This window comes from Camelus ferus, chromosome 23 (genome assembly GCF_009834535.1).
Source record: "Camelus ferus isolate YT-003-E chromosome 23, BCGSAC_Cfer_1.0, whole genome shotgun sequence".
NCBI classification, from domain to species: Eukaryota; Metazoa; Chordata; class Mammalia; order Artiodactyla; family Camelidae; genus Camelus; species Camelus ferus.
Window position 1 is genome coordinate 27,398,030 of NC_045718.1, and position 65,427 is coordinate 27,463,456.

General features: G+C 41.7%; 1 protein-coding gene across 8 annotated transcripts; it reads left to right on the forward strand.

Moving 5' to 3' along the window:
• Window positions 1–276: 276 nt before the first annotated feature.
• On the forward strand, window positions 277–36,369 carry DESI2 (desumoylating isopeptidase 2). 8 transcript variants are annotated; one of them, XM_032466548.1, is made up of 6 exons: window positions 277–661; window positions 9,740–9,959; window positions 19,927–19,999; window positions 22,499–22,592; window positions 24,093–24,234; window positions 32,892–36,369. In XM_032466548.1, the coding sequence occupies exons 2-6, from the start codon at window positions 9,807–9,809 to the stop codon at window positions 33,123–33,125; spliced, it is 696 nt and encodes a 231-aa protein (XP_032322439.1). In that variant the 5' UTR covers window positions 277–661; window positions 9,740–9,806; the 3' UTR covers window positions 33,126–36,369. The 8 variants fall into 8 exon arrangements, with proteins under 8 accessions (XP_032322439.1, XP_032322445.1, XP_032322443.1 ...); XM_032466550.1 differs by lacking the exon at window positions 277–661 and adding an exon at window positions 8,326–9,632 and having other exon boundaries at window positions 32,967–36,369; XM_032466547.1 differs by lacking the exon at window positions 277–661 and adding an exon at window positions 9,119–9,632.
• Window positions 36,370–65,427: the final 29,058 nt, after the last annotated feature.

Consider the following 65,427-nt stretch of genomic DNA (forward strand, 5'->3'; position numbering starts at 1 on the left):
GCCCTCAAGGACGGACAGCAAGGGCTCGAGTGCCGACCGCAAGCACTGCATGCTGGGAGCTGTAGTCTCCCGGGAACGCCTGGCCCGCCGCGCCGGGCCCCCGCAGCATGCTGGGAGCTGTCGTCGACGGCCCCGAGGAAGGACCGCATTACTGACACTCCGCCTCTGCGCTTCCTCACTGCATGCTGGGAACTATAGTCTTTCTGGGACCCTGGTCCTCCCGGGCGGAGAAGGCTGAGACTACGCCATCTTAGGTCCGAGCGCAGCAGAGGAGGCCAGAGCGCAGGCGGGCCCAGCCCCGGCGCCGGCCGGCCCCGCCCCCGGGCGCCTGGCGCCCGCCCCTCGCTCGGGCCACGCCTTCCCCCACGTGTCTGCCGCCGTGGGAGGTGCCTGAGCCGGAGCGGGCTGCCTGCGGTACGACCCCGTAGGCGCGGAGGGTCTAGTCGGCGGCGCCCGGGAGCGACCCGCTTCCCGATGCTCCCGCCCCGGCTGCCGCGGGCCGGGCAGTGCGCTTAGTGCCCGGCTCCGGCCCCCCGAAGCGCCCGCGGGGGTGGGAGCGGCCTCGGGCCCCGCAGAGACCGAGCGGCTGGAGGGCGAGGCGGCGGCCGCCGGGAGGAGGATGGGGGCTAACCAGTTAGTGGTGCTAAACGTGTACGACATGGTGAGTACGGCCCCGGCGGCCCGAGCCCGGCCCAGGCCGGCATCCCTCCGCGGGTCGGCTCGGACCGGCCCCGCGGGTTCCCTGCCTCGCGTCGCCGCCTCCCGCTTAGTTCTTCGGGATGGGGGGAGGGGAGTTTTTTGTTTTTTTTTTTTTAATCCCCGTAAACGTCCTCGCGCGTGTTAGCGTCGCCCGGGCTGCCCCAGGACTTTGCAAGACTCGGTTCTCCTTGAACCTCTCGCTTGCCCCAACTTGGCCCGGACCCTGGGCTGGGCCCGACCGTCCGGCCGACGAGCAGTGTCCTTTCCGCCAAGCTTTCATCGTGGATCGGACTTCCCACTCCAACTGGACTGCGGGGCTGCCCCGTTTCTCCCGCTCCGATTGCCTGCTCTCCCGTCTGTCTCTTCTTCTGCCGAACCATACATCTCTTTTCATGGTGCCCAAGTCTTCAGAAACTCCCAAGCCCCTCTAAGTCCAGAAAGTCACCGCTTGTCGAAGCCAAAGATGAACAGGAGCCAACACCCCCTTGCCCCCAAGGCAACCTCATTAAAATGAATGAGGCTAAAATTTATCCAGAAAATAGCCCAGCTGAATTATTTAGGGATCATAGTGGTGCTCCGCTCCTTTCCTAGATTCTGGAGACCACCTTCCAGGTGATGCAACAGGTATCTGACGTGACCACTGGAGAGGACGGAACGAACTTGTTTATTATGTCATATAACTTTGGAGTACTGCAGGCACATAGAATCGAGTCCAAAGATTGGTTTGCCTTGTAATTGCGGTTGAGATAACCCAGTACAGAATTAACTGTTGCAGTCAGATGCATGCTTAGGTTTGTTTGCTTTTGGTTGATTAGTTTTTGTTTTATAAGGGGTTACCTCTACCTGCAGTGTTTAAAATTTCTTGTAAAATGGATTGACAAGTGAAAAAGTCTCCATCATTGTTTTTGTTGGTTTAAAGATTCAGATGAGCAGAAGTACTAGAGGTCAGGAACCTTGGTTCTCATTCACTTATCTTACCTGTTTATTCCCTTGCATTGTTTTTAAGTTTTTTAATTTACAGTGTAACATCTTGAGTAGGAAGGAATTCCCATGCCAATCTGGGAATTAGGTCCGAAGAGCATAGAGACTGCTGGGGACGTGAGTCTCAGCTGAGTTCACGTATAAACTTGGGAGGTGAAGGGAAGGTAGGTTACTATCCTGAGAAATGTGGAACACGATAGAAAAAGTTACGGAGAAGAATAATCAGAACTAGAGATTCTAGAAGAGTGTGGTACTTTGTGAGGTCTTTGGGCTGTGTTACTGGTTAAAAACTAATTGTCTAGATTTAAACTTTTTGTGGATAGCTGTGGATGCCTTTATGTTTCAAGAATTTTTATTGCCCTTTTAATGTTTCTGTGCCCCCATCCCCCTCAGTGATCTGAGTTTGGTTTCTTGTTTGTTCATGAAGACTGTTACAAACCATCCGTCTGCTATATTCTGCTCTTGAGAGCACAGTGTGCTTTTTCTTCTAGATTATAAACCCCTTTATCAGTTAGGATTATGCAATGACCAGAGGGCCACAGTTTCACAGCCTAAAAGAAATCTGTGAAAGTAGAGGAAGAGAGCATATTGCCTTTTTAAATAAAACTGAAAATATATTTTTTGGCATATAATGGGCTTCTTTACACTTCAGGTATCCTATAAATCACAAAAATGATTGCTATGTGGTGTAGGAAAAGCTAGAGATGCTATTCAAACCAGTACGTTAAAGGGAGGAGTGTTCTGAAAGATGTTAAAAATATTAACTAGTTAACAAAGATCTTCACGTCACTTTTGTGAAGTAGGTAGTTACAGAGGAAGCAAGTAGAGAAAAGGGTAGGTTAAACCTGTCCAGATAACTACGAATAGGATCTAGAATTTCTAGACCACGGTCTATTTCATTATCTTCTCTAATGAATAATTCCTATATTTATTTCTTACATATTGCTTTTTCCTATCAGCAGGACGAGAAGGAACATAGGAATCAGAATGGTAAATAGCTGAATTATTAGTCTTCTTACGAACTTGCACTTGTGGGTTCTCATGAGGGCTTTTGGTCTGTGTTTTATGTCACTAATTCAGCAACCTACAATTATTTAGTTATGACCCTGTAAAAATCACAAAAATGAATGACTTATCGTTTCTTAAGGAATTTAGAATATCTTAGGGGAGGTGCAACAGTAATAACAATTCAAAACAGAATGGCATGATTTTGATACAAGCAGGACAAGATGTGGAGGAGGAGACTGCTGAAAGATACAGGGGGCAGAACTTGGGGGATTGGTGGGGTTTCTGCAGGCAGAGAACAGTCAGCGTGAACGGGGTGCAGGAGTAGGAACGCACAGGTTAGATTTGGGAGATAACCAGCTGGTCCAGTATGACTCGTGTAGGACGCATGTAGGGAGACAAAACTTTCAGTTCAGTGAGAACTTTTATTAGTTTGGGGCTGCAGTGAAGGCTGAGGGGGCATCTGTGAGGCGGGGTAGGGAGTGGGGAACCATTTGAAGTTTTCTTGGTAGGGAGCAGGGTGATCAGAGTTAGGTTTTAGAGTTAAGGCCAATGGGTTGAGCTACAATTTTGTATTTATTATACTCATTTTCTCAAGTCAGTTTTGGTTTTTGAAGCATTTTTGCTTCATGTCAAGGGCAAATTCCTTTTATCTTTGGTAGTACTTGCTGTTCATCATAAATGCCTTTGATGAGAATTGCTGTCATCTGCCTTTGCAGTACATCAGCTAGTCTATCTGGTCCAAACTTTGTAAGCATGAAAATCAACCTTTGGTTTGTGCTTATAATCACTGTGTATAGGGACCTCTTGCTGTGTGCCCTTGGGCCTCTTTCTGTGTGAGACTGTTGCCTACTCTAGCTGTTTTTCTCCTGTTCACTAGATTGGGAGCCGCTGATCATTTCTTTCCATCCAAAACTCTGCCACATATATGAAAATAATCGTATCAGGGTCATCTGACTTCTCATGGAGGAGTAGTATCCCCTCAGAAGGTTACTTAATCTCACATAGTGCTGCTCAATTATTGCTTGCTGCCTTCTCAGTGATTATGTTCCTCTCTGTACTGTGGGGTAATCTACCGCCAATAAAACATGTCCTGGAGTTATTTTCAGTCTTGGGAATGAGGTTATTCACACATTGCTAATGTACTGGTACAGATAGTAAAGCATGTGATTCATGATTCAAATCAGTTTCAGTTGCTGGGACAGTCTCTGGTATAGTCACTTTAGTACAAAGTCTTCATTTGTCATAGATCCAGAATTTGTGTTTTTCAGATTATCTTGATGAATTATACTAATGAATTTTTATAAAATAAAAAATGTAATAACATGATAATGTTTGTAGATTCGTTCCATAAACAGTTTTCTCTTATTTTTAAATAGGATCTGTACATCCTGAGAGTTGTGATAGAAAAGAAGCACTTCCTAGGACTCTTCAAAAGAGAAAGTTTTTGTCTGGACTCCATTCTTTTGATCCTCCTGCCTCCGTTAGCCTTCTCCAAGAGAGCGTGAGCTCATGCAGGCCTGACAGGGTCTGACTTCCTGTACATCTGTGGATCTAGTTAAAGAGTTCCAGGCTCATCTAAACATAGTTTTCACCTACATGATTCCATAATAACTTTAAATCAGAATGTCCAGGAACAGATTTTTTTCCCTTTCCTCCTTTCCCCACCTCAGACCCTTCCCCATTACTCTGGCCACTCCCAACCCGAGTACCTCTTGTGTTGTCATTTTGTCTTGGTAACTAGCACCTTCCTCTACTCAGTTTCCCAAGCCAGAACCCTGGGAGTAAAATGAAATTCCTCTTGATTGCAAACCCTTCAATTTACCAGGCCTTGTCTCTTAGTTTGGTCAGTTTTATCTGAAAGTAACAGAGAGCTTGACAGTCAGTGGCTTAAACTGAAAGGATACTTAATCCAGAGATAACAGTCCCTAGGTTAGTTCAGCAGCTCAGCCGGGTCGTCATGGACCGAGACTTTTCCATATTTCCACTCTGCTATCCTCAGCATGTTGGCTTCTGTTCTTGCCTTGTCCCTTCATAGTTGTAAAGGGACTGTCTTAGCACCAGGCACAGTATCCTCATTCAGCAGGATCGGAAGACAGGTGTATGGGCCCTTGTTCCTCATGTACCTCTGTCATTTAAATAGAAGGGGAAGGCTTTGCCAGAGCCACCCTCCTTTCCTAAGAGATTGTCCAGAATTGACTCACATGTGACTGCGATGAAGCTGAGAAGGGGGGTGTCTGGCTTTTCAGGCCTTCATGGTAAGTTGTGGGGAAGGCAGGCAGGGAGTCAGAATGGCAGTTAGCTGGGAACCTCTGATGTCTCTCACATGTTTTACTTTCTGAATATTCTTTCAGTTGGTTCCCTTATCCCCATTTCCACTGTTGCTTCTCATGTTCAGGCCCTCATTATCTCTGTTTCTATAATATAATAGCCTTCTTACTAGTTGCAGTCTTTAGTATTACTTTTTAGTCCATCTTCCCTTCTGTGACCAAAGTAATCTTTCTGAAACGTAAATGGTTGTGCCATTTCTCTGCTTAAAATTCACCTCCAGGGTAAAATCTAATGCCCTTTATGATTTGGCCCCTGACTGTTAAAGCCCGTTTCCTATCAGTCCCCAACAAGCCCCCTCCCGCCCCCTATCCCCACACATACTCTTAGGCTCACGCAGTGAAATTTTTAAGTTATCTGAACAGGCTTGCTCTACTGGTCCACACCTCAGTATCTTTTGTGCATGCTGATCCTTCCATCTGGAATGTCCTGTTCCAGCGCTGACCGTCTCTAACCCCTGGCTCCTTTGGGCCGTGGCTTAGCCTTTATCCGTCAGACTTGGCTGAACTCTGTGCCCTCGTACTTTCTGCATGTCTCGGTCACTGCATGTATTATAATTCTGTGCATCCCGCTAGACTGTAAGTTCCTTGATAGCATCATACTATCACCAGTGTTTAGAACAGGCCCGACACTAGACGGTGTTTTGTAAGTAAATATTTACCAAATGAATAGGATTTTAACCACGCAGTTTTATTAGGAATGGTGCCAATACTTCAATGGCATGAAAATGTCATCTGATCCTCCTTCTCCTGTGTCAAATACCTACTTCTGGGTTTTTTCCTTATACTTTTACTTAGTACATTGCTGAATTTTAGCTTTGATTGTTGGAATAGGGTGACCAAATGAAGCGGGGGTGGATCATGGGAACGGGGTAGGAAAAATATCAAATATTCTTCTTTGACACGGGGTTGTTTTTTTTTTAAACACCATGGAACTAAAGAAATGTTCTTAGCCTGTTTATTTTTGAACTTATATCTTAATCACTCCTTGGAAGATGATCCATCCAAAAACATTGTCAGTTCCTGAATTTTAGCAAGATTAACTAGTTAATAGGAACTAATCTTAATTTTTTTGTATCAAGTATATTTCTTGGGCCAGTGACTCTCCTACCACTCATGACCCATGAGTCTGGCTAAAAAAAAAAAAAAAAAAAATCTGCCCTTCTATGTTATCCCTGATAGTATGTGCTCTTTTTTCTTTTCTGTTCTTTTCTTTTCTTCCCTTTTTTCTGGTTTAGTATATAAGAGAAAAGAACCCAATCTCTGTATATATTTGTTTTCTATTCCCACAGTAATAAAAACTTAGTGGTTTAAAATAGTGCAGATTCATTCCCTCACGCTTCCCTAGGTCAGCGGCTCTGGCGGACTAAGCTGTTCCTCCGCTGTAGGCCTCACAGGGTTGAAAGCAAGGTGTCAGGCGGCCTAGGCTTTCAGGGCACATCTGCCCCCAAGCCCATTAGGTCATTACCAGAATTCAGTTGCTTGCAGTTGTAGGGCTGAGGTCCCATGCCTTGCTGTTTGTCAGCCAGGCCTCTGTCAGATGCTTAAAGCCTCTTGCATTCCTCATCTGCATCCTTCATCTTCAAACTGGCAATAGTGCATTGAGTCCTTCTCACACTTCGGCTATCTCTGGCCTCTCCTTCTGCCACATCTATTCTCCCTCAGTCCAGAGCAAGTTTTCTGCTTTTAAGGGCTCTTATAATTAGATGAGACCCTCAAGGATATTCCAGGGTAATGTCTTAAGGCCTGTAACTTTAACTACCTCTGCAAAGTCCCTTTGCCGTGTACTGTAGCATATTCACAGCTTCTGGAGGCCAGATCTGGACATCTTAAGGAGTCCTTCTGCTGACCACACTGTGAAAGGTATTTTTTAAACCCCAAAATGTAAAGTGTTCCCTTTTATCAGTCTTTTGACTTGGCATGGACTATATTTTAACCTAGTAACTTAAAATGGGAAGTTTGTACAGTTGTCCCTCAGTATCCCATGGGGGATTGGTTCCAGGACCTGCCCCGATACCAAAATCTGGAGATGCCCAGGCCCCATAGTCAGCCCTCCACATGCACGGGTGTGGAACGTGTGGATATGGAGAGCTGACTGTATATTTACGGAAAAAAATCTGCATATTAAGTGATCTCATGTTGTTCAAGGGTCAGCTGTATTCAAAAAGTAAAGTATGGAAACCTTTTATGATTGGCAGATACTCAGATATTAAAGGTCCAAACAGGTTGGTGACTACAGAGCCTTCAAACTGCAGAGGTGTTGTGTATTATCAGTCCCAAGATCACGTTTATGAGGATGGATAAAGTGAACAAAACAGAATTTAATGAAACTTGTAAATTAAATACTCTTAAATACCAAGGAGAGCTTACCATTTTAGATGAATTCTTTTGTTAAAAAGATTTTTCTTAAGACAGGTTATACTTATATTTTCCATTTGTTGACTGTCAGATTTCTGTAAGATTATTTAAATTTCAGAGCATCACTATTGTATAGGTGTTACCCAGTTGGTTAATAGAATATGAAGAGAAGACTGCCAAAATAATCTTAAATTATGTGAAAGGCAGAATAATAATAAAGGGAAGTGAGATACATGAAAATAATTTTGTTTCAATTTATCCAGAATATATTTTAGTGCACAACTCTGATAGTCCCCAGCCACAGAACGGAACTTAATAATTAACTAATTGACCCCATATTATTTGAAATGAAAGTCTCTCCTCACTGAATTGTGATGTCATCCTTATATCACTGAATTCTTGCCTGTACAGAATTGATTCTAGTCTCATTACTACACTGTTTTAATTATTATAATTTCACAGTATATTTGGTACATGGCTGGGCCAGTTTCCCTTTATTATCATTCCAAAGTGTTTGTGGCTATTACTCATTTTTTTTTTAGGAGTGCTTTGTAAGGCTCTGAAAAAATGTCTTACTTTTTCTGTCTTTTTAAAGTTTTAAATTGTATTGGAATACACACCACTTCTAGCTGTGTAGCTCAGTGTGTATTCACTCTGTTGTGCAGCCAACCTCCAGAACTTTTTCATGTTGCCCAACTGAAACTATACCTATTAAACAACAACTTCCTGCTTCCCCTTCCCCGCAGTCCCTGCTTACCACAGGTTTACTTTCTTCCTCCATGAATTTGACTAGATACCTCATGTAAGTGGAAGCACACAGCCTTTGTCTTTTTGTAACTGACCTTTGCCTTTGCATAGTGTCCTCAAGGGTCATCTCTGCTGTAGCATGTGTCAGAATTTCCTTCCTTCTTAAGGCTAAATAACATTCTATTGTATGTTTGTGTGTATGTACATGTATGTACATACACACACACTACATTTTGTTTATCCATTTATCTGTTGATGGACATTGTTTGCATCTAGCTTTTGGCTATTGTGAATAATGCTGCTGTGAACATGGATGTACAAGTAGTCTGTTCAAGTCTCTGCCTTCAGTCCTTTTAGCTATATACCCAGTAGTCCGCAAGTTTTATGGTTCTTTTTTTTTTTTTAAGTTTTATGACATGAGGTTTCATGTTATCCCTAGAAAGGCTTCCCCTAGCCTAAAATTATAGAAACAATTTACATGTTTGTTCCCAAGTGGAAAGCCGACACTATTTATTGAAATAAAATTTAAAGTCAATTTGTCAAAAAAAATTTGGAAATTTAAGTGTAATGACATTAAATTTGTGAACAATTTTGAGAGAGAATTGATAGATGTACAATATTGAGTCTTTTCCCATAATAATAAAAGCTAATATTTTTTAGTGTTTTCTGCATGCCACCCATTGCAGTAAGCCGTTCCCTCATCTTATTATCCATTTTTAAAATGATGAAACTGAGGGTTAGTTGAAGAACCTGCCCAGAATCACCCTGTAAGTGATAAAGCCCAGTCTTGAACCATGTGCTCTGACACTAGAATCTGTGCCCTTAACCACCGAAAAGCATTTCTCATCCCTGGAAAGTGCTGTTTCTCTTTTTATTTGTCCTAATCTAACACTTCTCCCTAAACTAACTTCCACTGTGTTCTTTGGAACTCATGGTTGGGCAGTGATTTTTTTAAAAATTCTCTACTACCTAAATCTTTTCTGTGAACATTTCTATGATAGTTAATTTCATGTGTCAACTTGGCTAGGTCCTGGCACCCAGTTTTCAGTTAAACAACAGTCTAAATATTACTATGAAGATATTTAAAGCATCATCCAATCAGTTGAAGGCCTTAAGAGAAAAGACTGAGGTAGTCCCCTAAAGAAGAAGGAATCTTGCCTCCAGGAAAGTTGCGACATCACCTCTTCCCTGCATCTCCAGCCTGCCAGCCTGCCCTGCAGACTTGCCACTTGCCATCCCCCACAATCGAGTGAGCCAATCCCTTAAAATGATCGCTCCCTTACTCCCCTCTCCCCTATCTAGTTAGATTTGGTAGTCTATCTTTATAATCATTCCCTCTGTCTTACTTGTCTGCCAACTGTAGGTAACTGAACTCTCCATCTACTCTACACCTCAGCAGCCGGATGCAGCTAGAGAAAAATATACAGCCATACGGACTAACCTCACTTTAAAATCATGACCACAAACCCCAAGAGGACCCTAAATGCCTTCTGGCAGTGCTTCCTTATTTCTCTGGTCAGATGACTCTCCCACTCTTTAAGACAGCTACAGTATTTTATGCTCTCCCCATTCCTTACTCTCAGCTGATGACTTCACTGCTTATTTCACTTCTTTTTTTTAAGCAATTGAAGAGAAGTTTTTCATCCTTCCACCACCACCGTTTGCCTCCCTCCCATTACATGGAATGGGATGAATTGCCTGTGCTTCTGTCTGAAGTCAAACCTCCCACTGTGTGCTGGAGCCCAGACTCTCCTATACAAGGACTTCCCTCTCAGAGTTGTTGCCACTCTCTTCTGTTCTGTCTCATCAATTTTCCCCCTCTGCTGTCATTCCAATCAGCATGTGAGTATGCTGTAATATTTTCCAGTCCTTATCCGCTTAAACTGAGGAGCCTTAGTGGGATACTTCAATATTACCTCCATTTACCATCCACCATACTGTACCATGATGCTCTCAGCCTGGAAGTGTATGTCTTTTTAAATCAACTTCTTAAGAAATTTATTCTTAATAGGCTAACAAATAAGGAAGCAAGCAAGAATTGTAATATTTCAATCCCCATTCATTCTGACCTGTTGCTATTTTATCTGTGGTATCAAAACAATAATGCAGCAGCATAGATTTCTAAATCCTTCCCTCCGCAGTGAGCTTGAGGGCAGAGAGTGCCTTACTCTTCTTTTATTCCCAGAGCTCAGTACATAGTAATTACTTGAAAAAGGTTTGTTGGACTCACCTGAAGTTCCCCTAGACGTGTCATCCTGAAACAGTTTCTTTCTCCACTGTGTCCTCTTGTTCACTGCTGCTGCTTGCAGGAAGGAGAAGCATGCCGCTGGACACCTGCGATGGCTTTGTGTTTCCACCATATGCCTGGCTGCTCACCTCCAGGGCCTGCTCCTCTCTGCTATCTTGACACATCTCCCTAGCCAGGCAAGTGGCAAGTGAGAGCCCCAGACCATCCACACTGGTTCAGAACAAGAGTACAGACATGAGAAAGAGTCAGGGCTGAGACAGGGACAGCGAGTTATCCACCTTCTCCTTGCAGGAGGAGAATCTGTAGTAGGAGGGAGTGTAACGCAGTTCTTTGTCTTTGTGGTTTAGCCTGGCATCGGGCTGCATGGATTTGTATCCTACTTTCTCCTTTTTAGCTTTGTGACCTTCGAAAAATTATTTAACTTCTCTGTGCTTCTGTTTCCTTCTAAAGGGGAAATAGTACTATACCTAGTTCATAGGGTTTTTGTAGGGATCATATGAGTCAGTGTAAGTAAAATGCATACAATGGTACCTGGCACATGATAAGCACTAGACAGTGTTAGCTATTGTTATTGCTAATGTTGTTATTTGCAGGATTATAGAAGCTAAATGAGCTTCCATTTGTCTGCTTTCAGCAGTTGCAACACTTAGTGATTCAATTTTTGAAATTTCTTCACTTTATCTAAAGGAATATTATACTACACAGAACAAAGTGCTACCTCAATTGAAGAATTAAAAGCAGACTGTTGTACATTTGACACCATTTCCAATATCGCCATCATAGTATATGTATAAAATTGGGGTTAATTTTATAGCCTTTTTCCCCACCTTGGGTTCCAACTTAATGGAACTAATTTATAAGTCTTTAAATATTTGTGGACACTAAAAGTAAACAACTTAGCCTGAGATTGGTTTGTATACAATAATGTAATTATAATTTCTGGCTCACTGTCCAACAATAAGTTAAAAGAACCACCAGATAAAGAATTTAACATGTTAATTGTCTCCAGCAGTTCTCAGTGTAATCTGTTGTGTATGTGTTCTAGTCTACTGAATAGTGTGGAAAGAGTTGTCTTGTTGAAGTCAGTCAGACTGGCTTCTAAAAGGACAATGTTTGCCAGATTTTCCCTCTCCTTCAGATTCGAGGGTTAGTTATCATCCTAGAAAAGGAGGTCTCTACATTGCTAAACTAGTAATGAGGTGGGCACATTATATGGCATTTAGGCAAAGAGTAAGTGATGGCTGTTCCTTTTTATTTGTGATGGTACATGATGGATTACCGTAATTTCACACTTCAGGAAAAGTCATGAATTAATAATAGTAATGATCTCCATCTTATTCTGAAGTTGCTCAGGATACTTCAAGATCATGTAAAGAAAATCGAGTCCACATGAGAATATCTATTAGGAAGTGGTCATGTGATTAAAAAAAAAAAACCTGTAGGTGAAGGCTAAGAAACCTGGGCTCTATTTACAGCTTAGCCACTCACTATGTGACCTTGGGTACAAATAACTTGTCTAAGTATCCCAAAAGTGATGTACATACTTTATGTGGACTATTATCACTATGAAAGTTAGAGAAAGTGAAATATGTGTTAGAGCAGCATCCAGAAACTAAATCATGAGTTATTAATTTATTATATATACAAATATTTCTATTTTAACATTTGTCAAATTGTGATTGTTTGCATTCCTAATGAGTTCCTTATGGACAAGGACTGTGAGTTAATCATCCTCATGTTCCCAGTGTCTAACAGAGTCCCTGACACATACATTTTATCGAATCAAAGTTGTCTAACTTGCTTTATTTATAGCTTTGCTGGTAAGTAAAAATTTTAAATGAGATTTAAACTGAGCTGCATCTTAAGGGACTCTTCTAGAACTGTTTCTCAGTTTTATCCTGGACCAACTAAAAACTACGTTTTATGTAATACTGAGTATATACACATGTAGCTGAAACCAGATGTTCAGGAAACACCTTGTTATTTGTGGGGTCCTCTGATAAGTTCTATTCCATTATGTTTTGTCCATTTAAAATAATGCAATCCCTACATGATTTCACGGTTCTCTAATGGGTTGCAACCTGGAGTTTAAAAGACAACTGCCAAGAATGCAAGCTCCATGAGAACAGGGACTTCATCATGCTAACTTCTGTGGTGCTAGTTCTTGGCACATAGTAGGTGTCCAATAAATATTTATTGAATGAGTGAGAATGGAGGTGCTCTTTTCCATAGGTCACATCAAGTACAGGGCAGAGGGAAAAGCATTACATATTCCTTGCTGCATTTCAGCACATCAAGTATTTGAGTGATCTACTAAGTATAATAAAATACACCAAGCAACATAGAGGATACAGAATTCAGTAAGACTTTGTCTCGCATGTCATGCAGTTTAGAACCCAATCCAGGGATAGTCAATAGTCAAGTACAAATAGGCCTCCTAAAAGGAGTTTCAAGGTTTTACCACAATATTTCACACTACTAAAGTAAGTGCCTGATATGAGTGATTTGCCAAGAACTTGGTTTAATGGTATAGATGTGGTATCAGGACCAAGAATTGGCAGTACCCTGTCCCATCTACTTACCATCGCTAGTAGAGTCAAACTGTGGGTATATAAAAGAACTGTAGTCTTAAAAATATTCAAGGAGCATTTGATTCACAGTTGATTCAATTTTTTTAAATCTCTTCTCCATTAAATAACTTTGAATTAACATAGTCATCCTGTGTCTAGCTTATGGGTCTTAGAAATTAGATACTTCAGTAAACACAATGGTTTTTTTGTTTGCTTTTTGGTTTTGTTTTGTTTTTTTTTTCATTGAAGTATAGTTGATTTTACAGTGTTGTGTTAGTTTCTGGTGTATAACATAGTGGTTCAGTCATACATATATATACATATTCTTTTTCATGTTTTTCATTATAGGTTTTTACAAGATACTGAATATAGTTCCCTGTGCTATGCCATAGGATCTTGTTGTTTAATAATTTGTTTTTGAAAATTAGTATACCTGGTCGATTAAGAGAAGGAAACTTTAGCTCTGTGCAAAATACATAGCACCACGTTTTCCTTGGTTTTAGGTTATCATGTAAGTGTGTAGTTACACATATTCACACTTACGAGTTCAGAACAGTGCTTAGGAGCTTAAGACCCAGAGTACAGTCCTTAAGGAGGCCAGCCTTAGGCTAACCTTCAATTTTACCATCAAAACTGAATCTTCAGAATAAAATAGGGTGCAGGCTAAATAGTATATTGAAGCAAGTGTAAACTGGGAGGGACTGCCCCAGCAAATGAGGAAGTTTGGCTACCCTAGCTTTAGTACAAATGTTTAGTTGACTACATTGTCTCAAAAAGAAAAAAAATTTCCAGAACATTTACAAGACTTGAAACACTATTAACTAAAAAATTACTGGTAAATCTTTTGTATCAGGAGAGAATGTACTTTGAAAGATTGAGGCTTAATACCTACTGTTAACAATTTATAAATACTATTGTAATGAAAATGTTTTTGTTACACAGAGATTTTTTTTCCCCTAAGACCTAGAAAGTGAATGATGTGCTTATTTTATTTATTTACTTTTTGGTGTTTTTTTTTTTAATTGAAGTATAGTCAGTTACAGTTTGTCAATTTCTGGTATACAGTATAACGTCCCAGTCATACATATATATACATACATTTGTTTTCATATTCTTTTTCATTAAGGGTTATTACCAAATATTGAATATAGTCCTCTGCTATACAGAAGAAATTTTTTAATCTATTTTTATATATAGTAGTTAATATTTGCAAATCTTGAACTCCCAATTTTATCCTTTCCTACCCTCTTTCCCCCGGTAACTATAAGATTGTTTACTATGCACAGTGTGCTTATTTTAGATAATATTTTCTGGTAGTGAAAAGATTGGACATTTTCTTAGAAATAATAGTAATAGAGTATAATCTATGTATTTCTTACAGTATAAAGTAAATTACCAGACATAGCCCTGGATATTCATGATTTCATCTAAAAAAGATCTCAGTTCATTCAGTGAGTTTTTATTGTCTCTCTGCTTTATGACTAGCCCAGTACTAAGGCATCATAGATAGCACTTAAAATATGATTTACTTTTTAAACAGCATTTGCTGTAAAATTATCTTGGAATCAGTCCAGTGGTACCAAAAAGACCTCAAAGGTAGTTTAAGAGTATGAACATCAAGGGCAGTTTTATATGATATGGCATTGTAGTAATTATCCCACAGTCTCCACTATTCACAGTTTATTCTGGATTTTAACTCTATAATTGAAATGCCCTTTCTACTCACTGAACACCTTTTTTGGGAAATTAAGTAATACACTTGCTTTTAATCCACATGAACACTGGTTCTAGTTTTTTAGGGAAAACAGTCATGCTTAGATCATTTAATACTGCCTTTTAAGGAAGTCAGGCCCAGACTCTTAAGTGATTATACTAAGTGTTTTAAATTCCAGACTAGAGAGATAGCATTTATCATTGTTGTTGCTTTCAAATAGGAAGCATAACATTTTATTAAATTATTACGGCAAATCACTGACTAAAATAAAGTTTAATGAAAGTTCTCTATTAGAAGAATTTAACATTTTAATATATGACTGTAATATAGCACAATCAATTCACTTCTGTAAGTAAGGCTTTAAAATTATAAATGGCAGTATTCAGACCAATTTTTTGCATTGAAGCAAGATTGAGTGCAAAAGTAACTGTAGTTTTTTTATATATGTTTATTGCCTTTCCACATATATCAAGATGATAATTTTTCTATGAATTGTTTCTTTTTTAAGGCTTTTTTAAAACTTTTTATGTTTTATTTATTATTATATTATTTAATTCTTTTATTTTGGTGGGGGGAGGTAACTAGGTTTATTTATTTTAGAGGAGGTACTGGGGATTGAACCTGGGTTCAATCCCCAGTACCTCATGCATGCTAAGCAAGCACTCTTACCACTTGAGCTATACCCTCCCCCTGAATTGTTTCTTCTTACCTTTTCTTATATTAATACTTTAGAGTGCTCTAAAGAGCCAGCCTTCAGTGACGCTGGCTGGTATCAGACTAGGTAAAGCATGTGTCCAGGGCCCTTCCTTGGCCCTCTTCTTACTTGCCACCTCCCTGGACTTAGGAGGTACAAGGCTATAAGGTCCTAGCTCCAAAGTGAAATTGGTTTTCCAGCCCTCTGCTCATGTCCCTAATGAATAGATAAGCATCCTACAAAACCACTGCCTTACTTACAGAGGCCTTTTACTCAGATCTATACTTCTCAAGAATATAAATTATTGCTTATAGGAGTCTTACAGTAGAGTCAAATTAACTCTACCATTGTTTGCTATTCAGGTTAATGAGCCACTGCTCTTGGAATTTGACGTCAACTCCCAAAGATTCTTGGAAATTCTGAGAATTAACAGATAGTCAGAAGTGACCTGCTTATTTACACATGTATACAACCCTTTACCAGTATGTAGAACAAAGTATTAGGGAAGGGTCATATTATCAATGTATGTGTTTGCTACTTGTAACACTTAGTGTTCACTATAGGTGAAGCCCCCTTTTAGGTACTTTATACATATTAATTTATTTAATCCTCATAATAGTTCTCTGTGGTAGGTACTATTTATTATCCCTGTTTTGTAAGAACAGAGAGGATAAATACCTTTCTCTAAGTCACACAATTAGTAAATAGTGAAGCCAGAATTTGAACCAAGGCATTCTGGCTCCAGAATTGGAATTGGAATCAAACACTTTTTGAGACAGATTGGGTATCTTTGACAGTTTCCAGATATGTATGAAGAAACCAAAGCAAAGAGCCCCCATCTCCTGATACTCAGCCCATCATCTTTGTACTGTAGTGCAAGTGATTCAGCGTTGTTCATTGAAATGATTGGATCAACCTTTTTCTATCCAAGCAGTAATCTCTGCAGTAAATTCAAATATAATAGAAGCAATGCCTCTGTGATCCAAACTGGAACACAGGAACATTGTGGGCTTCCCCACCTGACCCTAAGGAAAAGATAGCCTTAGATTAAGCTGACCGAATGGTTTAGGTAGCTGGTTGACCGTAGACGTGTTGTGGTAACTCTACCGTTGTTCACGGTCTGAGAGATACTATTTTGTGGTGGCATATGGCTGGTTTACTGTTTTCTCTTGGTATGTTGGGGAAGGTTTGAAAAGAGTCAAACTGTAATCTAACTGTCAAATGAAAACCAATTTTTTTCATATAACCCCTGAGGGATAGTACAGTTGTCAGCACTGGGTAAACTTGAATATATAGCTTTCCTTAGTGGATCTGCCCCCAACGCCCCAGGCTACTCCCCCTCACACAGCGCGGCCCTGGTGTGGCACTTTCTCTGCAGGGCCGGCCCCTGTGTCATTACAGAAACCTCCTCATCCCGGCTTCTGTAGCTGCCTCAGAGCCACAGTCCCTCCAACTGGTCTCCTGAATACTAGTGGTGCTGTTACACTTGGACCAAACTCTAGCAATAAAACTAGTCTCTTCCTAATTCAAATAAAAAGCTAAGCTTTTAGATAAAATTGTCCTAAATCATCCGTTTTTCCCAAGTATGTTATTTGAAACTTTTGGCATCTGCTATTTAGACAACAAAATCAATGAAGACATACCCAACAGAAATTAACAGAAATATTGCTAACATCTAGTCATATCTAGTTCAGCAGCTTGTTTTGTTTGTTTGTTTTTCAAGGATACATGTTCTTGGCTGTGATTTCATGTTGCATATTTATGATCTATCTTCTGTTAGAAAATGCCAGTGTTTCATGGTTCTGCAAAAGCATGAATTTCCACATAGCAAGTTTGAGAAGCTGTGTTGAGCTTTGTAGGAAGACTTTTATTCCAGAAATGTTTTGTAAAATGGTTTGATAAATAATTTTTTTAAGTAATGACAAAAGATGGAGACCCCAAGTTAGAGGAACATTGAGAAACACCACTATTAATTTCAAAAATCTTAACTATAAGAGATATTCAGCATGAATAACTACCAACAGCAAATCACTGTAGGGGGGAGCTTCACAGCAGAAATCATTCAGTACAAGACTCAGTCCTCACATACTGTCGGCTCTCCCATCTCTGGGATGCAAAGGGCTGGCTGTACCACTCCATTTCATTAAAGGGACTTGAGGCTTTGTGGATTTGGGTGTCTTCGAGGGTATTAGAACCATTCCCCCATGGATACTGAGGGATTGCTGTAATTTTTTGTTTTGTTGTTTACACTTATATCATTAAGTCTCCACTTAAAATAGGCATCATCTATATTGTCTGCATAGCCTTGGCAGGACTGGGAGGCAGAAGGACTCTCGATGAGGCTTGCTGACCTTGAATTAAACGCCTGTCTTCCACAGGCAGCCTGCCCAGTTTTGAAAGAGTGAGCCTTCCAGGCATGTTCTCTAATAATAGAGCTAGGAAGCCCTAACAGGAACAGAAACATTTGGAGAGCATCTCTCGCTCTGACCAACTCTCCATGGAAGGTTTACCCTCTTCTTTTCAGCATCCATTCAGAGAAAAAGTCGCACCAAAGAAAAATATCTAATTTCCTTCATAACAAATTCTAAAACTTTCTTCAGTAATATGCTGCTATTCATATATGAAGAGGTAGCCAGCCAGAATACATATAGTTAGAGGGGGTTTTTTTTTCTGTTCTTGATGTTTGTTTGTTTATAGCCTGTTTTCCACATTTTTTCTTTATATTTTCCACATATTTTTGAAGTTAGCTATCTGGAATTAGGAATGCAGTCTGCAATTTGAAAAGTAACCTCTTTACAGCTTTTTGATTGGGATAAGAGTTCAAGAACTAATTGGACCATCTTTTGTATTATTAGAAAATGTTTTAGGGTAGCTAGTATTTTTTTCACTTGAGGGGTGGTGTCTGTATATTTTATTTCACTCTTACTGAAGTTTATATTGGACCATTTCTTAGAAGAATAGGGAAGTGGGAACTTTTTTCTTTATGAATTTCTTGGTTTTCACTTTGCTAACAGAGAAAACTTTGTTATAATGCCAAATTCCTTTTTTTTTTTTTTTAAGGAACAAAGTATCTGTTGTATCTGAAGGAAAATTTATCCTTGGGCATTTCGTGTCCAGTTTTTGTTTAGGTTTGCCAACTGTGAAATTATATACTCTTTTGCCATTTGGTATACAAGTTGGTAGATCTTTTTTTCTATCTGTATAAATTTACTTATTCTAGGCATTTCATATAAACAAAATCATACCATATATGGTGTTTTGTGATTGACTTATTTCACCTAGTGTAACGTTTTCAGAGTTCATTCCTGTTGCTGCATGCATCAGTTCCTTTTTGTTGATACATGAAGTATACTTTTATGCATAATCAGCTTTATCAGCCCATTTATAATAAGTTACCCTTTATCATTAATTTTAAATACCACTTTTATTGTACACCAGATTCTTAATATACAAGGGTCTGCTCCTGCAATAGTACCATACTGTTACAATGAGTATTTTGATATCTAGATGAGAAAATCCCATGTTCTTTCTAAAATATTTCTTGTTTATTATTTAATTTTTCTTCCAGAAACATTTTAAGGGGGAAAAAACCTACTTTATTCATTTAAGCTTCTTCCAGCAATGTATGAAAAAGTGCATTTTCCCAGTTCTGGGAGAAACCAGGGGTCTGGAGCCAAAGTTAAGGCTTGAATAAACCTAGAAAAATTAAAGACAGATAATCTAGTCTCTAATCTGGGAGAACTCTAGTAGGTTTGTAACACTGATCAGTGTTACCTAAGTGTTTAATCAGCTGTTAACTCTTTTACCTTCTTCTAGGTATAACCTTCTTCACTCCACCGTAACCCCTTTCACAGTCATCTCACATAATTTCACATCATACCACCTTTTCCTCTTCCTGGCATTTCCTTTGCATTCCACCCCCAACCCCCACCTCATTTAATTCCCTCAAATTTTCTGTCTGGAGAAATCTCATTTGTTCCTAAAAATGAAGTTCAGATCTTTATTACCTTTTCTGAGAAGTTTTTCTTCATGCCAACGGTAAGAAGATTATTCTAACCTTTGTGCCTCATATTATTTATTCCTATATTATCATTATCAGACTTTGAGCTGAACAGGACATTATGTCAAATGTTTCTGAAAAAGAATAAAATACCCCTGTCTTCAGAGAATGAAAGGGAACACTTAAGACAGAAGAAAAACAGATACAAAAGCAGACATTACAGGTGATTTTTTTTTAAGTCACTAACAGGAGAGCTTTTATACCAATTTTTTTCCCACCCTAACTGGGTTTAGATTTTATGGCTTATGCTCTAATCCTCAGATGAGGTGCTCATACACAAAGTGAGACATTTGTTTTAACCCAGGGAGGCATCCACATAGGATGTGGCACAAGCAGAGGCATGGAGGTGGGACTGAGTGGGCTGTTGTCGTGGGAGTTTCAGAGCTACAGGGAAAAATACCATGAAACGGGATTAGAAAGGCCTGAGTGTTCAGGGAAGGATCTGGGAAGTAGCCTGCTGTAAGGTGGAGTTGAGTCGTAAAGGAACAAATATTCTGAATCTTCTTCTTTTTTTTCCCCGTAGTACTGGATGAACGAATACACCTCATCCATTGGAATTGGAGTTTTTCATTCAGGAATTGAAGTATATGGCAGAGGTACGCGTACACATGGTCTAAATATACTTTCTGAAGAAATTTTTCCTTTAAAAGAGTTACAAAACCATGACTATAGCTCTCTTTTTTTTAAAGCACTTCCATACTTTATGGTAGAAAGTAGAAGAAAATCTCCCCATATTTGCTTATACTGTATTTTGGGAAAATGCCCCAAACTGAATGTATTTGGGGATAAAATACTCTAAAGTACACAAGTGAACATTGATTTACTTACCTTACATTCTAAATATTATGTCTTAAAAAATATTTTCCTTTTGAGATTGTTATACCATGATAGTTTTGCTTTAATATATATTGGAGTTCCTAAGAAACCTTATACTTTGAAAAATAATATAATAAAAACAATCATTTTTGTTGGAAAAGTGGTGCTAAAGTGTCAAATGTGAAATACCAATTTCCTGAGGGAATTTCAGTAATAAATTTGCTTTTGTAGACCTACAAGTGCCTTTGATTACATCTAGCTTTTTGCTCAAGAGTAATGGCTTTTGTCATTAACTCAGCCCTTTTTATGCTTTATTACCCTTTATTATGATAAACATGACTGGAGCCACTCAAACCAAGCAGCTCTGTTTCAACAACTTTTTCCTTTGTTCTAATTTCCTGTCTTGGTGCAAGGTAACCTGATCGAGTTGTAAGTGTTAATGGTCTGCGCAAGACACATCACATTGCTGATTTCATCAAGGTTGACATGGTACACAGTTTGAATCATAACTCTCCCTATAGCAGAAATGCCTTTATTTGCTTCACCTAGGCAGTCTTTGTGACCTCCTAGAATATGTTATTGCAGTTTACTCCTGGTTACCCCTGAAGACTTCTACCTGCCTTGGCTAATACAAAGAAAAGGCTCATTTACTTAAATGTGTCAGTGTGGTGTTTGTACTGTTCCTTTTTTATGCCAGATTAGCTGCTTCTAGGTGCAATGTACCATATTAAATGTGGCTGTAAAGATCTGCCATTTAAGGTCCATTTTACTTGAAAGGCTGCATCTACCAAATAATCCCAAAAAGCAGTGAGGCTCCTGCTGAAAATTTCAGTGATTGGAGTATTACTGTCGGTGAAATCGTAGTGTGTGTGTTTGCTCCCTGTTTCACTCGGCTTTGCCAAGGCTGAGTGTATATTTCATTTTAGCTGAATTTATATGGTGTGTTACAGTTTTTTAAAGTGCCATCAAGTTTTGAACCAGATGGCCGTGCTGCTCTGAGCTAAAACTCAGCATGGGGCATTTTTCTCCAGTTTTCAGATGAGGAAACTGAAACTTGAATGTCACACTGCTAATAATTAACAAAACTAGGACTTGAACCCAAGTATTCTTATATACTAGTCCATTGTTCTTTTATCTGCCTAATCACTGCTCTCATTCATAAAATAACCTAGGAACAATTAAAAACGTGGTTCAAAACAGCAAAGCTAGGGCCAGATACGTTCCTAAAAGTGAATTATTGCTTCTTGAATAGAAGAAAAATGAGTCTACTACAACTTTTCTTACTATAATTGAGAAAGTTAAAAATCTAAATCTTTCCATGTCTAACCTTATCTACAATGTTTTATAAAAATTCTATTAAATTTTTATTGTATATTTCAGAATTAAATGCTGCATACTTTCTTCTACATTATTGCTTTTTTTTCTGAAAGGTCTGAACCAAAAGTAAACTTAGAATTGCCTTATTCTTAACCATGCTTTGTTCTAAGACCTTGTAAGATTATATTTAATAAATTTTAAGTGATGAGATTAACTTAAGCATATGTCTGGAATTCTTTAAGTAAGTCAGCAAGATTTGCCATTTAAATATCTACCTATCTCAGAATTGTCGGAGATTTTAGTTCTTTCCTGGTTTGAAACCGTTCTCCATTTTTGTTCTAGATGAGAGTTTGTGTCTGATGACCAGGATGTGCATTCACTGTAGGGCAAGTAGCTCTCGTCTAGCTTTAGAGACGTGCTGTGGAGTCTGTGAGTGGGTGTACGTGTTAATTTTGCAGCTTATTTTTTCTTGAATGAGGGGAATTGAAGTTAGCTTTTCGGGTTTGTTAATGTTTCACTCCTACTCAAAGTTAAGCCAAGTCTTCATCCCAGGAACCATGAAAACTCATTGTTATTAGACAGTTTTTCCAGTAAAGTGCAAGTCTGAAATTTGATCACTTTAATTTAGAAAGTGTCAGAACACTGAACTGACCACCTACTTAGTTTGGTGTGATAGATAAGCACAGAGACTTTATTCACTTTTTAGTGTTAGTCACTCTCCTCCAGACAACATAAATATAGAAGTCAGGAGTACCTTTGAGCATCTTTTGTTATTAGAGTTTCAGGTCTTTTGCGTCAACTGTTCTGTACAAGTAATAGCTAAATGAGTTGTTTGTAAAAGCATTAATAAACTGAAAAATATTAGATGGTATCATTATCTTCATCATTTCTTAAAGCTGATTCAGCATTCTGGTTAAATTTTATGTGATAAATACTAAAAATCATGAGTTTTCTCTTTTCAGAATTTGCTTATGGTGGCCATCCTTACCCCTTTTCTGGAATATTTGAAATTTCCCCAGGAAATGCTTCTGAACTAGGAGAAACATTTAAATTTAAGTAAGTAGGGAGGATAATTTTTATTACACTGTCTTAGGTGCCAAAGCTTGGTTTCAGGCATACAGAATTCATTCTATAGATTAGTATCTAGGAAGTTAAAATGTTTCTTTAACATTGTTTTAGTTGCTGACACTTTAAAATCAAATCTATCTAAATTGTGTAAAGATGGTAATCAGCCAGATAAAGTGCCTGAAATAAGCTAGTCTGTTGCTCTTACTCAGGACAAAGTTACTCTATTTTTAAAATGCTTTTTACCTTGGTGTAAGATTCTGCTTTAGAAAAACATTCCTATATAATGATTGCTTCCCCTCGAGCTCCTATTTGGGGAGAGATAGAGGAAGGATTTATTGTGACCTACCTAACACTTAAAAATCTCTTCATTTTCCCAATTAAAAGGACACTGTTATAAACTTGAAATTACTAAACTAAAATAATTTGAACAGATTAGCCAAGAAACTATTGTTAAGGTGCATTTATTACATGCATTGCTAAACCTAAAACGTGCAGATATGAGTGTACTCTAGGGCCTTATGAGTAGTAAACAGCACTGAAAACCTGAATGCTGATGATTAAATTTCCATTCCTTAGTTAAGCTTTGTATTTAAAGTGGCACTTAGAATCTTAGTTTCAAGGAGCTTTAAAGAAACCTCTGAGCCTATAATAGTTAACTTGCCAAGTGAAAAATAGTAAAATGTGGTTATAACATTGAAATTCAGTATAGGTCTGTATATTTTTATCACTAGTAGGTTAATGGTTCTCTTAGCCTATAGCTAATCTAAGTGCTATAATGCCACCGAGTCTTTTCCTTAGGACTCCTTTTTGTCAAGACTACTAGATAAAATGGTTTTCTAAGTATTTTCCGCTTTCTTGTATCTGACTAAAACTCTACTTTCTGTTGAATAATATCTATTGCATTTCCAGGCTAGTAGTTCTGGAGAGTTTTTTGTTTGTTTGCTTTTTGTTTTGTTTTGTTTTGTTTTTGACTTGTTTCTTGGTTTGATGTATTTTTTTATTTTGGTTTTATAATGCTTTAAAAAAAATTAGTCATTTGACAGTTCATCTCACTGCAACACAGTGGCAGATAACTTAAGAGATTATTTCTGAGTGAGAATATGACCAGCCATTTGATGGCAAGTGTAATTAAGCAAGAATGTTTGCAGCATGGATCTGGTTCTCTGATAATGTAACTGTAAATGCAGTAGTAGTAAAAATAACTGTAGTATGACATTTTAATATAATGATACTATTTAATAAAGAAGATGGCTTATTTTTCATTTGTATTATTAAGTAATGTGTTTAAGAGTTCGTCGCTCTTAAAAAGTATAAGCTAAAATAATTGAGATTATTAAAGTTATCTCATTTGCCTTTTAGTTTTATGACATTAATCCTACTGTGTTACACCAGTCATAATGTTCCTGGAAATAAGCAAGTACGTAAGCAAACCTGTAATACCTGTAACTCACATAGCTATGTTATTTTTTTTTCTATTTGTTCTTTAAGAGAAGCTGTTGTTTTAGGGAGCACTGACTTCCTAGAAGATGATATAGAAAAAATTGTAGAAGAACTGGGAAAAGAATACAAAGGCAATGCCTATCATTTGATGCATAAAAACTGCAATCACTTTTCTTCGGCTTTATCAGAGGTAAATTAAATTTTATTTTAAAACTTCTTCAAGTAAATAATATTTACTAGTATACTTACTATCACACTATATTTAGTCAATTTTTTTTCTGATTATTTATGTTGTATGAAATACAGTATTTTAGTGGGTTTTTTGTATGAAAGGCCTTTCCAAAGTTGGTAACTTTAGAGTCTTTACAGTTTTAAATTGTAATTATGTTCATGACTTTCAGTGGGTAGAGAGACTGAGGACGAACAATTGCCTCTTATTCTAACTCATTTTATTATGACCTTATACTTTCACTTTTAAAGATGAATGCCTAAGTGACTTGTTAGCCACTAAGATGTCTCTTTTTCTAAATTTTAGTTGCCAACTTGAAATTTTTTCTGGCTCTTACTTATTAATGAGTAATTCATTTCTCCTATCTTGAAATTTTACTCTGCCAATTTATCACACAGGCACTTACTTGCCTTCCCAATTCTTGACTCCCAAGCAGAAGACCAAAACTAGATCCAAATTAAAGGACCTTAAAAAAGAAAATGGAGGGAAGAAGGCAAAAGATTATAAAATAAAGCCTAGAGAATTAAACAGCAGTTGAAACAGCTTCCCGGCTCTCTGATCCTAGCAGGTGGTTGCAGTGGGCACACCAGGCACCACAGGCACTAGGTGGTTGCAGTGGGCACACCAGGCACCACAGGCAATGCGCAGTGTGTGAAGGAGAGATGAGCTGCTCTTTCAGCGGCCCCTCGCAGCGATGCTTGGCTGCCTGGCCCTTGTCACTTTCCCGCGGCTCCCACAGCACAGCTTTCAAACAGGACGATGGCACACTGTCACTGTGCTTCTCAAATTATGCTTTGAGGACCAGCTGCTTCAGCATCACAGAGGAGTTTGTAAGATACATATTATCTCTACCCCACCATAGATGTGCTGAGTCAGAACCTTCATTTTAACAGGATCCCCGGGTGATTGACATGAGTGTGAAAGTTAGAGGAGCCCCCACGAGTCTAGCAGATGCAGTTGGTACCACAGAGGCGATCAAGTCAGTGTTCAGGGAAGAGGGAAGGTGCGTCTAAGCTTTCTTGACCCTAGATGTTATATCTGTAGGGAGTGCATTCAAAGGTCCATAAAATGTTAAAATTAGCAGAGATTTTAGACAACATCTAATCCAGTCTCCTCATTTTACAGTCTAGGAAACAGGCCTTGATTGGGGAAATGACTTACCAAGGTTGTTACGGAGAACCCAGATGAGACACAGACTCCTGAGCTCAGTGCTCGTTGTGCGCCATCATTACTTCCCCTGGTTCCGATTTATTCTCTCTCAAATAATTAATAGCTTTCTTGAGCATCTATAACACCACCTCAGCCCTGGTCTAACCGTAAAACCATGTTACAGTTGAGGGCCCAGAAAACAACTCTAGGTGTCCCTGGAGCCGTCTTTTTAGGTCACAGTTTTCATGCTTTCACTCGTGTGAGTGCTGAATTGTTAAAGAAACAGACTCAAATTAGGTGACTTAGCCAAGGCGAGCCAGCTTGTCAGTGACAGAACTAAGACTAGAACTCTGGATAGTAAAGGAAGTAAGGGACTGTTTTTACTAAACCCCATATAATCAACTCAAACACATTTAATGTTAGACATGCTTGAAAAGTTAATAAATCTAATGTACTTTCACATCTTTGATGACATAGTTTCTGTGTGTGTCATGTAACCAGTTGCAGATACACAAAATCATAGATTACTTATAATTGATTGCTGGTATATGTAATCTGTTATTCAACATTTTTCCAAAAACTCTAAGAATTATCAACATTTAACATTACAGATATTGGTTCAGATGCTTCTCTACAGCAGGGATTAGCAAACCACTATAACCTGCACACCGACACCAGCCTACCACCTCGTTTTTTTACAGCCTGCAAGCTAAAGATGGTTTCTCCATTTTTAAAGGTTGGGTAAAGGCCAAAAGAAGAATATGTGGTGACATTTATAAATTATATTAAATTCACATTTTCATTGTGTATAAAATTTGATTGGGACACACCCACACTCTTTTTTTTTTTAAACCTGTCGCCTTTACTGTTTTCAGGCTGTAGCAGCAGAGTTGAGTAGTTGTGATAGAAACCACAGGGTCTGCAAAGCCTAAAATATCTGTTTGGCCCTTACTAGATAGTTTGTCAGCCCCTACTCTACATGTTAGATGCATTTGAATCTGGTTCAGATTGGCTTAGACATTGAGGAAGTGTTCTGTCTCACAAAACAAGAAGTCCAGGATAAAGCAGGCTCCATGTCAGTGTGGTCAGTGTCTCAACAGTGTGTGTCACCAGTGACCTAAGGCCTTTTCATCTCTCTGAGCTGCCATCCTTAGGCTGTTGAGCTGGCTCTGCCCTTAGGTCAGGCTAGCTCTCTTTATGGTTTTGAGATAGTTGCAACAAATTTAGGCACCATGTCCAGATACAGCACCACCCAGAGAAAGAAGAAAACTGTCTCTCCCTTCTCTCTGAGGAACAGTGAGACTTTTTCTAGAACCTCCCACCCTTTCCAAAGCAGGTCACGTTTCATGGCCAGAATGGGTCAAATGCCTATTTCTAAACCAGTCACTAGCAAGAAGAATGGCATTGCCGTTACTAATACTACTGGTCGAAATGCCTTTTGTAAATTAATATTTTCAGTGGAAAATTCGAAACCTGAAAAAAAGTAGAGCAACTAATATAATGAGCTGCTGTATACCTATCACTTAGCTTCAAAATTATCAATCCATGGGTAATTTTGTTTCATCTGTAAGTACCAACTTGGAAATAATACTCTCATCCCTGGATTATTTTGAAATAAATCCCAGATATTTTATAATTCTTTCAATTATAAATGTTTTACTTTGTAGCTCTAAAGATAAGGATTCTTTGTAACATAACTACAATATGTTATCACACCTTAAAAAATTAACATTCATTCCTTAATATTATTCAAATATACAATGTGGTAATTTCCCCAACAGTCATAGTTTTTTAACAGTTTGTTTGAATCGGATCTAAATAAAGGCCATACTGCTTGTTACCCTGAGGTTCAGTCCACATAGGAGAGGTAGGATGGATCCTTGAGTCTCTTCCTTTGCTTAACAGTCTTCAAAAAATGAATTGGTTCCTGTGCTATGCAGAAAAAAGTTAACATAGCCGGCTTCAGATTGCTGTCCTCAGGAAGCAGGGTTGGTCTTTGGCCGGCATCTGGGAACTTGGATTTCAGGAGGGCTCCCACGGTTCCCAGAACTGAGTGGCTCATGATTCCTTACCTATTTGTTTAAGCAATTTGGTTTATGCTGAGCATCTGCTTTTTCTCTGGGAATCTGGAATTTTGGTACTTTCTAGACTGAGGATGCCTTTGTGACCAGTCCCCAACAAAAGCCTTGGGCACTGGGTCTATATTGAGTCTCCCTGGTAGACAGCACATCACATGTGTGATCACAGCCCATTGCCAAGGGAATTATGGGACCCATTTGGGAGAGGTCACTTGAAAGCTTACTGCCTGGTTTCCTCCAGACTTTGGCCCCTGTGCCTTTTTTTTTTTTTTTTTGCCTTCACTGATTTTGCTTTATATCTTCTGCTGTAATAGGTCATAGCCTTGAGTTTGACAATGTGCTGAATCCCATGTGTCCCAGCAAATTATCATACCTGGGTCTTGTGGACCCCCAATACAGTCAGCATCAGAAGTGGGGTTCACTGGAATGACCCTGATTCACGGAGCTGTGACTGCTGGACTGTGTGAGGGAAGAAAGGATGAAGCAGGGGGGTCTGGCAAACCTTTTGCTCCTGGGTGGCTGTGGAGTCATCTGTGATGTGAAATAGCAGTTGAGCTGCTGTCTGCTGTGAGAGGTGAAAGGTACCTGCCGAATTAGAAGATGACAGGTCAGCTCCAGGAGAGCCAAACGTGGGGACAGCAGCGCAGCCAGTGGGTTCCCTAGGCTTTGTTCTCCCCTCCGGGTGGGAAGGGGAGAGGCCCCGGGGTGAGCCAGAAGTGCTGCACGTTTGTGTTGCTGTCTTGTCCAAGTGAGAAGAAGGGTGAGGAAATCAGTTACAGAGCCGGGGCAGAGGGAACGTGGAGAACGGGGACACTCCAGTCTTTTTTCACCCCCACTATGATCTCCCCAGGGAGCTGTAGTATTAAACCTGTAAATGCTGAATTTATTGCTAGGAGTTTGAGTAAATTTGCAATGAGGAAAGAAGGAAGGGTTTTGTGTGTTTTTTTTTTTTAATGGCTTTTATTTTGTGGTTATTGCATCTATGGATATATGACAGAAATTGATATAAAATGTTTTTTATGCTTATAATTTCATAAATCATGCAGGGATTGTCTCAGTCAGGAAATGCTGCAAAGAAAAAGTGGTAGTGGGACAACTACCTTGCTTTTTTCTGCCATCGGGTGGATGAAATTTAAGTTTTTTGATTATTAAAAGAAAATAAGACTCAAAAAAAAGTCTCCATAAGTGATTGTTTTTACTATGATTTTGCGCATTGCAGCCTCTGGAAAAAGGCGGACAACATAAAAAGAGAGAGTCTCCAGATGGAAATACACTTCTAAAGTTTTAAAAGGCAGTTTTAGTTGCTAATGAGCTGTTGTAAAAATCTGATGTCTGACACATAGAAGCTGATGATTTTTCAGCCTGATTTGTGTATTTTTGAGTGGATCTTAGAAAGGGCTTAGGAAACCCTTGCTTATTGCTTGAACTCAGAAACTTGGCTCTCTGGCCCTGTAGCATCTCGGCTTTATTGCTGCCAAAGAAGAGCCCTTGGCTCTTTTTGAAATCCTCAATTCACGCCCATAATTGCCTAGACTTGACTCTTAAGCTAAAACCTAACAGTCTGCTACACACTACACTGTGTCAGCCTCAGCACGAGCTGGGCTAACCTGAAAACGTATAGGCCAGGGAACAGAACTTCTGCTTGGGCACCGTTGCAGATTTAGGACACCCATCTCTGGAGCCCTAAACTACCCAGCCATCATGAAGCGGTGTCCTTGCGGGTGTCCACAGGGAAGGACTCCTTGCTTCATTGGGATCATCTGAAATTGAGCTGCTGATCAGCTCTGTGTGTCTCATACAGAGACTGATTACCTTCCTAACTTGATGGTTATTGCCAAAAGCTGCAAGTTGGAGGAAAGCCCACCACCAGGACTATAACCCCGCCACCAACTCCTGACAGAACCTACCCTCAGCCCCCTCTCAGGGGTGGTGCACCGCAAGTCACTTAGCGACTTTCTGGAGTAGTTGCAGTTTGCAGCAGTGGACTGGTAGCCTAGCTGTCCTGCCGTCCCCCCTGTCTCCGGTGCACACACCTTCCTAAGGTAGTGTGGTTACGACATGCAGCTCTCCATCCCCAGGATCAGGAGGAGATGTTCTAGGCCGTTCACTAGATAAATGATTAGGATGAAAGGAGTGAGTGGCTATATAAACCCATTTTGAAATTTTCTGAAGATTCAGAATTTGATCCAATTCCCAATATGATGTGTATCTGGTTAAATTACATAAAAATATTTTCCTGTCAAAACTCTTTTGTCCCTCTTTTATACTTTTCTTCCAGACAAAAAGTCTGGATGAGAGTAGGGGATAATTTTTTAAACGTAAGCTTATGGTTGCTAAATGGGGCACACTGATTTTGTAGCAACAAAACAAAACAAAACCCTGGCACCTGGGGAGGAGATTAGGCACAGGTAAGTCATTAATACTCTTTGTTTCCCATACTGCCTTTTTCCAAAAGAAAAACTGTACGTGCTGCCTCCTCAGCTGCTGCAAAAGCACCTTGAATTCACACAGGCCACTGAGCCTGTGATGACAGTGACAGTCCTGGCTGCGAGACAGCAGAGGTGGCCCAGCTCCTGCACGTCCCACACCAAACATGCCTGGGTGTTCTCCACACTCACGAGGCTGAGAACCTCATGTCACAGACAGACAGAACCGTCTGGAACCGACTGCCTCCAGGCAGTCCCTCTGAATCCAAGAGTCAACTCAGTTTTCAGACTAGATGAGAAAGCCTAGAGCAGAGGCTCCATCTGAATCCACTCAGGCTGCTCTCACAAGATACGACTGAGTGGCTTGTAAACAATAAAAACTTTTTCTCACAGTCTGGAGGCTGGGAAGTCTCAGATCAAGACACTGACAGACTTCAGTGTCTGGGCAGGGTCTGCCTCCTAGTTTATAAGCCATCTTCTCGCTGTGTCCTCCCATGTGGAAGGGGTAGGGGAGCCCCCAGATCTCTTTTATAAGGGCTCTAATCCCACTCGTGACCTAATTCCCTTCTAAAGGCCCCACCTCCAAATACCATCACATTGAGGATTAGGATTTCGACATAGGAATTGGGGCCCATATTCTGTAGCCGGCCCACAGTGCTCACCCATGGCGGGAAAGCACCCTGGAGGCCTTTTAAACCTGTGCTGCCTGATTGATGTTTGCCCTCTGGAGGGTGCCCTCTGTGTTGTACCCTGACTGTCGTGACACTGCCTCAGCCCCAAAAATCTTCCAGGTCAACTTCAGCTTACTGGCCAGAGTTGTGCTGTGCCTAAATTGGTGTCTCAGATCAGATAAAGAAGGTTCATACCAAAACTTGAGGAGGCCACCAGGGTTTCTAAAATAAACCTTTATGGCTAATTGGGTTTGTTTTAACTGGCTAAGTCCAGGACCCCTGAAGGATATAACTGAGAGCAGTACTTCCGGTTGGTCTCACTGCTATATGGGGTCCCTTTATAATTTTTGCTGTAATGACAGCTTGGCTAAGGGGATGGACTGTGCAAAAAAAAAAAAAAAGTTAAGAAAGCAGGCTGGAGACTGCTATCCTTAAAAAGGCCTGTGTGCAAAGTTCCCCTTGGCTGCATCTGAGAACTTGATTTTCTGGAAAGTTCCCACCATTCCCAAAACAAGTAAGTGTGGCTCACTGTGCCTGAACCATTTGTACAACAGTGTGATTTATACTAAACCTGTCTTTGGTTCTGGGAATCTCCAGTTTCCGTACATGCTAGGAGAGGGTTCCCTCCGTGACTGGGCCCAACTGAAAACCGTAGGAACTGGGTGGGTCTCCAATGGCTCCCTGAGCAAACTCTTCACGTGTGTTGTCACAGCTCCTTATGGGGGGAATTAAGTGAGTCCCATGTGACTCCACTGGGAGAGGACCTTTGAAAGCTCATGCCTGATTTCCTCTGGGCTTCACCCCGGGTGCCTTTTCCCCCCTGATTTTGTTTTGTGTCTTTTCACTGTAATAAATCATAGCTGTGAATACAGCTATATGCCAAGTCCTGTGAGCTCTCATAGCGAATCATCTAACCTGCAAGTGGTCTCAGGAACTCACAGTGCAGTTCCCTAGCGTTCTCCAAAGGTAACACATTTTTTTAAGTTTATATAATTATGGATTCCCCCCTCCTCCCCAGATTTAAAAATATTTGATATATTTCAGCTCAGCATTCCCCCAGATCTAGTTCACACACACAGTCTTCAGGTATTTTTAAGTCGTGTCTACCTCTGTGCTTCCAGGCCAGGTAATCAGAAACGATGGAAACATGTCACCTTCCCTCCAGTGAGACCATCCCACTAGCACTGTAGTTAAGACAGAGACATAGTTTTTAAATGTAGCCATTAAGTCAGAGGGCTGAAGCTTTAGGGAGAAAGGTTACATTGCTTGATTATAGGTGCTGACTTATTTACATTTTAGCTAATTTTTGGACATAAGATACTTTGAAACCAGCTAAGCTAAGATGCTTGGTACTTCCAGATGATGATTATAATCTTTGACATGATTGGAGGCAAAAACACCACAGGGACAGTAAAGCGTGGACTCAGCTAAGCCCAGTTTTGATGGCAGAAGGGAGAGAAGGTAATGAAAGAGTCAAGTTAGCATTTAGCATTATAGAAGACCCAGTTCTTACTTTTGAAACGGAAGAAAAAAAAAAAAAAAAGAAGGGCTCAGGAGTCCAAAGACCAGGATAAGGATGAGAAGTGGGCAGCAGCAGATGGGCAGCTGGGAGGGTTTCTCCTGACGCCACCACCCCCAGCAGAGTCCTCAGACTGAAGCTCAGCCGGGCTCCGGCGCCCTGCCCCAACCACAGCTCCCCTTCCGCTGCAGGGTCATCCCTCCAGGTCTTCATCTGGGGAGACACTTCTTTCTCAGCCAGTATGGGCTCCTTAGAAAAAGTAGGGCAAAGATGGAGGCAAAGGGGTCAAGTAGGAGGCAGGGGAAATGCAGTGGAAGATACTGGGGGGGAAGTAGAAAACAACCTGCGAAAAAGAGGATTCACAGGTAGGAAGATAACCCAAGACTGACTGCTCTGCCTGCAGCTTCTGTTACTCTGATGTCTTATATTAACAAGTCTTGTCTTCTGTGTATTCAAAGTACTCTCACATGTGCATCAAAGCAGTTGCAAAGACCAAAGAAGAAAGGAGCCAAATGGAAATAGCTTGATATCACAGATACAGAAAGTAAGCAACTTAGCAAGGTTCTTCAGAAAGGAAGGAACGGAGCTGACAGTAGGGGGGACCCCAGGCTTTCGTGTTAGGGAGCTGCTTGTTGTCAAAGGCCTGCAGTTACAGCGCCGAAGGCTAACGAGCAGTGGCTTTCTGGAACATCAGCCTCCCCCCCAACCCTCTGCTCCTTGGCAGTGGACCAGATAACCTCAACCCCTCGCCTAATACAACACTCTTTCTCTGTAGATTCTTTGTGGGAAAGAGATTCCTCGCTGGATCAATAGACTTGCCTACTTCAGCTCCTGTATACCCTTTCTACAGAGTTGCCTCCCAAAGGAGTGGCTCACTCCCGCAGCCCTGCAGTCCAGCGTCAGCCAAGAGCTCCAGGATGAACTGGAGGAAGCGGAGGACGCTGCCGCATCCGCGTCCACGGCCAGCACCGCAGCCGGCTCCAGGCCCGGGCGCCACACTAAACTGTAGATGTGTCCAAAGTCCCACATTCAGAACTGTCTCTGGCAGCTGAATGCCACTAGAGAAAAGTAAAAGAGTAAGCGTCCTTTGGATATTTTGTATGCAAAGATGGCTCTCCCCCAAATCCCAGTTTTTCAGCTCAGGATTATATTTGTAATCAAAAAAAAAATCACTTGGCGCAGGAGGGAGAACTTTGTATGAAGCTGCCCTCTTTTTTTTACCCACTTGTAAATTGGGGTTTACTTCTTCAGTTTTATACAAGCTCTGTTAAGTTATGTTTACAGTATTTTGTATCGCTGTTTACAAATCTTGCATGGACTCCTGCCACCATGAAAGAAGAAAATCTTCATGTCTTCAAAAATTAGGCAGGTAATCTTTGTACACTTCTGATAATTGCCCGAACTACGGCATAAATAATAGGCACAAAGGAAGGTTCTTACACAGTCAGTCACCATCACCTGCTTAAGAATCGTCTTTTAGGTCTGTGGTTTGTTTCTGTGACTGTTTCGTTTTGGCACTAGGATGCAGGGAGGTGAAGGGGCACGCACAGCCCTGAGGGCTTGGGACCTTGATCTGCGCGAGAGGTGCCCGAGCCTGCGCCGAGTTCCTCTCAGCGCCCCCGCCCGAGCACCACATCTCCTGAGGTTCCCATCAGACAGTGGCTTACATCCCAGATACCCGTCCACCTGGGCGGGGTGGCACACTCCTGTGTCAGTCTGGCTTTGATGCCTCCGACTCTGTAAGTAAGATGTTTTTCGTTAAAGATATTCTTGCTAGTAACTGATGGGTGTTTTTGCACATGTGTTGAGGGGCTTTTTAATTTAATACGTGTTGATACCTTCCCTACAGAGGATTTTGCTGATGGGGTAGGAATATCCTAGGTAGCAACCTTCTGAGTAGCAGTGTGAGTTCATTCAGCTGCTTTTAACTATTCAAGCTACCTTTTATACTAGACCTTGAAAACTGGAGTCTAAAGTAACACTCTCCAAAAAGTTAATCCTTTGCTATTTTAAAGATTTTATGTACCACATCAGAAAGTTGGTTTGCTATGGGAGTAGTTGCACCTCGTAACAGAAAATCTAGTCTCATTGACTCCTTGTTGAAAAATCATATTTGTGTGTCTTAAAATTCATCTTTTTCTGTTCCCTCAAATGTATGTCTCTTACATAACATACTCTAAGAATGAAATTGTCACCATAGATAAGTCCTCGTTAGCAAGGAATCTCTCTGCTCAAGTCTACTCCCAGTTTGACCCTTGGATGTAAGAGCCAAGTCATTACATGTCAAACTCAATTTATCTGCCTTAAGAATGAATGTCCTACATAAAATATTGGATGCAGTGTATAAATTATCCAAGGCAGTGACTTCAGCTTTATATATATTGTTAGTTTTAAAGTCATCTACTTTTATTTAAACTTCTAGATTGGACTGTTTGCTATTGCTGTTTGTAAAGATACATATCTTTCAGTAAACTACATTTTTAACTTTTCCATAAGCTACTTTTGATTCATTTTGTCAACTTAAGCACACCCTGTTCATAGGGAAAATAAACCTTGGGTTCAACCTGAGGGAAATGAAGCCACTTTACCTAATTTATGCTTTTGACTGTTCTGTTTCTGGAAAGGAAAGCCTTTAGAAATTATTCTCAATTTTTTAGGGGGGCAGAGCACTTGTTTTAAGAGATGTGACAGAAAGGAATATATGATCTTTATGGCAAGTTGACTCAGTCTAGAAATGAGATTTAGAGTAACGTGCTGAGACTCCAGCAGTGAATTTGTTCACTCAAAGATGAGTCCTGTTACTGTAACCCAGGTTAGTGGGAAATGTCTAGCGCAGTTTGCTTGGGATTTTTAAAAATAATGTGGTGGATTCCAGTTTTTTCTAATCCACTTGATTATACCTGATTTTAAATCTGTGCTACTGACACACATGAAGGAGTGGTCATTTTTTAAGCATTTCTTGGTGAATAGCCAGGGACGTTCCACCTGTGCTTCTCCAGAATCCAGCACCTCAGCACACAGATGATTTTATTGTTATTTTGTTGTATTTACCCTCACCTGCAGCATTTGGAGTTCAAAAAGAGTGTTACGGGAACTAGTAAAAATAAATAGTGGCCCAATAGTGTACAATCAGCGGATGAAGTTCTGGACATGAGACTGTTTGCAGTCTCATACTTGAGGGTGAGAAATAAAAAGAATGTTTTTACTTTAGAAAATCTCATTTAAGTCAGTTCCTTCACTGCAGTTTAAAATAACAAATTTAATTAACTAGAACTTAGCCAGCTTTCCCTTGCCCTTGAAGGAAGAGAATCTTGTTCTTGACCTGATCTCTAGTAAGAAAAATCCTGTATCAGAAATCCGGTCATCAAGACACCCGTGATATGATGGTGTCAGGGTTGCTCTTTGTAGTTTTAACCAAGTGAAACATTTCTCACAGTAAGTTGGACAGTAATACAGTGTTAAGAGGGTCAGAAGCTGCTGGTTTCTACTGTTTGTTTTCGGTGCTCTTGGGTTCTTTTTTTCCGAAGCCTAGGAAGGGAGCATAAGCTTTGGGAAGTGTGGCTTATGGAATTGCAGACGGTAGTGCTGCAGCAGTAAAGAGAGCCTCCACTTGATGCCAGAAGTCCAGCCAACTATTGCTCTGGCCCACAGCAATAGCGCACGTTACCTTCACCAGCATTTGTACAGAGCAGGGAGTTCTGGTTTTAGCCCACTGATAGCATTGCGTGTGTGGACGAGGAGATACAGCTCTACAGACAGCTGCAGGACTCTATATCCATGGCTGCTTTCCATCACAAAACGGGTAGAAACACATCCACTGCTTCAGGGTTCTAATCTGTGTGTCTTCTTACAGCTCCATTTCTACAAGGTACTCTGTAATTTTGATACACGCTGTATTTTCTTTCAGTGACTACGTTTTAAAGGCTTGGGTTTTATTCAGCAAGCTGGCCATACTGCCACTGTATCCCCTTCCCTTTCAGATGGTTTTCAAGTGCAGCTCAATCGTTAGACTTTCATTGTCTGCTCAGTCAATACACATCTTCACTGTTTGAAAGGTGTTAACAGCTGTTAAAGAATCTTCATGAACCTGAGGATAATTTCTTGTGAAGTTTAATGCAAATGTACTGTCATTCATAGTGTTTATATAAAAAATACCAGGAATCTTCACTTTTGCTACCTTGATATAGCATTGGGCTATCATGTTAACAACATTGAAATGCATCAATTTATTAAAAAAATACTTTTATAAAAAATGCTTTATAGTGCTTTCTGACCTCCAGGAGATTGCAACTGTTATGTATTTGCCTTGGGGGGTAAGAGGGGTGGGCCGGGAGGTTATTTTTAAAACTCAGAATCTGATCTGCTCTACAGAGACGTAGCCGGCCCTTCTCCGTCATATATTCCTCATGTATTTATTTGCATGTTCATTTACTCCCCTGTATTCCTCTTGAGCTCAGTTCCATGGGCCAACTCCTTAACTGTCAGAGAGCACACCGCACTGCCCACAGGCAGTGGTGCCCACCCGGCTGCTGGGGAGAGGAGGCGAGACTGGGAAGGGAGAACAGGCCCTCCTCTCTCCACCAGGAGAGCAGGGGAGAGGCCGGCAGGGGAATAGCCCCGCTGCCCGCGCACCCACTCCCCATCTTAGAGCATCAAGCAAGCAGGAGCCCACGTAACCAGGCCCCTCATTTCTTACAAGCTCATCCTGCTTCAGCTTAGCACCTCCGGCCTGACCCTTCCCTCTTCTCCATTGACCGTTTCGAACCTAGCCAAGTAATACTTCACGAATTCAAAACTTCTCTCGAGTTAAGTGTTGTTAAATAAACAACAGTGGTCTTTCGTGGTCTGTCAATGCCTGTCCACTCTGCGAAGTAGGAATGGTCTACAACTCATTTGTTCTCAAGGACGGGAACCAAAGGGGAACATCCCCCAGTCTAAATAGGTTAATAGACTGTAACGAGTTGGCCACCAACCCAGATCTGGCAAAGCAACTGGGCTTGCCTGTAGAAAAGGTGCTAGAGAGCCTGAGGGGCACTGGTCTTTTCTTCCCCATTATTATCTGCTCCTGAAGTTCTCCTTGTCACCCAGACATTGACCTCATTCCAAGTGTGCGAAAGTCTGTGCCGATAAATATATTCCAAGAGGCAGACGAGTCAGGCAGCTACTTATTTCCTTATGGATTCTGAACCCTCTCAGCCTTGTCCCTTTGACCCTTTCCCCTAAAGGAAAATCCTCCCAAAGAGGACCATGCCTTGATCCTAGTTCCCTTCTTGTCAAGGCCAAGGGGAAAGCGAAAGTTAGGGGCCTCCTCTCAGTCTCATCTTGGTCAGGGAGGCATCTATTTCCCAAGGCTAAATGGGCGCGCCCGGGCTCTGCAGCCCTGGCCTGAGCGGGACGCTTTGTGGGCCCAGTCACGAATGTACCACCCCCCTGCTGCCGGCCCCTGACCCCCTCACTCAGAAACAGTTGCCTGGTTCTACCAAATACTCCTGGCCTTCATGGTCCTCAGTCAGGGGAGCCCTCGACTGCCGACCTGTTCCCTTCACACCCCTAGCTCCCAGGGCTCAGTGTGCTTCAGTGCCTAGGCCCCTTCAGATGCTTGTGAAGCTGCAGTCATGCAGAGGGAGCCATGTGCCTCAACAGGCTGTCCCTACAGGCGGGTGGACTCAGGAACAGAGTGACCAGTCGCTAAGCCTGACTCCTTAGAGGGAGGGCAGGAGGCCTGCTCTAGTCCACGCTGGGAAAGGACTTTGCATTGGGCAGAGCAGTGAGAAACAGAGGCGACAAGGGGAAGCAACTCAGTCCACCTGGGACCTCAGTCATTGCAGCATCAAATGTCCCCACACATTTTGCCCCCAGGGGGTAGGCAGTCCTATCCCTGGCTGAGAACTGCTGTCTGTGTCTCAGGGTCCTGATCTCACTTCTGCCACTCAGACCTTAGACTCATTATCACCAGTGACTGCATCTCTGGTAACATCTTCATTCCAAGCATCTCTGATCACCGCCTAAGTTCCCAGCTCACCTGCGTACCCGCAGGTCAAGTCTTTGACCTCATCAAGAGCCCACGTCCACTAAATTTGCGCTTGTTTTACTAATATCACTTCCCCCGCCCTCTTCATTTTTCTTCTCACCCAGCCTAAATTCCACGGTTGGTAATCAAATTGTTGCCTTCTCAGGATCCTCCGTTTCAGTGCTCTTCCTCCCTTCATTGCACAGCCTGGCAAACCCAGCCCTGCTCAGGCCCGGACCTCCCTGGGTCTGTGCCAGGTCAGCTGACTGTTGCTGGGGCGAAGTCACACCACTGGGCGGACTGGTTTGATCTCACTGTTCCTGTCTCTCAGCACCACGCTCAGTTCCCTGCAGGCCTCTTGTAACTCTGCCCACCTACTCTCCTGGATGACACTCCAGCTCTCACTTCAAACCTCCCACACATTCCTCACACACAGTTGAGAACCTCACCTTGTACTTCATTGAAAATAGAGACAATTTAGGCAGTTGACCTCTGTATTGGGGGAAAATACCCAGTTCTCCCTCTGTGTTTCTCCTTTACTGTCACACAGAACACTTCACTTGTGACACTTCTGTCACCAAACGTATCGGGGTTTTCCCCACACCAAGTGATTCTCCACGACACCAGCTGGTTGTCCTACAACTCGGTTCTGACACTACCTACCTGGAGATGGCATCAGATCCCACAGTTAAGGGCTCAGTCCCACAAGGCTGCCCCCCCACTTCAGACGCCAGTCGCTAGTAGTAGGTCCCAAGGTTACCTACAATTTCTGTCCAACTTGGCTACAAATCAGAGGTTCCCAGAACCACACCCTCCTCCTCAAATTTGATTGGTTTGCTAGAGCGGCTCGCAGGACTTAAGGAAACAGTTCTATTTACCAGTTTATTAAAGGATGTGATTTTTTTAAATATATTTTTTTAACATTTTTTATTGATTTATAATCATTTTACAATGTTATGTCAAATTCCAGTGTTCAGCACAATTTAAATATAGGTGAACAGTCAGATAAAGAGATGCACATGGTGAGGTCTGAGAGCGTCCTGAGTGCAGGAGCTTCTGTCCCTGTGGAGTTGGGGGTGTGTCACCCTCCCAGTGTGCAGATGTCTTCAGCCACCTGGAAGCTCTGTCAACCCAAACTATTGGGATTTTGTGGAGGCATCTTCACATAAGGCATGATCAATTACTAACTCCATTTTCAGCCCCTCTTGCCTCTCTAGAGAACTCTGAGGTTGGGGGAGGTTATAAAAATTCCAAGCTTCTAATCACACCTTTGTGGTTCTGGTGACCAGCCCTGATCCGGGAGCCTTCAGGTACCCCCTCAGAGTGGCCTCAGTAAAACAAAAGATGCTCCCAGTGCTCTCATCACAGGAATTTTTCACAGATTTGGGGGGTTCTGTGCCTGGAATCAGGGCCAAAGATCAATACATATATTTTCTACTATCTCATGACCTCCAATTTTCCTGTCTACATACTCATCTGACCTTGTTCGCAGAGTCACTGTCCCTGTTACAATGGGAATTAGTCCTTATTGTTTTCAAAGGCCAATCCTTCCCCTGCCACTACATCCATCTGCTCTCATCTCTCAAGGACTTGCTTCAACATGATTCCTTCTCTCCTCTGAAGCATCAATTTCCCTTTCTCCACTGGATCGTTCCTGTCAGCATAAAACATGTTCCATGGTTTCTCAGCTAAAACCAAAAAGCCAAACCAAACCCTCCCTTGACTCCCTCATCCTGAGCAGGGCAGCATTTCCTTATTTCTCTCCACAAGCAAAGTTCATGAAACTTCACATCCATTCACTCTTATAAACAACATTTTTGTTTACATATACATATGTATATATGAAAGAATATATAGGATGTACATGTACAGTTTGAAAAATAATAAAATGAACACCTCTCTGTACCCACCACCCAGCTTAAAACATAAAACATCAGCAGAACCTCAGGAAGCACCAGCTCCCTCCTGATCTCTTCCTTCTCCCTCCACTGCAGGGATAACCGCTATCCTGAACTCTGTGTTAATCATTCCTTTGTGCTTTTTTAATGGTTTTTAATACCCACATATGCATCCCTACACAGTATATTATTTGGTTTTACCTATTTTAAAACTTTATATAAATGGAATCACTTGGTATATGTTTCCCTGTGATTTAAAAAAAACTACATATTTTTTAATCTATGCATGTTTGTGTGGGTAGAGTTCATTTTCACTGCTGTATAGTATTCAACTCTATACCTATACCACAATTTTATTTATATATTTTACTTTTAATGGACATTTGGGCTGTTTCAGTTTATTGGTCTTATGAGCAATACTTTTATGAAAATAGTAATGCACACCTTCAGCTGCAGAAGGAAGGGCTCCTCTGGGAGAGGAGCTGTGAGGTTGGAGGGAATATGCACAGCCACCTTTATTAATTTTTAGAAGAAAGCAGTGTATTCTTCTTACTGCACTTTCATTAAATAAAATCCTATTCAGCCCTCTCTCCATCTGCTAGTCAAACAGAGCTCCACAGCCTAGGTATTTTCTTATAATGTCACATAATGAAATTTCAGAGCCTGGGCTTGAAAAGTGGTTGTTCATTATTTGGAGGTGAGAGCTGTGCCTGGTGCCCCCCCACACAGCCAGCTGCCAGGAGGACAACACTCAAAATCACAAAAGTCTTTCAAAAGATCTGGTTGATGTGGTTAAGAACTTTCAACAGAATGTGTCTTGTTCTCCCATGTAAAGTGGACATGTGAATGTCATCACTATGTGCATCTCTGAGCAGCAGGGTCTTGCTAGGCCCCTATGACTAAAAATTGTAGCCACAATCTGTGAAAAGAGCCACCATGTGAAAATAACCTCCAAAGACTCCTATTTGGTTGTTGGTCTCACTTAATTCACTGACTTAACTGCAATGTCATAAATGACATCTCAGTATTCCTAAAGGTTACAGTCACTTGAAAAAATTTCTCTTACTGATCAGAAGAGGATTGTGGCACTTTTCTCCTCTGTGCATGATGGAAAAATCAAAGCCGCTGTTAGATATATTATTTAACAAATCATCTGAAAGTTTTTGTATCATCTTGTCAATACTGGGTAATCAAAATTGTTTTCCAAAATGGCTCTAACACTCTCCATGCCCACCAGCAGAAGATTTTCATTCCTATTACTCCACACCCTTGCCAAGACTTAATATTGGCTAACTCTTCAATGTTTGCTAATCTGGTAAGCATAATCTGGCATCTAGCTGAGCTTTTGATTTGCATTTTCCTGACTATTAATAAGATTAAGAATCTATGTTTCTGGGCTTTCTTTTTTTCCCCTGTGAAGTGTCTGTCCCATTTTTTGCCTATTTTTCTATTTATCTTTTTCTTACTGATTTGTAGAAAATATTAACATATTCTGGCTACTATTCTTTGACAAATCTACATGCTACAAATATTTTTTCTAGTTTGAGATTTGTCTTTTCACTATCTTCAAGGTATGTTTTGATTAGCAGAAGTTCGTTTTAAAGTGGTCAGTAATATCAGTATTTTTCTCTATGGTAAATATTTTTTGTACCTTAAGAAATCCATCTCTCTCCCTATATTGAAAAGATATTCTCATACATTTTCTTTTAAGTATTTTAAAGTTTGCTTTTTGCATTTAAGACTTAAATTCAACTAGAATTGATTGTGTGTGTGTGTGTGTTAAGGATCCAATGTATTCTTTTTTCCATATGGGTAACTATTTTCCCTAACACAATACACTGAAGAGTCTATCCTTTACCCACTAATGTACAAGTTCCATTTTCCATCCATCAAGTATCTATATATTAGTGAATCTTTTTCGGGGCTCTCTCTAGTTCCATTGGTCTATTTACTATCTCCAGATTAATGATTCACTATCTTAATTATTAAGGCTTCATAATAAGTGTCATTATGTGGTAAAGCAAGTTTCTGCAACTTCTTCAGGAAGTTATTCGGTTACTCTTGGCACTCTTGCATGCAAATTTTAGAATTAATTTATGAAGTCACTCACACACATGCACACACTGGAATGGCATTGAATTTATATATCCATTTGTAAAGAACCAATTATCTCCATGATACTGAATCTTTATCCAAGAACATGGTCTATCACTCAGGTATACTGATCTTCAGTGTCCTTCAATAAGGTTTTATAGTTTTTCTCCATAAAGGGCTTTCATGTGTTTTGTTAGATATATCCCTAGGTTCCTTATACTCTTTTGTTGCTGGTGTTAAGTGATATCTTTTATTTCTTAATTATATGTTCTGACCCATTGTTCCTCATTTGTAAAAATGTAATTGAATTTTTCATTTAAAAAATATTTTTTAAACAGATTTGAGTTTACAGAAAAATTGATCAGAACAGAGAGTTCCCACATACCACCTCTCACACACATACGTTCCACTACTACTAACATCATACGTTAGTGCGGCACGTGAACCAATTAATACATTATTATTTACTAAAGTCAATTTACATAAGTTCATTCTTTGTGCTACTATATAATTCTATGGGTTTTTCCAAATGCACAGTATTATATATCCACAATTGCAGCATCATACAGAATAATTTTACTCCCCTAAAAAATCCCACATGTTGCACATATTCTTCCTTCTACACCCCTAACCCCTAAACCACCGATGTTTTTACTGTCTCTCTAGTTTTGTATTTTCCAGAATGTCACACAGTTGGAATCATACAATACATAGACTTTTCAGATTGGCTTCTTTCACTTAGCAATATGTATTTAAGTTTCCTCCATGTCTCTCCGTAGCTTGATATCTCATTTCTTTTTATTGATAAATAATGTCCACTGTATGGCTGTACCACAGTTTGTTTATCCATTCACCTACTGAAGGACATCTTGGTTGCTTTCAAGTTTGGGCAATTATGGATAAAGCTACGGTAAATATTCACGTGCAGGTGTTTGTGTGGACATAAGTTTTCAACTCTTTGGGGTTCATACCTAGGAGTGTGATTGCTGGATTGTATGTTTAGCTTTTTATAAGAAGCTGCTAAACTGTCTTCCAAAGTGGCTGTACCATTTTGCATTCCCACCAGCGATAAGTGAGCGTTCCTGTTACTTCACATCCTCATCAACACTCAGCATTGTCAGTGTTTTGGATTTTGACCATTCTCATAAGTGTATATTCTCATAGGTGTATGGTGGTATCTCTCTGTTTTATTTTGAAACTCCCTAATGACATAGGGTGTTGAACATCTCTTTAATTCTTATTTGTCATCTGCATGTCTTATTTGATGAGGAATCTGTTCAGATCTTTTGCCCACCCTTTAATTGGGGTATTTATTTTTCATTGTTGAGTTTTAAGAGTTTCAGCAGATATGTGTTCTGCAAATATTTTCTGCTATCTGTGGCTGCAATTGGTTTTTAAAGATAAAAGTTTTTTTCAGCAATCTTGCAGAACTCTCTTGTTGGTTTTAGTTACATAGCTGAGATTCTTTGGAGTTTTCTACGTAGATAGCTATATCATCTGCAAATAACAAGTTCTGTTTCTTCCTTTCAAATCTAATTTTTCGTTTGTTTACCTCTAAGGCTTTGGCTAAGATCTTCTAAATAACGTTGCCTTGATTTTAAAGGAAAGTTTTCAGCATTTCAAGTCTTTATCAAGTATTGCTTCCTATATTTTGAAGCTCTATTTCTGGGTGCCTAGACAGTTAGAATATGTTCTTAATGAATTGACCTTTTTATTATTATGAAAATCTCCTTCTTTATCCCTGGTCATATTCATTCCTCTTTAGTCTACTTTGGTATTAATATAGTCACAATAACTTTCTTATTAGTATTTTTATCTTTTTCCATCCTTTTATTTTCAATCTGTGTGTGTCATTACATTTACAGTGGGCTTTATTCCAAACAGCATGTAATTAAATCTTGCATTTTTATCCCATTTTGACAATCACTGCCTTTTAACTGAAATTCTTAAGACACTTGCTTTGAATACAATTATCAATATGGTTGGGTCTAAATCTACCAAGTCACTAATTTTTTTTTCATTTGTCTCATGTTTTCTTTGCTCCTCTATTCCTTTTTCCTGACGTCTTTTGGATTACTTTAGTATATTTTAATATTTATTTTATCTACTTTATTAGCAATGTGTCTTTGAGGTTTTTTTAAAGACTATTTTCTAGGGCTGTTTTAGGTTCATATGTCTTGGGGGTTTGTTTTGTTTTGTTTTTTTGTGGTTGTTCAGGGTTTACAATATGCATCATTAACTTATCACTGTCTGCATTTAAATAACATTATACCACTTGAAACATATTGTTAGAACCTTAAAAATAGTATACTTCAATTTTCTCCCTCCCATTCTCTGTGCTAGTTTTCATATACTTTAGTTCCATATATGTTGCAAACCACACAATACTTTCATTGTCTTTGCTTTAAAATAGTTCTCTTTTAAAGAAAATTTAAATGACAAAAAAATGTTTTTTTTATCTACCCATGTTATTTACTATTTCCAGTGTTCTTTGTTCCTTTGTATAGGTTTAAGTTTTCATCTGGCATCATTTTCCTTTCACATGAAGAATTGCTTTAATGTTTCTTGTGACACAGTGACTTTCTCGTAGTTTTCAAAATTTTCAAAAATTTCAGTCATTATTTCTTCAACCACTTGTTCTGCAATGCTCTCACTCACCCCCATACTTTCTCCTCTCCTTCTGAAAATCCAATTACATATATGTTAGAACGCTTCGATATCGTCTGAAGGCAAGATGCTCTGATCTTTTTCCTAGTCTTTTTCTCTCCGTGTGCTTTAGTGCAGATAGTTTCTATTACTATGTGTTGAAGTTGACCGATATTTTCTTCTGTAGCACTTAATCTTGTATGAATCCCATTAAGTGAATTTTCATTATTTTTTAATTTTTTAATTAAAAAATTATATATATAATTTTTAATCTCTAGATTAAATCACTTCCACCTCTCCTCATTCTGTTCATGTTTTCCTTTCAATCCTTGAGCATATTTATAACAATTTTCTTAATGTCCTTATTTGCCAGTTCTATCATATCTTTCGTTTCTGGTTTGTTTAAGTTCTGAGTCTGTTTCTATTAACTGATTTTTCTGCTGGTTATGGGTCACATTTTTCTGCTTCTTGGTGTGTATAATATTTTTTGGTTGAATGCTATACCTTTCAAATGTTACCTTGCTGAATGTCTATATTTTAAAGGATGTTGAAATTTTTTTCTGGCTGGCAATTAAATTACTTGCAGGTCAGTGTGATCCTTCTGAGGCTTGTTTGTAAATTTTTAGGGCAGGTTCATAGGCGCCTTTGCTCTACGGGTGGTTTAGCCCTCCTATTAAAGTGTGGACCCTTCAGATCTCAGTACTGAATACCCCAAGTGATTAACAGGGCCTTTCTGGTCTGACTGGTCAGACTGTCCTTTGGAACTCTGGGAATTGTTCAGCTTAAAGCTTCCAGGTCATTCTTTGCCCAGATTCATGGAGTTTCACCCATTTCTTCATAGTTTAGTATCAAGCAAAGTCTCACAGGGACCCCTGTGGAGAATTCTGGATCTCTTTCGCTCTGTAACTCTATCCTCTCTAGAACTCTGTCCCACAACTTGCAGCATCTTCTCCTTCCTGAAGTCTGAACTCTATCTTCTCATCTCAGCGACTTGTGCTCTGCTTGGGATCCTCCTCCCTACACTGTGGTCCAGAAGGTGCCTCCAGGCAGAGAGCAGAGGCAATTGTAAGGTTCACTTCACTTCCTCTACCCTCTTACAGGGATCACAGTCCTGTACTGCCCATTGTCCAGTGTCTGCAAACAGTTGATCCACATCGTACGTTCAGTTTTTCAGTTGTTTACATCAGGAGAGCAAGGTGGGACCCTGTTAGTCCATAATGGCCAGAATCAGAAATCTCTCGTAATTTCTTAATGTGGTGAATTACATTAATTGATTTTCTAAATAACTGACTTTAAGCTTTGCATTCCTTGCATATCTGGCCTAAATCCAACTTCCAACTTGGTCATAATATCTTTTTTAACATATGCTGGATTTAGGATGGATAAGCAGACAGGAGGACAGACAGGTAGGTAGATACATAGATATGTAAGTAGATAAATAGATATTCGACATTCTGAGTGAAATTGGCCTATAATTTTCCTTTTTGAAATTACCTTGTTGATTTTGGATTCAAGCTTGTGCTGACCTTATAAAATGAATCAAGAAGAGTTTTTTGTGTTCTCTAGAAGAGTCTGTATATGAGTGGAATGATATTTTCCTTAAATGTTTTGTAGAATTAGGCTGTCAAGGTGATTGGACCTGATGATTTCTTTGTGGGAGTATTTTAACATATTGATTCAATTTCATTAAAAATTACAAGGCTATTCAGATATTCAGTTGTTTCTCAGGTCTACTTTTTGTAAGTTCTGTTTTTGTAGGAATTTATCCATTTTACCTTTTTTTCAAATATAGTGCATAAAATTGTTCATAATATTCTTGTTACCATTTTAATTTCTCTAGATATGTAGTTATGTCCTTTTTTGTTATTAATATTATTTCTTTTTTCTCTCTCTTCACTCCCCCCAACCTTCTCTTTCAGTTCTGCCAATTTGGTTTGTCTGTTTTACAAGGTTTTGGGTTTTTTTTCCCCAAAAGATTAGCTTTTGATTTTATTTGTACTCTATTGTATGGCTATATTGTCTGCCATTAATTTCTGCTTTGTTTGTTCTTAATTTTCTTTCTTCTTCTTTTTAAAAATTTATTATCTTATTCTTTGTTTTTTTAAAAATCTCAGCTTCTTTCAGAATTCAGAATCTTGTCTAATTTAAAGCATATATTTTCCTCAGAGTATTTTGTCCCTCAAGTTTTGCTATATAGCATTATTGATGACATTTAGTTCAGAATAGTTTCTAATTTTAAATATGATTTATTCTTTAACCCACAGGTTTTTTAGAATTATGTGCATTAATTTTCAAGCTTATGACGATTTTATAATTAGCTTCTATTGATTTTCTATTTAATCGTGCTGTAGTCCAAAAATGTTGTCTGTATACTAATTCTTTGAAAATTGTTAAGGTTTAATAGCCTACCTCATGATCAATTTTTTTCTTTCAGTTTTATAGAGGTATAATTGACATACAGCATTGTATAAGTTTAAGATACGCAGCATAATGATTTGACTTATATATGTCATGAAATGGTCATCATAATAAGTTTAGTAAACATCCATCATCTCACATAGATACAAAATTAAAGAAATAGAAAAAATTTTTCTGTGTGTGATGAGAACTCTTGGGATTTATACTCTTAAAAACTTTCATATACAACATAAGCAGTGTGAATTATATTTACCGTGTTGTACATTACACCTCTAGTGCTTATTTATCTTATAACTGGACATTTGTAACTTTTGACTGCCTTCAACCAATTCCCCCTACCACCACCACCCACCTTTGGTAACCACAAATTTGACCTCTTTTTCTATGAGTTTGCTATTGAACTATAATTGACCTACAACACTATTTTATTTTAGTTCCTAGTACATGACATAGTGATTCGATATTTCTATACATTTCAAAATGATCACCACAATAAGTCTAGTTATGATCTGTCACCGCACAAATATATTAGTTATCATCTGTATTCCTCACACTGTACATTTTATACCTGTGACTCATTTGTTTTGCAACTCGAAATTTGTGCCTTTTAATCTCCCTCACTTACTTCTTCCCTCTTTCCACCCATCTTCCCTCTAGCAGCCACCTGTTCTCTTTATCTATAACTGTTTTATTTGTTCATTGGTTTTTGTTTTTTTTTTTTTTAAGATTCCACGTATTACTGAAATCATACAGTATTTTCTTTCTCTGTCTGACTTATTTCACTTAGCATAAACTCTATGGGTCCATCCATGTTGTCGCAAACGGTAAGATTTTATTCTTTTCTATGGTTAAATAATGTTTGATTCAATATAAAGGAAAGGGACTTTAATGAGAAAAGCTAGCAATCTGGGGAGAAGGTGGACTTATGTCCCGAGACCAACAATTCCATCCTGCGGTGCCTCCTTTCCTGGCCCCAGCTTTCTGGCTTATGCTTTGTTTCTTCTGCTTTTTTCAGTTTCCTAGGTTCCTGCCTCAACCACTGCAATGAACTAAACAGGTGGTGATCCTCCGCCCTCTCTAGGTCAAGGGCATGGGGAGACCCCTGGAAGGCCTCAGGATCTCCCCAGCCACTTCAGCAACAGCAACAGCACGTGAGGAACCCAGAGGCCCATTGCTCAGTGTTTCTAGCTTGCTAGTTGAAAGGGCAGTTTTGGCTGGGTGCGGAGGGAAGGCAGGACTGTAGGGGGAATAGGGGTATGGGAATAGCCCCGGGAGAGACAATTATACCAGTTTAATAAATACCTTGACTGCGTACAGATTTCATTATACTTAGAGCACTTTCGCTTCTAATATTTGACTTTCATACTCACAGGTCTGTAGCGCCAGAGCGTCATTAGCAGGTTTTTATTGATGAGGAAGAGGAAGAAGTTAAAGATCCACCCAGGAGTCTCCCGGATTCCTCTCCATGTGCTCTTTTTATCTCCAGCACTAGTGTCCAAACTCCCGCATCCAGCCCTCAGGCCTTGGTTCTAATGTTGGTTTACATGGGTTCAAAAACGCCAGTAAACAAAAGATAAAAACAGATTCGCTCACATTTATGAGGGGTGAACATCTCAAGCATCCCTCTTTAAAAAAAAATTTTTTTAATCCCCGAGTGCATGGCTCCAATTGAAGACCAGTGCCGCTCCCACCTTCTTCCGGGGGTGTTTAAAGAGACACAATCGCTTCCCTGTTCAGCTTTTCCCAGCCGGGAAGCAGCAGCTGGAGAACGCGCAGCGGCCAGAGGGGTCCGGAGGCCTCTGTGGCGACTGCCTTCTGGTTCGTTACTGCACTGAGGCCCCAGAGAAGCCGGAGGACGGAGCCAGGTCACATCACTAAAACTTTAATACGGAGAAGCCTGGTTTCAAATGCGTATCTCCCCCAAACTCGCATTCTTTCATTCAAATGTACTTGGGTTTATTTTCACTTTTTGCTTTTGCTAAACAAAACAAAACCAAAGCTCTGTGTACAGGGAGCAGGGCGGGCCAAGTTTCCCGGCGGCCACGGCCTAGTCGCAGGCCTGCTCGTGGTGCAGCACCAGCAGCGGGATCTCCTCCAGCCTCTCGGGCCGCTCCCCGCGCCGCAGGTAGCGCCTCCTCCACGCCGCCAGCCTCTGCAGCAGCCTCCGCAGGCTCGCGGGGCCCCAGCGGCCGCGCTCCTGGGCCGCCGGGCCGGGCCGCGCGTATCGGGCCTTCCTGCGCGCGCCGCGGGCCGCGCCCCGCGGGAAGAGCCGCCGCCAGCACCAGCAGCCGGAGCAGGAGCCCCCGTCGCCGGCCGCGCGTCGTCCCGCCGCCTCGGGCTCGGCGCAGGGGGGGCCGCCCCGCCTCAGGCGAGCCATCCTCTCCAGCAGCTCGTGCCGCGCGCCGCAGCGCCAGGGGCCGCCGGGCCTTGCGTCCTCCATGCCGGGCCGGACCTCTCCCTCGAGTGCGCCGGGCAGGGACCGCAGCCCGGGGCTCGGGAAACAGGGGCCGGACAGCTGGGCCGCGGCCTCAGAACGCCAAAGGGCCGCTCGAGGTCTTTCTGCTGCCTCCCTCTCCCGCGCGCCCCCCAGCTGTCCCACAGTCGGCATTGCCAAGGAGACGGGAATGCTGACCCCACAATGCCCTGCGGGGACTGAGCGCAAACCCCCACCCCCAGCACGTGGGGAGACACCAGGACACCGAGTCCCCAGGTAATCCCTCGGTCCACTAAGAAGTCAGCTGAGATAGCTGTGGAGTGATCTTCGGACATGGCCTCAAACAGGCAAGAAGGGACCTTGGAGGTTCCTGAGGTCCAGACCCGCGTTTACTATGGGATTAGGCATCTACCGAGAAGGTGGCTGCACAGCCTTCACCTGATCGAGGCTTGGATTTCAGTTCCCGGGCTTGTGTTGCCCTGGAGGCTTCTAATATTTTGTGGACTGGTTTCAGGTATTCTATATTTTTCGGATAGCAGGGAACTCGAGTTTCACGAAAATTCTCAAAACCTGATTTCCTTCATCCGACCGCACCTTAAAGGCCTCTTCCTATGTAGGATTAGGGTTGACTTTTTTTTTTTTTTCATTAATTTTTTTTTTCTGATGGCAAATTTAGGATTTTTGTGAAATTTTTGAAAAACACGTACGAAAAAGAAAACAACTTTTTTCTGCTTTTATTTTTGTAAGGTTGACTTTTTTATTGTAATGGTTTACAATGTGTCAATTTCTGGTGTACAGCATGTTTCAGTCATACATATACATACATTTATTCGTTTTCGTAGTCTTTTTCATTACAGGTTACCACAAGATACTAAATATAGTTCCCTGTGTTCTTGCTTCTTTGTATACTTTTTACACTTGTTAATTTTCTCAAATGCAAGTAAGGAAAAGCTATTATAATGGCTACCATATATCTTGCTTATCATGTGCTAAGCACTCTTCCTAACATTTTGCAAAATTTTTCTCATTTATTTTGTAGCCCACTGACAAGTGAGCAGGCTCTAGGGTGAGTCCACCTAACTTTGTATTCTGGCTCCAACATTTACTAACTTTAACTTTGGGCAAATTTCTTTTTTCTTTCTTTTTCTTTTTCTTTTTTTTTTTTTTTTTTTTTTTTTTTGTGATGGTTGTTTTGGGGCAAGTTTCTTAACCCCTCAGTGCCTCCATTTATTCACCTGTAAAACTGAGATAATAACAATGCTACCTCTCTAGGAGTTGTCGTGAGAATTAAATGAGATAACATACAAAAAGCATTTAGCATGTACTTGGGACAGAGTGTCAATTATATTACACAATCCTCACAACAACTCAAGTGAAGTGGCTCCCAAGTGAAGTAGATATTCTCATTTTGCTGATTGAGAAAACTAAAGCCTGGTAGAGGTAAACTCGTCTGCCTGTGATAACAGCTTGTGAGTTAAGGAGACATGATTTAACCCAGGATAATAAATGATTCTACTGCTGTTGAACTTTCAACTTTTCACCCTACCAGCTTGGTGTCCCTTTTGGTCCACCTATCCTCCAAAATGTCCACAGTCAATAGTTAAGGGTCAGTGTTTAACATTCACATATCCTCTGGATGAGAACAAACAGCAGCAAACAAGCAAAGCCAGGAGGAACAAATCCCAGGTATCCAGTCTTTATTTCTAGCAGCTTTTACGGTTTCCGATCATCTTGGCAGGAGCCTTTCAGTTCCCATCACCCCTGAGCACATCCTAACAATAAGTGTCCTTTGTGTTCCCCTCACCTTGGCATGACTGCACGGAGCCAACCCCCACAAGCGACTCCCCTTTAAGAATTGCTTTATGTTTTATTCGCTCCTTCCCCAACTCTCCATGGGTGGTTCCTCCTTGTATTCAGGCTGTCTGTGCTTCCTGCTACCTGTGCCAAAGAGTCAAGCACAAGATAAATCCTGGCAGATACAGCTGGTAAGAAACAACAAGGCCCAATTCAGACAGATTGTTTACACGGGCAGCGCCAGGAGAGCAGCCAAAGATGACGGCTCCCCACGGCACCGGGCAGCACTGACAGAGGGGCCAGTTGGCTGCAACACGAGTGGAGCGACACCCTGCTGCTGAGTTGCTGATGCAATGCTGCAGCTCCTTTACAGCCCACAGCTCTGCCCAGGTTGGGGGAGGACGGGACAGAAAGTCTCGTGCATCATGGGAAGCTGAGAAGGGATGAGAAACTCTCACAACAGCCTCCAGGGAAGATAGGAGGCAGGTAGTAAGTGGTCTTGCAGCTCCTTACAAATCTTGCATGCCCTCTTGTTCCAGGAAGATTCCAGGGTGTTCTGCCAAGATTTAGATTCATCTTTGATTCAGGCCTGGTCTGTGTGGCCTATGTGGTTGTGCACGAGGTCCCCAGGGCACTGTGACAGAGCCATTCCCCTGTACACACAGATTCATGGGCTTCCTGCATCTTTTTCTGGCGGTTATGGGCTAAATTGTGTCCCCCTGAAACTCCCATGGTGAAGTCCTAACTCCTAGAGCCTCAGAATGTGACTCTGTTTGAAGATAGGTTCCAAAGAAAGTTACGGTAAGGTCATGAGGGTGGGCACTAAGCCGATATGAAGATTAGGACACAGACAGAGAGGGATGACCGTGAGCAGACACAGGGAGAAAGCAGCCACCTAGTCAAGGAGAGAAGCCTCGGAAGAAAGCAAAGCGGCCGGCATCTTGATCTTGGCCTTCCAGCTTCCAGAACTGTAGAAAATAAATTTCTGTTGTTAGGCCACCCAGTCTGTGGCATCTTGTTATGGCGGCCCTAGCAAGCTAATGCTGGCTGGCTTCACCTTCCATTTTGTTCTGTCTCAAAGCCCTCTCTTACTCCTCAGTCACTGCATTCTAGACACACCAGCAGGCTCCTCCTTGGCATCCCCGTGCTCAGAGGTTCACTGTGCGGGTGCTCTCTCTGCAACTCCTGCCAGACCTGTGCCTCTGCCGCTGCTCTCAGGCCCCCAGAGTCCCCAGGCCACCAGGAAAGGTCTGGGCAGCCTCAAACTGAGACTTACACCTGTCATCACGCACAGCCACTCAGCCCAGAGGGCTCTAGGGGTTGCCAGATAAAATACAGCATGCCCAGGTAAATTTGAATATCAGATAAACAACAAATAATGCTTTAGTGTAGGTCTATCCCAAGCATTGCATAGGTGCACGTATACTAAAGAATTGTTTATGGAGAGGCTATAGCTCAAGTGGTAGAGCACATGTTTAGCATGCCTGAGTTCAATCCCCAGTACCTCCTCTAAAAATAAATGAACCCAATTACCTCCCCCTGCAAAAAAAAAAAAAAAAAAAAAAAGAATTGTTTACCTGAAATTCAGATTGAACCAGGCTTCTGTATTTTCATTGGCTGCCCTGCCAGGGTCCTGGGAGAGTCCAGGGCACTCTTCATTAAGGCACTTTGGGGGAGTTTCCTCCAGGTCCTTCAGCAGATCTCCTAGACCAAAAGCTGGCCAGAGGCGGGGGCACTCGCCACACCCCCAACCCAGACAGAAGCAGGCCTTTCAGGCCCGCCTTGTCCTGAGCCAGGTACCCACAATGGCACCAGAGACCTGGAGTCTCCAAAGTTAGGAAGAGCTCACCGTATAAAATAATGGAGTGTGGCGAGTCCCTGTCTCCCCCCAGGATTTTACAAAAGTGACAGCAGATTTAGACACAGTCCTTGGTACCCTCAACCCAGAAAAAGAGGCAGAATAGCAAAATGAAGAGTGTTAGCTTTGGGAGCATACAGACTTGATTCAGAATTAGCAATGTGGCCTTGAGGAAGCCACAGGCCCGCTTTCAACCTCAGTTGTCTCGTCAGAGCCCGGGGGTGCTGTTCCGCCCTACACACCTTACAGTGTCATCCGAGTGAGGAGCGAATGAGACAGGCATGTCGGGCCCTAGCACGGTGCCTGACACAAAGCAGGTGCTCAATAAACGCCAGCCCTGCTGCTGTGGGATCCTCTTCCCTTTTCCCAGGGGACATCTCCCTCCCCAAACGCCCCAGCACACCCAGGTTCTCCTAACCAGCATCCCAGAGGCACCTTTGTTTCTGAAAGCCTAGCTCTATGAGCTCAAACTCCTGGAAACTTTCCCAGGAAAATTTGGGATGCAGAGATTCGGGATAGAAAACAGATGGCTTTGGTCTCTTGTGGTCTGGACAGTGAAAGGTCAGTTCTCTCTGCAGGAGAGAGCACTGTGCCAGCAGCACCCGGGCTAGAAGACAGTCCCCCCCACCTCCAGAGCCTAACGCTCCCCTGTCTCTGACACCTGCTGACCAGGCAACCAGGTACAGGTGGAGCAGCCCCAGCTGAGCCCGGGGATTAGAAGATTAAGTCAATGCCCAGTGCCAGCAAGGCTGAGTCCAAGGCTGAGTCGGTGACATCACCCCTGTATGTGAAAGGTGACACATTTGTAAGCAGAGACATGAAGTGGAGAGTGAGATCACCAAGGGTGACACCTGCCATTACCCAGATACCTGGGCCAGCAGAGGGGTATACACTGAACCAGATAGAACATGAAGGCTGGCTTCATCCTAGTACGTAGACTTTACAAGGTGACTTTTCAAAATTGCTCTTTATGATAAGAACCAAATGTTTTATCTAGCCATTTTAAGGTAAAACTTTGATGAAATAAATCCTAGGAAAGGCCTGGTTTCCATATTAGTGAAGTAAATTCTGTATCCAAGGACATTAGGTAATTACACCCCCAAATGGTTGCATGCTGTTATAGTGACTACAAGGGAACCAGCTTCTCTTTCCTTTACTGTGTGTGGGGAGGTCCTACCATCAGTATGTCAAGGCCACGCCATGTTAATGCAACCTCGATGTGAGACAGAGCCTCCCCCTGGAAGCCCCCCCAAAACCATGGCCTGTGGAAATCCAAAGCATTCTCCCCAAGATTTCTACAAATTCTTTATCTCCCAATGTACTCCTCTCTCCGACTTTCACAAGCTTCCTCCCACATGAAGAATGAAATGTTCTGAAATTTGTAGACTTTCATGGAAATTTTGGAGCGGGAACTGGATAACAGGCTCACAAAATACAAATGGAAAAATACAAACAACTTTCCAAGAAACGGCAAGGGTCAAGGTGTCCAGGAGCCTCAGCGGCCTTCCCCAACAGACCCCACCTCTCTCACTCTTCCCAGCTCTTTTCAGGGCTTGCCACTCTCTCCTCTACTCACTACTTCTCTTTCCTCCTCCTCTTAGGAAGGGAAAAATGAACATTCCTCGCTCTTGTTCACGGCAAAGCAGTTTTCCCCTTTCCACTGATATCTTGCCACCTGTGGACACCTGACTCCAGGATCTTACCTACCTCAGTCAGCTGGGAATCTTCCTACAGAGAGATATCCCCACCTAAGAGGGAACTTTTCACCCCTGCTACATTAAGTGCATTTCTATTGTTATAATTTGGACCTTTGCAGGACAACTTCCCTGTGAGATCAGAGGTGGCGGGTGGGGAGGGAGGAGGGAGGAGGACTGATCCTGAATCAGCATCATCAGATTTATCACCGTCATCACCATTGCTAGCATTCATTGCCTCTCGCCATTTTATACCACGCTGTAATATAAGGGTCTTACAGGTATGACCTCATCTCAGCCCCACGACAGGCCTATGACGTAGACAGAAACAGTACCCATTTCACCGGTGAGGACACTGAAGTGTACCTTGCTGTTGAAGGGTGTATGGCTAGCAGAGACAGCAGGCCACGCCAGGAACGGCTTGTGAACGTAACCCTGCCTTGTGAATCGACTGGGAACGTGACTCGCCCTCCTGGGTGGGAAACCAGGCAGTACCAGGGTGGAGTGGAGGGGGCTGGAAGGTTTGAACCAGGCAAAGATATGCTTTTGTTTTTGTTTTTAATGAGAGAAGAAGCTTTCACACTGTTCTTGAGGAAGGACAAGATACACAGTTAAATGTCTCGTGCTGGGAAAAAGGAAGCCCTGGCCCCATGGAGACAGGGAGCTGGTGGGAAAGGGGCCGAGACCAAGCTGCACTGGGCTTCTGGGAATAGAAAGTGGTTATCTTAAACCAGGTGTGCAAAGGCCCCCGTCCTGCTTGCTTGTTAATGTTCCTTATTGCAGGGTCAGTGACCTACGGTTTGTAAACATACTTTTGTATTATCTTTGAGTTCTTTTTGTGGCTTTTTTCATTTCAATTTTTCTTTTTTTAAAAAGTGTTTATTGACGTACAGTCGGTTTACATCATTTCAATTTTTGTTTTGCCGTCTTTGTAATGTTCTTTTAGATGAAGCCAGCCTACTTTGTGATTAGGAAGATGTAGAAAGGGGGGATCTTTTTATACTCACTAGGATGGAATTTTAAGTGGGACCAATGTATAACTTATATCCACATAAGATAATGGCAAAGGGAATCCAGAGAGAATTTCCCAAGGAAAGGTGAAATTCAGAGGGAAGAGGTCTGGGACACTGACTCCGCCACACTCCTCCTCCCTCCCTCCCTCCCTCTGCCCTGAGTTCTCCACTCAGAAGTTTGAGGTCAGAACAACCAAATACCATGAATGGACCCTGACTGTTTAAATAAATCAACTGTAAAAGGAGAAATTTGAATATGGACTTAGAATTAGATGGCACTAAGGAATTCTTGTTCATTTTATTAGGTGTATTATAGTGGCAATATAATTTTCTAACCAAAAAAACTGAGATGCATACGGGAGAATTTAAGTATGAAACATAATGTCTGGAATTTACTTTACAATATCAAGGAAAAAAAGGAGAGGAGAGATGGACAGAGGAAGAAAGTCTGGCAGAATGTCAATGATGGTTAACGCTGGAGTGGTGGACACACGGGATTGTTATGTTTCCCACTGTTATGCATATTTGGAAGTTTTTAAAGAAAAAAATATGGAGAAGCTATAGCATAAAGGGAGTCGGTTACTGTGACCCCTAGTGCAATGTGATGGGGGAAAAAGACACACTTACCCAGGCGATTTGAACAGAAGTTTGAAACCACCCACCTCAACTAGCAGCCAGTTCAGGAGCAAGGGCCTGGGTAACTGACCTAGATTTCCACCAGATCTGGCGGAGTGTTCAGACCAGAGGAAATCCCAGGAGTAAGATGTCAGGGGAGGCAGGTGTGCCCTGCATTTACCACAGAAGGACCACAGGCCGGAGGCCAGCCGATTTGGAAGTACTTCCAGAGACCTGGAGAATGACTTTCTCACTCTACTTGGAGTTTCTCAATCACAAAAACAAAATCATTAGCATAAAGTCTCAGTTTCCACACCTAGAAAAAAATGTGAAATAACAATTAAGATGGGGACAACCAAATTTGCTCCATTTCAAGGACAGCTGTGAGGGTCTCAGAGATGGCCATTGTTACGAAGAAGCAAACTGGACATTAATTTCAAGCCACCCAGCTCTCCCTCGCTGCCATTGCCAAGTGGAGGATTGCAGCAGTTTGCTGTGTGATTCTCTCCAAAACCCCTGTAAGGGCTGGTCAGAAAATCCGGGTGATGCAAAGAACTGGGCTGAGCTCTAGCTGGTTTGAAGAAGCAGCTTTGTTCCAATGTCTGCTCTGCTGGAAGAGAGTTGGCCAAGGATGGCACTTATTTTGGCAAATGCTTTATTTAAGGAAACCCAAAACATGTGTTTCTGTCAACAGATCCCTTTTAAAATACGCAAGAGCCTAGCAGCTTCCAAAGGAAAGATTTGGGTGGGCGGTTCATGTTTTTTCTGAAAAGAAACAAAAGCTGAAGTCTCTGTGGTTAAAATTTAGACAATGGCCAGTAAAATGTCAGGGCCAGGTATGTGTTCGAGACTTTCGGTGATGGGACGTTGGAAGAGGTCATCTCTTATGCTTTCTTTTGCACATGGCAACCGGGTCCTCCCAGCCGTGCGGGAGCAGCGTTCGCTCCCCTCATTGCTCCCCCGTCTGCATGTCTTCTTCAGACAGGACAGCCCACCCCAGGAAAGCTCAGGGAGACGGATGGATGCTTGCCCCACACCTACTCTCCCTTCTTTAAGAATTGCACCAGCCCTTAGATTATATGACCTCGCTCCCACCAGGCCACAGAGGCTAGAACCCAAACTGCATCAGAGAAATTGTCTCACCCAGAAACTGGAGTTGGGACAGAGGTTCGGGTCAGGTGTGTGTGGGTGCAGGACCTGGAATGTCATTTTGATGCAGGGGTGAGGACACCGTTGTTCCTAAGCTTTCCATACATATATACTTTTAAATGTGGAAATACCTATCCCTTCAATGTACTCAGAACACTTCTGGTTCTTCTGTACAGCACAGAGAACTGTATTCAATATCCTGTAGTAGCCTATAGTGAAAAAGAATATAAAAATGAATATATGTATGTATATGCATGACTGGGACATTATGCTGTATACCAGAAATTGACATGTTGTAACTGACTGTACCTCAATTAAAAAAAAAAAAAAAAAAACCTTTTAGGTAAGAAACATCCATTCTCATGACTAGGAGAGACTATAATTTTTCAACAGCTTATAACCTATGAACGAGAACTGCTACCTGCCTCAGAATGCCACACACACACACCTTGGATCACCCAGATAATGCGAATCAAAATGTGCCACAGTGCTATGTGCTAAGCAGCATTGTAACCTGAAAAATTTAGGGGGATTATCAAAACAGCTAGTATTCAGCAGAAACCTACCAGCCCCTGAAATCACTGTAGCTCGCAGACCTTCCAAATTATGTATATTTTAGGTTATGAATGTTATCTTCAGCTCTATTTTTAGCTTTCCACTCCTACAAAAGCATTTGTAAGAACAGAGAAAGTCTCTGTGAAAGAACCTATTAAGTATGAACTGCTCACCTGCTATCTCTGAGGCAGAAACACTACAGTTTCTCAGATGTCACTCTTCTTTTTTTTTTTTTTGGAAGGTAATACAAAGAGTTTTTTTAATTTTTACTTCTTCATAGTAGAATACTTAACACTTTGTAATTGGAACATTCCTCAAGGTCTGTAAATGAAATCATTAACACTCAGTCTTTTTCCGGCATGAAATTGTGAAGTCTGAAGAAACAAGGTTTTGTTTTCCTTGACATCCAAATCTGAAAACTGCAGGCAGAATGGGGTTCACAACAGAGTGTGGAGGTGGCGGCTTAGATTCCACAGGGAAGCCATGGCACTGGCCTCTCTCTCCACCCAGCAGGACAAGTTCCACCTCACCAGTGGACGCATGGTCTGGAGTCCCCCTTGAACCTCCTACGTAACTGAATACACCACCTTCTGCTCCAGCAATGTTAGCACAGAATGGGTGGAGATAATCTGTCTGCAGAAACCAACCATTAAGGAGTCAAGATCCAGGGAATTGAAAACTGCAGTTAGGAAGTTAACTGAGGAACTGAAGGAGGGTCCTAGGGGATGTCTGCCCCCAGCTGGGGTGGAGCCTGAGAAAGGCGGCTCTCCCACCATTGTGCACCTTTCCGGACGCCGGGATTTCTTCCCCAGACCCAAAGGCACCCCCCTACCCCGGGCACTGGTCTAGGATAATGACTTTATGCTACACTCTGAGGATTTATTTCCTTGGAGGCTCTGAAGGGAGCCACGCTCAGTAGCACAGGGGAGAACATGAGTTTCTCCAAGCTGCCAGACGGCAACTGTCACCGTCATCGCTAACTCCTGGGCAACACTCATGGGTCAAATTAGGGAAGCCAGGGCCTGAGTGAGGCCATAGCCCACACTTACCCCCCAGCCCCAATCACCAGCGGCATCTGAGAAACTGATCCCCAGCAGTGGGTCAGAGGGGCCATCGGGCACTGAGGCACCTGAGACCCCAGACCCGCAGAGCCGCAGTGGAGGTGCCAAGGGTTTGTTTCCAAGCCCCGGCTCTGTTGCTTGCCAAGGCCAAGTTTCCTCACTTTTCTGAGCTTCAGTTTCTTCATTTGTAAGACAGAGATTATTATAATCTCATCTTCAAAAGTGTGAGAATTAAATGGGAAGCATGAAAGTAATTTGTGAAGTGCAATACAATGTGAGATATTATTATGAAATTCAGAGGAAACTGAGGTTCATTGTAATATATTAGCACCTAGCACATGTTCCTGTTTGTAGGAAGTACTTAATGAATATTTGAGGAGGATTATTGTGACTATCTCAAAGTATGCTGATTCCCACCCTCCCCACCCCTACAAGCAGCAGACCAGGGAATGAAAAAGAACACAGGTCAGGAAGTGCAGGGGAGGGAGAGTGCCCTCTGACCTCTGCTGAAGGCTGGAGATTTGGGGGGGCGGGCGAGGAGGGAGGTGCGCAGGACTGTTGAGGGTGTGGTCTTTGGAGGTGGGAGCAAGGAAACCACGTACCAGCCTTCTATAGGTACTGATGCTTTCTTTCCTTTAAACAAAAAGTAATCTAATTAGGCTTTAGTTTCCAGGCAACCATGTTCTACTGAGTCCCATGTTTTGGCAGTTGTTTGATGCGTGAGTCATGTTTACGGTGAACTGCAGCAACTCCATGCAAAGGAACACAACTTAGACCCAAATTGAGAACTTAGTGGGGTTTCTTAACCTTTTCTGTGCCATAGACTCCTTTGGCAATCTGGTGAAGTCTGTGGACCTCTTTTAAGAATAATATTTCTAGTGAGGGAGGGTATAGCTCAGTGGTGGAGTGCAGTGCTTAGCATGCACGAGGTCCTGGGTTGAATCCCAGGTACCTCCATTTAAAAAAAAAAAAAGAATAAATAAACCTAATTACCTCCGCCCCCAAAAAAAGAATAATACTTCTAGATGCATTCAAAATAAAACTACATCAGGCTACAAAGGAAACAAGTCAAATGAAATGTTTTTAAAATATGTGATAAATAATCTATTTGCTTCATCAATTAGCATAATTAATATCAAGATCGAGCAGCAGGTCTAATAAAACTATCAAAATTGTGAAAGTGATGAGGGCACTCAGTAGTCCCTAATATCTGGATATCTGAAACAGCCGTATGGGACACAAAGTGTCTATGAGTTCTGCTAGTGACAGAGTCACGAGGGCTGCTGTTGCTACTGTGGCTTGGTGCCTGCATTTACAATGGAGGGAAATGCTAGGTTTCAACTGGAGGTTACTAACTTCCAAAGTCTGCGTACCTCCTGAAAACTTTCATAGTCTCCAGGTTCCCATCCTATTTTCCCTGTCTCCTTCTGAACATTCTTTCTTTGAAATTTCTGGGTGGGAAGAATTGATTTAAAACTTGATTCATACCTAGCTCTGAGGGAGAGCCACAGAACAAATGAGCTGTGGATGGTTTTTTGAAGACTTCCTGTCCAAATAAATTTTTTTCCTCCTGATTCTTCCAAGCGCATATTCTTTGAGACTTCAAGTCCACAGGCACCCAGGGAGATAAATATTGACTGGTTAGGTTAACCAAGGCAGAGAGCCAATCTAAATTACTTGGCCTCCAAATTAAAGTTCTGGCCTCAATCAAGTGCCTTGTTAAAATTCTTCAAATTGAGTTTATCCTTTAATTTGGTAGAATATTTATTTAGGCATCACGTCAATACTGGAAAAAGGCTGCCCTGGTTTGGGACTCTAGCTCAGCCACCCATTAGCTGAGCGATCTTTGGCATATTATTTAACCTCTCTGAGGCTGTCTCCTCAAACTTGAGTGTTGTGGGGCATATTGAAATGTATATACACAAAGTGCCTGAGACAGTGAAGTTACTCAGATGGCTATATATATCCATCATCATGATTATTTCAATACCCTGTGAAGTCGATGTGGGCCTGACCTAATGAGGTGAAGGTAGCTGAACTAAAATAGAGCATGAACTCCTTTATTCTTCAGGGAGTTTGTAGCTTTTCATCTGACAGCATTTAAATGGAATCTAAACAAGGTTCAAATCATCAGCAGGTCTTGAATCTACCAGATTAGAATATTTTTGATTAGGTATGCTTGAGTCTTCAATAAAATGGAATAAATGAAATTTGTTTTTAAATGGCTTTATTATGGGTGGCATGATGCTTGTATTACATTTGATTGTTCCTTTGATGACATGAGTGGGTGGTAGGAAAGGTGTACACTTAATTGCATTTTGATGAACTTATGGGTTTTTAAATCTTGGTAATCGTAATTCAAAATGACAAATATAATTCATAATATATAATAAATATATTTTAAAATAATTACTTACAATGAAGAAATCTTGGGGCAGTGGGGAACCATACCAATTTAACCTTCTTCCTAGCCTTAGAAAAACTAGTTTCTTACATAGTAAGTTGCAAAGTGTGCTGATAACAGGACTGAGGTTGATTTTAACAAGCATTCTGCAAACATGATTACTGAAGAATATAATGAGGGTTTTTTTTCTCCTTTGCAGGAGGGAGAGAAAGTTTCTCTTCCTGACATTATCATGTCAGATAAATCCAAGGTGTAAGCTGAAAAGAAAATAATTATGTAATCCCTCTGCTTCATCTTATCTCCTTTTTAAGGAATATAAAGCATTAGTAATATTCTAGTGAGAATTCTAATATGTGAGTCATCGCCTGTGAATCATGGTAACACATCAAAAGACTCTGACTGGGAAAAACTGAATTATATTCCTATTCCCACACTAAAATAATAACCCCTTTCCCACAGGGGCTAAAAGAAAAACATGGCTTTTCAGCAATGAACTTTAACTTCTTTTCTTTATTTCTTCCTGGTTTGATTTTTATGGGAATCTGGGCTAGGATGGCTGGCACCTCGACAACTTACTATTTAGAGCCTCCTTCCATCCAGGATGTAACTCATGCTCTCTCTCTCTCTCTCCCTCCCTCTCGCATTTCTTGTCCTCATTTGCTGTTATTTCTACAAAGATAACAAAATACTAACAAGCAATTTTTTTAGAGCTTTAGTTTACAACGCATTTTCATAATTACCTCATTTGATCATCTTAGCAACTTTATAGAAAAATAGAAATGATTAACCACTCCTACAGACCGGGAAACTTAGGCTTGAGAGGGTAAGTGGCTTCTCAAGATCCAGTGCCGCTTTAGACCAAGTCAGGTAAATCAGGGCCCTCATCAGCGTGATGGACTGCAGCCTGCGTGATGATCCCTCCCGAAGATGGGCCAGCGGATGGTGACCCGCTGACCAACACGGTAAGTGCGCAGAGACTTCCTTTCACAGCAAAGAGCACGGAAGCTTACAGAGATGGCTGCATGGTGCAGGAGACAAGAAGACAAGGCAGCATCCGCACCCCAGGCAGAGTGAGAGCTGCCCAGGTCTGCAGGTCCCCGGGACGGGCAGCCACGCAAAGGGAGGATTCCAGTGGACACGAGGAGCTCGCCTCAGCTCGTCTCACGGGGCGGGGGGAGGGGTTATACCTCTCTACCCTGCCCCCTCCCCCGCCAAGATATGCGCGCGCCCACGCGCACACACGCACGTCTGCCCCACCCCACCTACCCATGAGGGAGCAGGACACAGTCCTCTCTGCTCCCCAACTCCAAGTTACCAGTGCGAAACAAGCCCAGCAAACCCTCAGGAGACCAAATAAAGTGAAAGTTCGTTTCCCAGGCACAGTCTCCTTCCGCTGCGCTGGCTTCCAACCAGCTGTGGCTTCAAAGCTGCACACACCCCAGATGCTTCATTGAGCTGATCAGCAGCTCACTCAGAATCATCACCTACTACCTATGAATACCCAGTGGAAGATACAGACTTGCAGCCAAAATCATAAATGATTTATGATGCAAAAAGCAGAGAACTTTTTGTTCTGCTCCCCTCCCGTCCCCTTTCCCACCCTAACGGTCACCTCTGGGCCCCTTCCCCAAGCAAAGCTGCTGGCACCTGTACTAGAGACTCTGGGGAGGACAAAGGGGTCAGCTGGCCTGCTGGAGCGCTGGTCAGCGTGGCCTGGGCTCCCAGGCCCTGGACCTCCCCGCTCCTCTCTCACCACATCCAGAGTCGTGCCCTTAACCTTGTCATTACCAAAAACTGCATCCTGTTTGTAGCTCACTCTCAGACCACCCAGCCTATCCACCCCGCTAATTCAGTCAACATCCCAATTGAACAACACCAGGGCCCCACTGAGACCTGCCAGCCTACAGTCTAGAGCCCCACCCCACTTCCTCATGTCCTCTCCTCTCTCCTTATCCACCTGCTTCTGTAACTAACCACATCACTCATTGCTTACGCCTTCTCCTTTGCCCCTCTCTTAATTTGAGGCCTTCCAATGAAACCATAATGTGGTTAATCTAACTCTCGACCTGCTCAGGGCCTGCAAAACACACAATCACACTCTCTGGTCAGCCTTTAAATTCGTGATAAAGTCGAGTGGGACCTGAGTGATGCCTTACAAACCTATTGTACTTACCGGTCAAGTCTGTCTCCCACTCCCAGAGGGTGGTTTCGTGCCTCCTCCGCTCTCTCCACACCTTCCACACCTCCTCCCCAGCCTCCCTCTCAGCAGCTTTGCTTCCTACTTCACCAAGAAAATCAACGCAATCAGAAAAGAACCCCTACACACGTCCCCCCGCATCTGCGTCTGTGCCCTCCCCCTTTAACTGTACTGCTGAGGGGCTCTGCCCTACTCCACCCAACCCCCATCACATAATGGGGTTCCACACCCCTCACCTGCTCAGGCGAAGTCACGCCAGCTCATGTCTTCTCTCTGCTGCACCATCACATGTTCTCTCTCTCAAATGAACCCAACTCATCAACATGCAAACATACTATATTTCTCCCATCACTTCCCCCTCCAGGTGCTAGCGCATTTCCCTTCCTTCCTTTACAGCGAAGCTCCTTGAAAGAACTGAACATGCTGTCCTTCTGCCACCCCCAGTGTCTTTCCTCTTTTCCCTCTTGAATCCCCCACAACCAGGCTTTCACCCACCACCACTCCGCTGAGCCATCCTCAGGGTCCCCGGTGAGTTCAGTCACCTATCAGCCCCATCGGCAAACTGATGTCCTCTCCTTCTTGAACCTCTTTCTTCTCTTGACATCCAGGATGCCACACTGTCCTGGCGTGCCTCCTACTTTTTAGCCACCTGTCTTAAGTCCTTTTGTTGGTTCTTTTCCACATCCATGGTCTTTAAATGTCTGCATCTCCCGTCTCGTGTCTCTAGTCAGTTCTGAGGGAATCTCCCCTCGTCTGATGGCTTTAAGTCCTGTGTATATGATGACGATTCTCAAGTTTTTATCTTCAGCCTGAACCTCTCCCCCGAGCTTCATACCCACTCATCCAACTGCTACTTCAGACTCAGTTGGATGTTAACAAGCATCTTAATAGGCCCCAAACTGAGCTCCCAATTCACTCACCAGCCCTCTGGCAGGCTTCCCCGTTTCAGTCCAAGGCAACTTTATTCTTCTAGTTGCTTAGACCAAAGTCATTGCTATGATCCTTGACTGTTTTCTTTTTCTCCCCCTCACACATCAGTTTGTTAGCAAATCTCATTAACTATACCTTCAAAGCACGTCCAAAATCCAACCACTTTTCTTCACCCCCACTGCTGCGACCCTATGATGATGGTTCAAACCACCATCATCCCTTGCCTGAATTATTGTAATAGCTTCTTTTTTCGTTATTAACAATTTTTAATTGAAGTATAGTTAATTTACAATGTGTACATTTAAGGTGTACAGCAAGTGATTCAGTTATACACATATTTTCTTCAGATTCTTTTCCATTATAGGTTATTACAAGATATTGAATATAGTTTCCTGTGCTCTACTGTAGGTCTTTGTTGTTTATTTTATATACAGTAGTATGTATCTGTTAATCCCAAGCTCCTAATTTATCCCTCCCCCTGACCCCCACTTTCCCCTTTAGTAACATAAGGTTTTTTCCTATGCCTACGAGACTATTTCTG

What these genes read in the sequence shown, in the direction of transcription:
- DESI2 (XM_032466548.1), top strand. Translation starts at nt 9,807, where the DNA reads ATGAATTGCCTGTGCTTCTGTCTGAAGTCAAACCTCCCACTGTGTGCT. An exon ending in GCTGTCATTCCAATCAGCAT is followed by an intron (nt 9,960 to 19,926) that starts GTGAGTATGCTG and finishes TTTTCCCCGTAG; the next exon opens with TACTGGATGAACGAATACAC. An exon ending in TTTCTTCGGCTTTATCAGAG is followed by an intron (nt 24,235 to 32,891) that starts GTAAATTAAATT and finishes CTTTCTCTGTAG; the next exon opens with ATTCTTTGTGGGAAAGAGAT.